This window comes from Dreissena polymorpha, chromosome 1, assembly GCF_020536995.1.
Source record: "Dreissena polymorpha isolate Duluth1 chromosome 1, UMN_Dpol_1.0, whole genome shotgun sequence".
NCBI lineage: Eukaryota > Metazoa > Mollusca > Bivalvia > Myida > Dreissenidae > Dreissena > Dreissena polymorpha.
In genome coordinates this window covers 34,416,836-34,480,214 of record NC_068355.1, presented here as the reverse complement: position 1 = coordinate 34,480,214, position 63,379 = coordinate 34,416,836, and the positions used below count along the sequence as shown (strand labels likewise).

The window sequence follows — 63,379 nt, the reverse complement described above, 5'->3', positions numbered from 1 at the left end:
AAACTATCATACAAAATGTCTCATTAAACAATCTTTGAACAGAAAATGAAAGCATGCCGTCAAAATAAACGTTTAACATTTCACACGTTTTCAAAACAAGACGAACTAAATGGGGCTTATTTTAATAAACACAATCATAAAAAAGCTAATAACAATTTATTACTAAAAGCAATCCGGTATGTAAACAATTATTGAATTACAAAGTTTTACAATATGAAATGAAAAAAAAAACATCATACAACTACATTTCCTAAAAACAATAATCACGAATATTAATACATTAAACTTAACAAATTTTATATGAACAAAATTTCTATAATACTATATATAAGAAACAAAATTGGGGCGAGTTGTCTTTCGATTGGGGCGAGTTGTCCAACATATTTGGGGCGACTTGTTCAGATTTTCGGGGCGACTTGTCCTGGAGCGAGTTGGTTTTGGGGCGAGTTGTCTGGCTCCCGTTGAAACATCTGCCGAGTAGAACTTGTTTTGAGCATTTAGATTGGCTGATACAACGCAAGCGACCAATGAAATCTCGTTTTACTTGTACTTGATAAAAAAATATATTGACTAAAAGAAAATAAATAGATACAAGGGGAAAAGTCGAACAAATACCGCAATTATGCTAATACGAAACGAACTTGCCCGGCGGACTATCTACTTTGGAAAATCACTTGCCCGCGACGATTTTAACCCGGCACGGGCAAGCGGGCGTCCGCTTAAAAAAAGCCCTGTGATAACTCAAGAATGCTTACACCTAGAATCATGAAACTTCATAGGTACATTGATCATGACTGGCAGATGACCCCTAATAATTTTCAGGTCACTAGGTCAAAGGTCAAGGTCACTGTGACAAAAAACATATTCTTACAATGGCTGCCACTACAACTGACAGCACATATGGGGTTTATGCATGTTTTACAAACAGCCCTTGTTTCACTTAGATTTTGTATGTTAAAGTTTGCGTACCACCTCAAATATTTAACACATTGCTTTTATATTTTGCATACCGGTACTTCTTTAACAACATGACCCCAACCTATAAACAAGAGCAGACAACTGTATCAAGCATTTTGTAGGAATTATGGCCCTTTTTTCACTTACAATATGCATATTATTTATAAATCTATGATAAAGTTTGTGTACCAGCTCAAATATTTTCTATGTCCCTTGACATATTGCTTTTATATTTTGCATACTTCTTTGCCAACATGACCCCAACCTATTAACAAGAGCAGACAGCTGTATCAAGCATTTTTTTAGGAATTATGGCCCTTTTTTCACTAACAATATGCATATTATTGATAAATCTATGTTATTATATTTTCTATGTCCTTTGACATATTGCTTTCATAGTTTTCATGCTTCTTTACCAACATGACCCCAATCTATAAACAGGAGCAGACAACTGTATCAAGCATTAAAGTTTGCGTACCACCTCAAATATTTTCTATGTCCTTTGACATATTGCTTTCATATTTTGCATACTTCTTTACCAACATATGACCCCAATCTACACTTCAACACCGTTATTTCGAAGTCGTCGGGACCGTTAAAAAAAACTTCGGATTAACGATAATTCGAAATAAACATTTGACAGAAGACTTCTTTGATTCTGTAAAAAATGAATCGTTGTGGAATTCACATGGTTCGGTTACACGCTTACTGAAAAGCGTAAACTAGTCAGATAGCAATAGATTTCCACTTGTAACAAACGGAGGAATAAAACGATTATTTTTCTTGTTGTTTTTTTTGTCTTATTACAGAAAATATAAAATATAATGAATAGCACAAATTATCAGACATACATACATATTAATACATTTTCGGAAATTAATTAACATTTTTTAACTAAAACGCAATGTCTCTTTGAACACCGGCGTTCGCGCAGACAAAAAAGGTGTAATTATCGGCTTTTGACAAGCCACGACAAAGATGTGAAATTACGCTCAGTATTTTGCAGTTTTGACTTCGGATTAAAGATTGTTAATAAGGTGCGAATTATAGTGTTGGGACCGACTAAATCACTTCGAATTAACGATTTCTTCGGTTTAACGAAGTTCGGATTAACAATGAAATTTTACATTAAACAAAGAAGAACCAATATCGGGACCCGAAAAATACTTCGAAATAACGGTGACTTCCGATTATCGGTGTTCGAAATAACGGTGTTGAAGTGTATAAACAGGAGCAGACAAATGTATCAAGCATTTTGACAGAATTATGGCCCCTTTTATACTTAGATAATTGAACATTTGGTTCAGTTTTGTGTTTTGGTCCATTTTACTCCTAAAGTATCATTATAAGCTATTGCTTTATAGACTTAGAAAACTCGCTAACTATCGTAAGAGGACTGTACAGGGCAAGTTGCATAACTCTCGTTGGCTTTTTAACGGAATTATGGCCCTTTTTTGTCTATGTAACTTTGAATATTTTGTTAAATTTTGTGTTTAGATCCACTTTACTTCTAAAGTATCAAGGCTATTGCTTTCAAACTTCAAATACTTTCTTACTATCATGATGTTACTGTACCTGGCAAGTTGAATTTGACCTTGACCTTTGAATGACCTTGACTCTCAATGTCAAATTAATAAATTTTGCTTAAATTCAATAACTTCTTTATTTAAGATCAGATTTGATTCATACCTTGACAAAACAACACTTACCTGACATACAACAATGGACTCCACCCAAACCATCCCCCACGCCCCTCCCCAGAATCCCCCCCCCCCCCACCCCCCCACCAAAAAAAAATAAATCTTTTTTTTCTTTTTTTTGAAAGATCATCTATAGCTATTAAATGACCACACGCCCACATTATACCCCCTCTCCATGATGGCTTACATTACACTGTCAAGCACTCGAATAATCGAGTACGCTGTCCTCTGACAGCTCTTGTTATTCATCCTGTAATTGTCACACTTGCAATGATGATTACAATGATACAGTGATGATGGCAATGCTTCAAGGTGTTGACACTGATGATATTATGATGGTGGTGATTATGAAGCTGTTTTTTTTAACTATTAAAATTAAATGTTGAGAGTTAAGAGTGAGCTGTAACCAAAGTTATGAAATAGTGATTAAGTGAAGGGCTGTCAGACCTTTGATTAAATTGTAATTAACCTTAATTAATTTTTTTAAATGAAGTCACATGTTTATGTATCATCTATATAAACTTAATCAAAATAACTGGATTTTGAACACATCTAAACCAAAGAATAAAAAGAGTGTACACTGGCTTTACTAGTTGAAAGTAATGGTTTTAATTAATTGTTGCAGATTTGCTCAATTTGATCAAATTTAAAGGTTTCTTGAGAAGAATCAAGGCTTGTCAACAATTCCCTGCAAGAGGCTCATACAATAGTTCCATGAACTGTACTAAGTCAATGCACTGTTATGAAGCATTGATAATGTAATATATACTACGCATTTAACAAGTAACTGACCGATACAGAAGTACCATGAGTATATGAATTATTATGCAGGAAATTGTTATGCATAAAGTTGTGGAAAACATGGAATATAATTCCCATGTGATGTGTTATAATGATGTATATCTTTGCATATATTATTACTAACAAATATCCATCACAATAAATATACACCTCACTTTAACAAAAGCACAGCTCATGAATACATTAATTTACTGAGTTGTAGCCTAAGTTCCTGAATGAGACTGAATATTTATAGCTTGAGCCAACAGCCTAAAAAATAATCTTAAGATAGATTTGTCTTTATTCTTGTTTTGTTAATTTGTTCTTAAATGTGTAGCAGATAAAATTATGAGAGTTGCTTCTTTAATGTTACTATATTGCTGAATAAGAAAAGAGAAAATATTTAGTATGCTATACTTCATGGCTTTAAACCGTGAATGAAAATTTAAAGACAATTTACCTTTTTTAATTGCCTGCCCTTAATAAGAAATCACCACAAATGGCTCATTATGTCTAATGAACAACATCACGACTGGTGGAACAAAATTTGTCATCTGGGGTTTGTGTTTGAAAATTGCTCAAAACATCTTGTAAAAATGGGCATACATTTTAATTTTACATCATAATTTTTGTTGCAGGAAAATTCAAAATGTCAGAAGTTTTTCCTACAGGCAATTAGTTTGAAGGCCTTGGAAATTGTTACAAAGTGGTTATAGCAATTTTATTACAGATGCCTTTTAACATTTTTTAGAGAAAAAATCCCAGTTATTGTCTCAAAGTTATTGCTTCCATGCCATAAATTACTCACCAGTATGATTACACTATTTTCCTTGTAAATGAAAAATGAAAACAAGAGGGACAAGATGGCCATAGATCATTCGCTCTTGAAATTGAGAGTGGCAAGCAGTATGATTTGTTAGAGATGATGTAACATCAAATAAATTTCAATAAAAAGTAACATAAAATAGATTTCAATAGAAAAAAAATTTGTCCCCAGGCAGGGCCTTTATTGACCTTATGGTAAAGATTTTAAAATCTTAGTATAGGGGCACTTATAATAATGTCACTGATGTTAAATGCTTAATATTACACCTCATGGCCTATTCAAAGATGACATTTAAAGTCCAGGCCCGTACCCAGGCCATGGGCCCAGGGGCCCGGGCCCTCCCAGCTGGCTGTCGAACTATGATTTTTTTTAAATAATCGGCCCACTGCAATTTTTTTTCTCGTGCAAGGGTCCACAGTACGCTTTCCCTCAAAACAAAAGAGCATCTATGTTTTATTGTCCCTGATAAACAAGGGGATAAACGCTCGCCAATCGAGATAAGCCTCTAGGCAATGTTTTCTTTTCGCCTTGTACACATCCCCGATCAGGCCCTCCATTGTGATCATGAATGCTTCATCTATCGATGGTTGATGTAACATGTATTTTGATACTTGCAGCGAATGGAAGCAACTGCTACAGGAGTTCGTAGACTATGGTCTGATAATTGCCAACGCAAGTTTTTTTCATTCTGTGAAAAGGCCCTAGACATGTTTGTCCCTTCTAAAAGTTTACTTTTTTTTTTTAAACATTTTATTGGGAATTTTTAAGTCCCAATATATACTTTTTGCATTGAGAATAGGGCCCTGAATTTGAACCGGAACAAAAACACTGACAAAGGTATTTATAATTTTTGAAAGGAAATCACTGAAAAAGACTACGATGAGATAGTTAACATGTTTGTTTAAAAGAAAAACAGATTCATAAATTTGCCGAGCAACAGATAAAATTTGGCAGAATTCAGTATTTAAAATAATTGAGTACCGAGAATTGAGTAATATCAACTTATTAATGGCTCATTGGTAAAAAAATGAAAATTGAAACAACAAATCGATCTCATTATATAAGTTAACCTGATCCAGTGTAGAAAAATATTGTATAATTAAATTATCTCTTTCCTTGAATTTGTTTGATAACAGTAAAATATGTTAAATTGATTATTTAAGACTTTCATTATTTCACCCAAAAATTCGGCGTTTCGCGCAATTTTTTCCTCAAAAATGACAAGGTCTTTCCCAAAAAATCAGATTAAAAAAAACCTGTGACGTAATTGATTTGTGAAAAAAATGATGGAAGCAATACAAGAGTTGTTGTGGGTAATCGTCAGTTTAAACCTGTAAGTTTCGGAAATCTAAAGCTTTTAATATTGTTGTGAATTCACACCAATGTTTAAAGCTTAAGACTTCCGAAATGTGCTGATTTACTTGTTATTTTCCATTAATTCATATCACAAAATACGTTTTTTATAAGCATTAAAATTCACCAAAGTGCCAAATAAACAAAAGTATATATATATGGAGGGGGGACCCCTCCCAAACCCTCCCCGGTTGGGCCCCCCCAGTAAAAAAATCCTAGGTACGGCCCTGAAGTCTGTGTTAATTTTGTGACCCTGGGGTGGACTTCTGGTATTATGATCAGAACAATCTTTGTAGAGGACCACAAATATTAAACCTCTGACCATTGCAGTTGCAGAGATATTTAAGTATGATGATGCATGATGTATAAGTGGATATAAATTGTGTGACCACTGTAAGACATGAATTGAACCAACTTTATGCACAACCTTGATCTGACAGTACAAGTACAATCTTATAACACATATCAAAGGTCTGGGAAATGTGATGTCCATGAAGAATTTAAAAAAAGTTATTTTTATATAGCTTTATATAAATCATGCTAATTCCCCTGGGTTGTGGCTAGTTTTGACCCAAGGCGCATGGTTTAACCAAACTTTGTAAAAGACCACTACATAATGGTGTGTATTGAATATTTAATCCCTGATATTTAAGAAGATATTTAAATATATGTTTAAGTCTTAATAAATCAGATGACCTTTTGGGTATGGTCAATATCTACCACAGGAGCATGATTTCAACAAACTTTGTAGAGCATCACAATATCATGCATAAAATATTTCAGTTCATACCCTGTGGTTTCAGAGATTTTTAAAGTTATTTACCATTTAAGACCATAGAAATCTGGTGACCACTGTTGCAGTGTCAGTTTTGACTCCAGTTGCATAATTGCTAAAGTCTTGTAGAGGACCAATGTAACATCTTAATATTTAAACTTTGAACCACCCAGTTTAAGATATTTTTTTGTAAGTTATATATTATATAAGTCTATATCAATAATCGGACCCCTGGGGCATTGCCAGTTTTCAGCCCAGGGCTTTGATTTTAACCAACTTTGTTCAGCGCCTCTCTGATGTATTTACACTAAATTTTAAAGCTATGTGACTTACGGTTTCAGAGAAGAAGAGTTTATAAGTTATTTAGAATAATCTGCATAAATCATGTGATGCGAGGCATGTTTTGAGTTTTCACCCCAGGGAGATGATGAATGCAATCTTTGTAGACGACAACTGGACAGTTTTTAACAAATATTTAACCTCTTATGCTTGCGGTTATAAAGATGAATAATTTTTAGATGGTCGCTTAGCGACCGTCTAAGGTGGTTAGTCTAAAATTCAGGTCGATACGCCTTAGCCACTAGGAGCCCAATACCCGCTTACTACACGTATCCGCGCGAGAAAGAGTTGTATAATTTATGTTAGAGGTTTGAGTTCTCCAATTATATTCATTCACAAATGGAAACATGAAATTAATATCATGTTAAATGCAATAGTTTCGAACGGTGCTTTATAGAAAAGAATCAATAAACAATGATCTATTGTACGTGTTGCGGAGGAGATTGTCTTTGGTTCTCAACATATAGCTGCGATCTTTTGTATTTATGGGTGCTAGCAACACAATAGTAGAAGGTTAGTAGAAGGTTATGCTTGTTTATATTCACAGTTCTCAATACATAGACAGTTGGATATGAGTTCATCAATTACTACAGGCATACTAAAGGCAACCTCGAAAATGCTTTTTAATCGCTAAAACCGAAAACAACTAAATATATTATATTAAATATTTTTATAACAATAAATATCTTTTAAAAATGTAGTCGGCGTATACGCTGACTTTGAAATAAAGTTTGCAATTTACTTTTCTAAATAAATACAATTAAACAAAAGTTAAACTATTGTGTTGTGTTTTTCACTTGTTAGTTGCATATTCACGGCATGAAATGTGTGTTAGCATTGTCAAACCACACATTAGTGTGAGTAGATAAAAAATATACTACGGGATAGCACTTCATACATGTCCTCATATGCCTTGTTATGAGTATCTTTCTTCACTATCAAAAGATATCTCATGGTGATATTTGATTTAAACGCAGTTTTCTTTCGACACATTTAAATCACACGTCAATAGCGCCGTCATGCTAAATGGGTCTTATGCGTTTCGGCAAGCGTTTGTTAAACCCAACATGTGCTTTTGCGCAGTCAGGCCATAGGCGATGCTGTTCGCTATAAAATCACTCAATATGCTATGTTTCTCCTTACCAGAAGGAGAGATAGCTGAGTGGGCTATTTATATGATGGGCGCATATGGAATAAGACCCATTTTTGCATGACAAGGGTCATTACAAATCTCATTGCGAATTAAAAATGCCACAATTAAGAACAATGCTTTTTGATACAAAATTGATTTCAAAATAGAAAACTAGTTAATAATGGCAGCCTATCCACACATTAAGGAATGATTTCCAGACGTGCTGACCAAGTGTGGCAAACATTGTGGTATGATAATTAAATGATTTTGTCTTATCGTGACACTATACTATTTCGCTTATGATTGTTTTCTCATATTGAAGGCGAATGTGAAATTCTGCGAGATGGATTGTAACGCATAATTGTAACAGGGCCACAATTTGTGTCGTTTGAGCATACAGAGAGTAGTCCGGAATTCCTTACACTGAACAGTGCTACATCCTTTGAATTGAGCACATACGCAGTGATGTAGCAAAAAATCAGATGTTGTATCTCGAATCAGCTTATTATTAGCAAATATTCATGCGTGTCTGTTGGCGTTATGTAAAAGTCACTAAGATGAAAACTGAGTAAAACAGCTACGCCTAAAAGCGCATTAGTGCTCTATACCTATGTTTATGTCAGTGTGAACTGCTCAGGTAGCAAGTAAAGCATAAACAGCAATGTTTATATACTTTTATTCCTCGATATACAAGATACGAAGATTATTGTATATTTTGAATTTGTATATGGTGTCAAAAATCAAAAGTTTTGTACACGGAACTTTAATTATGAATTTATATTCTTGGTGAGATAGTTATTTGATATTAGAAAAAATTATTCCTTTAATATGATGGTGACTGCAAATTTTCTTTATATTAAGTTCTCATTACCATTTTCATCCTACTTTCTATCCCCTGCGAAGATTGTTAGAACTGTTCTATAACATTTCTAGAATTGTACTGGAACTAATGACTAGAAGTGTTCTGGAATCATCCTTAAAATGCTCTAGAACGATTTAGAACAGTTGTTGAACGTTAAATGAGAATAATTTCTAGAACAATTTGTTCTGAAACAGTTCTGAAGGTTTGTTCTAGAACAATTCTTGAACTAGCGTTCTAGAACTTTTCCAGAATTTTTCTTGAATAAATTTCCAGAACTGTTATAGAATTGTTATAGAAATTTTTCTCATTTAACGTTCAACAACTGTTCTAGAACAATTCTTGAACTATCGTTCTAGAACTATTCCAGAATTTTTCTTGAATAAATTTCCAGAACTGTTATAGAATTGTTCTAGAATTTTTTTCTCATTTAACGTTCAACAACTGTTCCAGAATAATTCTAGAACATTTTCAGTATGATTACAGAACAGTTCTAGCCGGTGTGTTCCAGTACAATTCTAGAAATGTTTAGAACAGTTTCGAAGGGTTGCTTCAAATAAGTCTGGAACAAAGTTCTTAAACAGTTCTGAAAATGTCCCTAAACAGTTCTTTTCAATCTCTTCGGAGGCATCTGATGGGATCAGGCTCTTCTGTGTACAGAAACTTGTCACGAGGCTCTGTAGGTGTTTGAGCACTTTGCTCTGAAATCATTTAGATAACAAATGTAGTCACATCTTAAACTAAACAAGAAGTCTAAATGATCCAGCTGGACAGTATTACAAATATAGACATAACGTCTTTTTATTTAGTCAATATTGAGTGTACTTATTATCAAAGTATTCAAACAAATAATTACACATTTGATCACAACATTAGTATTTTCAAATTGAGAATGCTTCAATACAGCAAACCTTGTAAGTAAACTGGTGATGGATAACACAATTTGACATTCAGCACCAACTTAAATACGAACGCAATATAATATTCAAGACACTGTTGCAGGTTTTTATGATTTGAACGCATTAAATACTGGATTTTATATATTTCTAAGGGATTAAAATAAAAAGTATTAGACAACCAACATACTACTGAGATTTTGCTTTGCAGCATTGTTCGTCAGGTCTAATATCTTCGGAGGAATTTGATGGGTTCATGCTCCTCTTTACAGGCAACTTATCACGAGGCTCTGTTGGTGTTTGATCACTGAACTCTAAAATCATTCATGAAATGTGTTGAAAACCAAACTTGAGCATTGTGTCATGCGATCATGAATACTTTGTTTTAGACCATCAAATTTCACATTTGGAAATTCTGGCTAGACTGAGTAGTTACTCATACAAACAATTAGCTAATGTTATCGAACGTTTGTTAATCAGATTTTTTTTTCAAATAAATTCACTCACCCCTGGCTAGTGAGTGAGTGTGAAATTCGATAACTGTGAACAATGTGTTCATGTTTCATTTACAACAGGGAAAAAATCATATATCTATAGGCAGTGTTGACCAACTGATAAAAAAAATACTTATAATAACACTTATTCAATGGAGGCAAATTGAATTTCTTGAGTCTCATTTAAGTGTCCAACTCACATTCATAAATATTAAAGCCTGTAATTTTGGACTGCCTGCCTGTCCTGAACTGTGAACATGCCTTGAAAATAATACCTACCTTGAGTTTTTTTCCTATCTTAAGTTGCCTCGAAAGCATGCTTAGGCGGTCGCTTTGCTTGCTTCAAGAGAAACCTCGTCATCTGTAATCAACAGTATATACAAATTTTAATATTATTATTATGACAATATATTTATTTAAAAGATTATTTTTCGTTATCCGAAAATATGATTGCCCGAACCTGTACTATTTACAACAAATTGTTTAACAATGATCAGGAAGACCCCTTAACTTTAATATTGATTTATTTCAATACTTTGTGTTTTTTATCAATACACAGTGTTATAAACAGTAAGTGAAATATACTTGCTCTACGGCGATTGAAATATGAACATTTTTAGGGGACATTGTTAACCGAGACACTGCCTCGTCAAATAGGTCCGTGTTGAGCGAACTGAAATATCATTTTGCGGTATTCTCCGACAGGAATTTATTAACATTAGTGACGAGGCGGGCTTAACGCTTTCAGTCATAAAAAAGTGTTCGCCCCATTCAAGAACCTTTTAGATTGGTACCAAAAGTTTGGCTATCAAACGAATTTACTTACGATGGAATTCACTGATCACCGCATCGTATGTTTGTTTTTGGTAAGTGGCTTTGATGAGATCTCCCTCCTGGTAGTGAGCAACATCTATTTTGGGTGCGACTACATTTTGTGGTTCGATAAAGCTAACACGCGATTGAACAAGAAAATAACGTCTGCCATTTAAAAAAAGCGCGCTTATATGCACCCGACTGTTTTTCGTTAATGCTGCTCCGCTGACAGTCTACGTAAATAAAATAAAAACCAGTCAGCTCTGTTTTGTGAATTTTGGCCAATGAAATTATCTCTTACATTTGGGGTTAGGCTGGGTAGATTTTCAGAGACCCGTATGATGCGGTGCTGAAATAAGCTTTGGAATTTAATTTTCCAACTTAAAATTAATCCCTCCTTACTAAATTCATATCTTCATGTTAAGGTAAACGACACATCGAAAGGAAAAACTATCTTCATGTATCGGAAAATGGTAAGTACCAGTGCTTGATATGTGATAAAGAATAATCAACCAGACAGAGAGTTCTTACGATGCTGGCCGGTAATCTTGCGCAGTTAAGGGTCAATTGTTTTAAAAACATGTTCTTTTATAAATTGGCTACATAATATCTAAATTTATTATGAAAATTATAAGTTCATGTGCTCATTAACACAAAAATATCTGATTAATTCAGTGAAGAATTGTCCGATTTGATTTCAAAACAAACATGACTCACCTCATTTTCAAACTATCACAGTGTCCGGTAATCTTGCGCACTTTGTATAATGACCTCGTTTAGGCAAAATTGTACACATATGGTGTCCAATTATTGACAAAAAACATTCCAGAAAAATATTTTAAAAATCAGTTTGCAAAACCATTGAAATTAAATGTGGATTTCTAGTGCAGTTTTTGTTCACTACAAATCAAAAAATATATAATCACTAATAATAGTGGACAATTACAACAATGTAATAAAAAAGTACCGGTATGCGTGAAAAAAAAACCATAACAGGTTTGATACCATGATCATGCTTCCATAGTGTACAGAAAATATCAAAACTAGGCCATTGCGCATGCGGAGATCATACCAAATTGGTTTGACAGAATGGCGGGAAATGATGACTATGTCGTCTGATGCGATATATTTTCATGGCAAAAAATACCATAACTGATCGGATATTGTGCAATGGAATGCTTAATTACACATTGGATTTATGAATTCTTAATTTAAAGTATGAAAACGCTAAAGACTGCAGGGAATTTGTGATTCATTTTGAAGTTTTCGTAAGAAGGCCAGTGTTTACCATGTATAGGGATGACGCAACCGGTGTTTAAATGTAATGATCGAATTTAATTTTGCATGGAATACGTAACTTTTAAATCCGTTAATTCTTTAAAATGTGAAATTCCATCTTTCATCACTAATGAAAACCATTCGTCGTCTGCGAGATTCGCAAATGCGAAGTGCGCAAGATTACCGGATGCACAAGATTACCGAACTTAACTGTACACTTCGAAACACGGGTTAAGTAAGTCAACGTGTATTGTGGGTCGAACACTATTCTTAATACAGCTGTTATTACAATTCATAAATGGTCCATTTGCTGAAGGGCGAGTATAAGGCAAATGGACGCATTTTTTTTTCTGTTTTATAACTGGTTATCATTTTTTTAAACCACATAAACACCAATGCTTATTTTTTTGAAGATTACACTGCAAGTTAGGCAAGTGATTTCAGTATTTAACAATGCTCAATGTTTACATTGAAAGTCTCATTGCACGCAACTTCAGGCTGGGATTATAGACCTGTGATGCTCACTAAAATAACTTCTTGAGGCCCGGGAATAGTTTATTATGAGACTTTAATCTATCGATCACTACAAGAAGACGAGACTTGGCAAAACATTAAATAATCTAAAAATTTGTGAAATTAACATTAATAACATGCAAGAGTAAAATGACATTGGTCACCTTTACACCCATGTATTCTGGAATGCCTGACTGAATAAGGTTAATTACTGAAATTTTAACTAAAGAAAAGCATATTTCTAAAACATCATTACAGAAGAAAACACTTGGTTTACATAAAACGAAAAAAAACAAGTGTTATTTTGTCCGAATTATGTTGCCTTCCAGAAGTAGTTACACACTTGGTAGTGTGGCTCACACATGAGGTAGAATGGCCGTGGTAACTACTTGGGAGGCAAAACAACTAGGGGAAAGGAAACTACTTGGGAGCAAAACAACCTGATACTGTACAGAATTTAATTTTGTTTGAACATGTTGATTTTTGTAAACCACAATCATTTGCTTGTGAATTAAGTTTCTGTAATTATAAACCTGTTAATGAGTTAAAGAGTTTATATTTGTTTCAAAATATACATTCATATGTCTTTTTTCCAGGTCCACTGAAGCGTGTGAAGAAACTGTATGTTGATGATAAAACACTTCCAGTGCCACGTTCTACACACTATTGGAGACAGATTTAATGTAGAAAACTACACAAATATCTGAATAATGTTATGAAAAAGATGGATGAAATCCACCCATTACAGTTACCAGAAGCTCCTGTAGTTAGTCACCTAATTCCAGTTTAGTTCTCTGAGATTCTTGTGATGGTGAATGTTGAGGAACTCTGTGAAGTCCTAGTGTTTTAATTGACGCAAGATTACATGCAAATTCAGAAGACACTAAGTATGCAGAATTCCGAACAGATACAGTAAAAAAAAAATTAAATAATGTGTAATTTGGTGACAAATTATAGTTAGTTATATACATGTATATGTATGTGTGTAGCAGAAGATTTTGTAAGGACTTAAAGGAGAAGTACTTTTTGGTATTTCAGGGATAATTTTCTCCAGTTCTCCATAAAAGCTTATGATAATACAAAGTATCCCAGACCTATCAACAAACACTCCTCCTTAACATTAGTCCTCTGTTTGTGTATGATATATATATATATCTCATGATATGACAGCAATATCTTGCAGACACCACAGCAAGCAAAGTTTCAATGTGAAAATTGTTTTGAAATATAATTTGAAAGAAGTCAAATTATCATTGTCTGAACTAGTTTATTTTAAATATGTAGAACAATTGTAGGACAATTGTAGACTTTGGTTCTAGACCTGTTCTATATGTGTTCTTATTCCCCACTAGAATGTTTGTAGAACTTACTGGTTCTTAAAGAGTTCTAAATGTGTTCTAGAACTACAGTTTAGAACATTTTTAGAAATTTCTTGAACTTATTTTGTTCTAGAAATGTTCTAAAAATGTTCTTGTATATTATTGGAACAGTTTCAGAACTAAGCCTTGTTCCACAAATGTCTGGAATTATTCTAGAAAACAGTTCTGGAACAATTCCAGAACATAAGTTCTAGAACGCGAATATGGAACATTCTAGAACTGTTCTTGATGTTCTAGAACAGTTCCAGAACCGTTCCAATTTCTAGAACAAATCTTCGCAGGGGTTGCTTTCAGAACGTCCAAAAAGCATGTTGTTTTTATTTTGTCTAAGTTATTTCTATGTAATAATAAGGATGATAAAAAGTGCACACATTATAAAACTCGACCCGTGCGCTACGACACACACTTTATAAAGTTGAATGGCGTGTGTTCATTTCAAACTTGCAATTGATTTTGAAAAATGAATTGCGTGTTAAATTATGCAATAGCAAACATCTTCAGTGCCTTCAGCGCTTTGATTAAATTATGGGATGCTGCCAGTTTTGACCCCTGAGTCAGCCAGTGGCATGATTTGAACAATAGAGGAGTATAGTAGTAGAATAGTGTATGACCATCAGATGATGTTACACACCAAATATTATAACTCATTCCTGTGATTCTTGGTGACAATCCACTTAGCAGTTCAGTAGGAGATGTTGTTTGAAGCAAAATGTAATCCACACAACTAACAACAATAGAAACCTTATGCGGCAGAGCCACCGACCACAATTAATCACCACAATTCTAACCATGAACAACAAAGCAATACTTAAGTCCTTTGTGTCATTATGACTGTGCTTAATTCTTTTAAAAGACAACACAATATTATAAATTATGCACATAAAATGATTCCTACTTATTAATTGCAAGCATCAGCCAGTATTTGTATACGCATGTTGTGTCATTAATATTCTGATTGCAATAACAATGACTACATCATTGGGTAATTAGTGCATGTTTGTATCAAACATTCCTCATTTGTTATAATGATTCTACAATATTTTGTTCTTGTAATGATCATTTGTCTAAGATTGAAGACTGTGGAAAACTGACTAAACAGATTTGTTACAGTTAGATTGTAATTTGGAGACAGTGACAGATGTTTTGTGCCATCAACTAATGTTTGTGTCTGCATTGTTGACAGAAACATGTGTTGCAAGAATTTAATCATGCTGAATGATGTGATGCAAAGTGTTGCTGCGTACTTAATTAATCGGGTTTCTTCTTTAGACAGCCATTTAGATGTCTGCAATTAAATAATACGGCAGACCTCGTCCATCTTCTTTCTTGAAGGGCGTTAGAGTTTTAAATCAAGCTTATAATGTTATTTTATGCACAAAGCTAAGATTCAGCATGATGCAATCTTAACTTTTGCCGGACTGTGTGTAGGTAATGATCTGCAAACAAAATATAACTTTTTCATCCATTAAATATATAATTGAGCCATGCTCTGTGAAAAGGGGGTTTAATGCATGTGCGTAAATTGTCTGCCCAGATTAGCTTGTGCAGTTCGCTCATTCTGTAAAAACTGGGCTTATTATGCCTAATGCCAACTGCACATGCTACTCTTGGACAACTGGCCGTGTGCACTTTACACACATGCATCAAGCAGTGGCCAAGAATAAGGCTTTAATTGTTAGGTATATAACGTATACATATCGTTCTCTTCCTATGACATCTCTTATTTATGATGATTTCTTACAATTTCTGATTTGCAAATGATCACATAAATCAAATCTTGTACATAAATCTCGTTTTCCTTTGATCCATGTCCATAACATCAGAGCTCATGTCAATTTGTTTGCCATACATGCTTCTTAAACATATGAAACTTCACCAGGCAGTCAAAAACACAATTTTCTATCATATGTGTAAATCATTGTTTCTCCAACATTTTAATTTCTATTTCAGCAGATTGATAAAATGCAAAAAATAATCTGTTCTAATAAATGCATTTGATAGAAAATTGAAAAGAATAATATTGGCAATATTTTTTTTCTGATTTATTAGATCTGGAATGCCTCCAGAGTTTCTGTTGTCCCATGATTTAGGTAATTATTTTTGCCAGTACAGAAAGTTGTTATGGAGTTGTCAAAGAATGATTGTGTTTGTGGTCATTTAGCTCCACATGGGAAATAATTTTGATTTAATCAGAAGCATAACATAATACGATGACATCTAATTCCTTCCTATTGTAGTATATTGCTGCAAGTTGTCATAATTATGTATTCTGTATGTGCTCTTGAAAGGTACATACAGGCAATGTTTTGTGGTTTTGTGTTTTTTTTTTAACTTAGTGTTTTATACAGGAAGGAAAAAGGGCGTGGTGCAAAATTTCAAAAAAGGGCACTTTAGCGCGCGACAACCATAAAAAGGGCACAAATATATCTGTATAGTGACTTAATAACAAGCTTTGTTACACACAAACATTGTATGTATAGTTTTGAGATTTATTGTTGAATAATTAAACCAACAAAATCCAGAATGTATATTTTATTATGTGTTTTATATTTTCATGTAGAAACAAAAACAAGATTAAACACCATAGGATATATATCTTATACAAACTATAGCTTTTCAAAGAAGTCTTAGAATACTGTTAAATGAGTTACCCTCTTAAACAATTATTTATATTTAAAATGTTACATACATTGCACAAACAAGTCCTTTATATGCATCTTAAATGGAGATTCACAAACACTAACACTTTGTTGAATAGTCATAAAGTTCTGCGTAATGACATTGTTTTCATGACCACGTGTTGTACTGTGTACATTTTATTTCGCAAAAAGTGTAACTAGGAACGGCGCCGTACTGTCTTTTGTTTATTGTCAATTAATTCAATACACGTTAATTGGTCTCCGATATAAACTTGTTTTGCTTACAAAGTAATTTGCATCAATTTCTAATTTATGTTTCGTCGAAAGTGGAATGCCAAAATCGGAAAGCGTACGTTGCGACATTCTAAACACGAATGATAAGTGGTACAAGTTCAATATTTTTGTAAAATTCATATCTGTAATTGTCAATTAACATATTTTGACAAGTTACAAACGGGTCATAATGTTCTTAATTGAACCAATGGTGCAGGCCTACTACTGTTACAACAATTAACAACTTTTGGCCAAACAGGGTCCAAGACGGGGTATCAACTTCTTTGCCAACATTCACACGTTATTGTAATCAAAACATCGTGACAATAAACAAGCACGTGCTCTAATTAAGCGCGGTCTGCCTAACCGTGAACAGCAAACGTGTTAAGATTGTCGTCTGCCACAATTCATCAACACACATCTACTGTGAATCTGCGCCAATTGTATTGGATAGGAGGCGGGGCGTTATTTTAATCGACAGCTTTAATATGTCACGGGTTGCTATTTTTGGCGTATGGCCAATTTTCAATGTTTTTTTGGTTGAAATCAAATCAATATTTTACAGATACAACTGGCGTTTTTTTTTTAAATTTAATTACGCGTAAAAATAAATGTTTTGATATAACTGTATTATGCATGAAATGCACAATTTCCACGTGAATAACATCGAGGTTTTCATCAAGTCTCCTAAGTAACTGTGCATGATTGTATCCGGACTGATTAGTGTTACAAAGCCACTGAAATTATCGATTGATATTGACACATGGTTATTCACGCATGAAATATTAGATAATGATATACAAATTCCAAATTATAATATTATTCGGCGTGACAGAAACAATCGAAAGGGTGGAGGCATATTAATTTATATTAAAGATAACATACCTTTCCAACATAGATTGGACTTAAGCGTAAATTTTTTAGAATCAGTTTGGATTGAAATAATGTTTCCTCAAACAAAATCATTCTTAATAAACTTTGTATACAGACCACCGGATTCTACAATTGAATGGAAATCAACATATGAATCTAATTTTAAAAACACTAATAACTTAATGGATACAGAATTTTATATATTAGGAGATTTTAACATAAATTTTCTTTCTGACAAAGATGTGTTCAGTAATAATAAATGGTCTTCTTTTGTGATGGCAAATGGACTCCAACAAACAACACGAATAACAAAAACATCAAACACTATAATTGATCATTTGTATACTAATCGTCCGGATCGCATCATGGAAATGTTTGTATCGTCCTATAGTATAAGTGACCACTTTCCAGTGTGTTTCACTCGAAAATTTCAATGAATCAAACTTTCAAAATTATTTGTTAATGTCAAATGTAGAACATGTTGAAACAATAGCAGATCCAAATACTTCACTTAGTTATTTACTAAAGAAAATTAATGAAGCGCTAAACGTTCACGCACCATTAAAAACAAAACGAATAAAATCTGATCGTCTACCCAGTTGGTTTACAGTAGAAATAAGACAAGAAATCAAAATTCGCGATTGGTTAAAAAAGCAACATAAAATAGATGACTACAAGAAACAGCGAAATCGTGTAACATTCCTAATAAGAAAAAGTAAAAGGCAGTTTTATAACCAATCAGTGAAGGAAAATGCATCAGTTCAGCATCTATGGAATACTCTTAATGCTTTAACAAAACCACAAACTTCACTAACTCTCCCAACAAAAATAAGGATAAATAATAAAAATATTGAAAATGTTGAAGATATTTTAGAAGAGTTTAACAATCATTTCATCAACATTTCCCATAATGTTTCAAAAAGATAATATGACCCAAACATTTATCAAACTTTCAAAACATTTTTAGACAAAAAAATAGGAATTCATGTATTTGACATTCCTCAGATTACAATATTTGACGTTCGGAAAATAATAGACTCTCTCAAAATATCTAAAGCTGCCGGAATAGACAATATTGGCACTAAAATTCTCAAATATTGTGGGGATACCATTGTAGGTCCGATTACTTCTATTATTAATACCTGTATAAATGCTGGAATTTTTCCTGACCAGCTTAAAGATGCATATGTTTTGCCAATACATAAAGGTGCAGATAAAAGTGATCTTAACAATTATAGACCAATTTCTATTCTCCCAACAATTTCGAAGATATTTGAGAGACACATCACAAATCATCTAAAATCATATCTTGAAAAGCATGAACTACTCCACAGTTACCAATCTGGTTTCTGCCAAAATCATTCCTGTCAAACATCCTTGATTCGCCTTGTAGATTCTTGGTTACAGTATATTGATTCTGGTCGCATGGTTGGATCAATTTTTATGCCCCCCTTCGAAGAAGAGGGGGTATATTGCTTTGCTCATGTCGGTCTGTCGGTCGGTCTGTCGGTCCGTCCACCAGGTGGTTGTCAGACGATAACTCAAGAACGCTTGGGCCTAGGATCATGAAACTTCATAGGTACATTGATCATGACTCGCAGATGACCCCTATTGATTTTGAGGTCACTAGGTCAAAGGTCAAGGTCACGGTGACCAGAAATAGTAAAATGGTTTTTGAATGATAACTCAAGAACACATACGCCTAGGACCATGAAACTTCATGGGTAGATTGATCATGACTTGCAGATGACCCCTATTGATTTTGAGGTCACTAGGTCAAAGGTTAAGGTCACAGTGACCAAAAATAGTAAAATGGTTTCCGGATGATAACTCAAGAACGCATACGCCTAGGATCATGAAACTTCATGGGTAGATTGATCATGACTCGCAGATGACCCCTATTGATTTTGAGGTCACTAGGTCAAAGGTCAAGGTCATGGTGACCCGAAATAGTAAAATGGTTTTCGGATGATAACTCAAAAACGCATACGCCTAGGATCATGAAACTTCATAGGTAGATTGATCATGACTTGCAGATGACCCCTATTGGATTTGAGGTCACAAGGTCAAAGGTCAAGGTCACGGTGACCCGAAATAGTAAAATGATTTTCGGATGATAACTCAAGAACGCTTTTGCCTAGGATCATGACACTTCATAGGTACATTGATCGTGACCTGCAGATGACCCCTATTGATTTTCAGGTCACTAGGTCAAAGGTCAAGGTCACAGTGACAAAAATCATATTCACACAATGGCTGCCACTACAATGGACAGCCCATATGGGGGGCATGCATGTTTTACAAACAGCCCTTGTTACTTAGGTTTTTGTGTCGCCTGACTATGGTCAGGGGACATATATGTGTTAATTGCGTTGTCTGCATCTGCAGCGTCACACTTTTCGAAAAAGGCTCACAACTTCTGTGTCCCTTCAGATATTGCTTTCATATTTGGTATGCATGTGTATCTGGACATCACCTTTCCATGCACATACAATTTTAACCCCTGTGACCTTGGCCTTGAACTTAAATTAGGTCAGTGTTCAGGTTTCAAAATCTGCGACTGCGATTCGAAAAAGGCTCATAATTTCTGTTTCCCATCAGATATTGATTTCATATTTGGTATGCATGTCTATCTTGACAACACCTTTCAGTGCGCATACAATTTTTTACTCCTCTGACCTTGAACTTGAGGTCAGTGTTCAGGTTTCCAAATCTGCAATTGTTTATTGGCGTCACTTGGTTGGTCACTCTGCATAGGCTTGATTTGTGGTAATCTACTTTCACATCTCTGTCATCAAAACATTTTGATCGTTTTATTAGATCAATATTGCATTTGTCTGCAGACTGGTTGACATGAAATTGTGACTTGTACAATGGTTAAATTACCCGTTTCAGACGAGTCGGTGAAAGGAATTTTACACCCTTTATATTCCTTGTAAATAGTATTAGTTATTAGACACCATACAGTATTTCTGCAGCAAAATATAATATTGCATTGTTTCTCCCAGTTTTATTGTACCGGCCAATTGCATGACCAGTACAAAAAAACGTAGCGCACCCAATGGGAGTGGTGTTCATTGTTGTTGTAAATATACTTTCCTTGTCAGGTGCTTATGAATAAATGGACCATACAATGAAATATACTTTCCTTGTCATGTGCTTATTAATAATTGGACTTTACAATGAAACATACTTTCCTTGTCAGGTGCTTATGAATAATAAGACTATAAAATGACACAAGTTAGTAAAAATGACTTTGCACTTTTATCAAGTGGAATTACATTCCTTACTTTCTTATTGATATCTTCCTCTAGTTTTTTTGTCAAACATGATTGTTCAAAATTTTAAAGCATTATAATCAAGTGAAAAACTGTGTTGACAACTTTTGCCATTCTTATACTCTGTTGCAAAATTTGAAGTCACATCACAATACATTTAGTATTAAATTTTAATTTTTGGTGAATTTTGAATCAACAAATTGAAATATTACTATTACTATATCTTAATATGCATACAGTTCTAAATCAAGTAACGGTTGAATTTAAAGTTGATACAAGTTCACATACTTTAGTCAACCTATCTGTTTATATACATGTGAAATCAATCAGACTATGTCACCATTTGCTAATTTTACTACAAAAGTATAAACCAATAATAGGTCAACTTAGTATGTGATGTCGTTTCAAGCTGCAACTGTTCAATTAATTTATGATCTGAGGAGCTTAAATGTCAACTTCCGACCCTATACCACAATCAGAAGCAAAGTGAAAATGGCTAAGTGTAAACAGCATAAATCCATAACAGCCTTCGATTAACTGGCAGTCTGTTCAGGTTATATGCTGTTTGCTGCTCATTAGTATCTAAGTGTTTAAAATGAAGCCTTACACACTTGAATTAAGTTAGAAAGGTATTTAATTAAATGTAACTTTCTAAGGGACTACAAACATGTCAAAATACGTATGTCAGTGGTGAAGGTTTCAATGTCAAATTAGACCCTTTACCACAGTGGTGATTAAATATGCCACATTGAAGGTGAAATCAGTGAACTGTAACAAACAACGATGGTTGTTTGCCCCTGGGCTATGTCCGTATTAATGGTACATAATTATACAGGTCTGTTCTATTATACATGTATGTGACAATTTTACTGCAAAAGAATCAATTCATGGGCAGTTTTTGGTTTCAATTATTGAATATGAAGTTACAATATATGAACAATTAGAAAAAAAACTAAAAAGATGAACTGCTCCTTTTAATACACAACATGTAGGTTATCATCTTTCTCTTAAAGCCAAAAAATAACGACTTCTGAAAAAATAAATGTAACCGGTGTTAAGGCTTCAGTTATGGATTTATCATCAATAAAAATAGATAATTATAAAGCTTTTCTAAAGCTTTTCATTGCAAATATGTGTATTTCTAGCTTAGTGGTACATGTTACTCCAGATAGATAAATTAGAGGAATATAATTTCTACAATTTCCAATGCGGGAAATGTGGTCTTGACAAGTCCGAATGGAAGCTTCAATACGTAGAATAACCAAAATTACCAAAATCCCCCATATAGAAAATAATTTATTTCAGAAACTGGAAAGGTCATATAAGCCATATTAAGTATGAATTATATCATGTGTGTATGTAAAGTAATAGGGAATATTGGTATTTGTGTAACTTAACGAAATCAACGTTATAAATCGGTTTTAATTCAGAAACAAGCGAAAACTATTTTATGTTATTATTTCAATAAAAACGTATCAATGCCACCGTTTTGTTGGTCTGCACTTTTTTTTATACATAATATATGTACCATGGGGTATTTCGGTACCCGCTGGGCGTCAGACAGCGTGTAAAACGAAATTCCAGTTATAAAGCGTTATTCGTGTCAAATACATGTGGACAAAATGTTTCTTTAGTATTTTCGTAAAAAACATGGGTAAATTCCAGTTTAGAGGTATTAATTTATTACTAAAACCACCATTACACGTAGTAACAGGTTAGATTTCGGTCAGGGCGCAAGCGTTTGGAAGCATGTTTTAAGTACAGAAATACCGGGGGTTGATAGCTAATGTTCTTATAAGTAAATATATTTTGCATTTGCATTATAAATATGTTACACAAACCTCTTTTACAAGTGTTATAGGGTGTGAGAAAAGTCCATAAAATCATCCGGAAAATCTCGTAATCAATAGGCAATCTGTAGACAAAGAACCCACTTTGATGTTAGCTTATCTAGGTTTTCTAACCGCTAAGCCACGTGACTAAGTGGGAGGAGCTATCAACGTCCAGGGGAGATGTCAATTGCGGCTGCAGAATACCACAAGACCAGGTCAGCTGGTGGTCCATACCCGTAGCCAAGGGGGCTGCGTTGGGTGCGTTCGCACTCAACATTTTTTGACGAGTAAATAAAGTTTGTACTGCAAGTTGCACCCAACTAATGGAGCAAGGGGTTCAATCTCCAACGAAACGAAAAGCTTTGTTGGATCTGTGTAAAACAGCTAACACATGCAGCAACCGCTTCTAAATTACTAGTCTTGGTTCCGTCCGTTTTCGAGTCGGCCTATCATTATGCCATCATGGAACTGGGGGAGGCATATGAGGATGACTTACTCTCACATACCCTGCTAGAGGAAGAGAATACTCGATGGAAGCAGCTCTTCTCTTCGGACTAATGTCGAGTTACTGGTTAATAATTATGCATTATACCATGATTTATAACAATTACACAGTGTGCACATCATTTTCGACAGACTGCGTTGTCTTTTTGTTATATCCTCGAACAACCATTTTCGGATCACCTCAAGAGTTTAACAGCAAAAAATAACAGCTATGCTCATGACAGGATCATTGTTTTGCTGTGTTGCACGAAAACCAATTCATGTCTACAAAGTAATGTAGTTTTTTGTAGTTTACCAACACTTATGGCAAATAATCTGATCCAAATACAAAACTTTCCACAATGTTTTAATTATGTCAAACTTGACACTGGGAAATAAGTCCCTCTCGTTGACAGTTGTTTTAATAAATTTAAAACATTTAAACATATGATCAGGTGGACGTATATGTTTAATTTTCCTTAACTGTGACAGATCATAACCCTTTCCCTGATAGAATCCCGAGTCCATCGATTCCCCTATACATGTGTTTATTACCGTCTTAATCAATTACTGCATACATGTGCAGGCTTTTTCCGCCCTATGCCACAGGTCCGAAATTCGGCCCCATTCCCAATGCAAATCTGGTTGTTTTTTTCCCAATTGAAAAAAAAATTCCCAATTCCAAAAAAAAAAAAAAAAAATGTTTTTTTTGTTTTTTTTTACCTTAAAATATATAAGTTAACCTGATCTGGTGTAGAAAATAGAAAGTATTGCATAATTAAATTATCTGTTGCCTTGAATTTGTTGGCCAGGCCTTTTCCCCAAATTCAGATTTAAAAACCTGCACTTATCACACATGTTCATAATATTTTGTAAAATTTTGATAATAAGTTATCAAAATAGTCGTTATTTACCAGTTAACGGCTTCTTTGAAATATAAGAAACACTATTTACATGCGATAATTTTTCCCAATTGAGCCAATTTTGCGATTATTTTTTTTCCAAAATTGGGGTTTTCACGACGCGAAATTCCCAAAATTCCAGTGTGGCGTTTTCCCAAAATGGAGCGGAAAAAGCCTGATGTGAATTTTTCTGTCTCTATCCATTACCCGATAATCCCGTATATTCCCAATGTCCATTTTCAAATGCAAATTCTGATTGATATTGACGACAAAAGTGCTCAAGAAAACTCATAAACACAAACGTCCGTCATTTTTCTAAAGTATCAAATAAATTTCAGCATATGTTTCTATTTAAAGATTTGATGAAATAGGTGTCCAATCGGGACAATGGTATTCAAACTAGCGTAAATAACATAATGTGGTGTGCGCGCATCGTGTACAGTTAATGTTCTGTTACAAATTGTAGCCAGAAATAAATACATGTATATGCCCATGATATTTTTATGCCCCCCTTTGAAGAAGAGGGGGTATATTGCTTTGCTCATGTCGGTCTGTTGGTCTGTCTGTCTGTCCGTCCGTCCACCAGGTGGTTGTCAGATGATAACTCAAGAATGCTTGGGCATAGGATCATGAAACTTCATAGGTACATTGATCATGACTCGCAGATGACCCCTATTGATTTTGAGGTCACTAGGTCAAAGGTCAAGGTCACGGTGACCCGAAATAGTAAAATGGTTTTTGGATGATAACTCAAGAATGTATACGCGGCCAACAGGGCGAACTCTGAACAATATAACTGAAGCAACTGGTCTGTAATCCTAAATCTATAATTATCAGTCCAATAAAACATCATCCTTTGAGTAAAATAAAGTGGATCAGTAAAAATATTATCAGAATATGATTTTTTTTGTATATTTTGTATATTAAATATTGTGTTAATGTTTAATTTTGTTGATTAATATAAATATAAGCAGGACAGGGGAGGTAATACACTATTATATCTTTCTTAAATACAGGGGAAACAAATGCAATAAGTTAAAATTTCATGTTTAATGAATAGAGGATATCACTCCCCCAATTTTTATGCCCCCCTTCGAAGAAGAGGGGGTATATTGCTTTGCTCATGTCGGTCGGTCGGTCTGTCGGTATGTCGGTCTGTCTGTATGTCGGTCTGTCGGTCCGTCAACCAGGTGGTTGTCAGATGATTACTCAAGAACACTTGGGCCTAGGATCATGAAACTTCATAGGTACATTGATCATGACTCGCAGATGACCCCTATTGATTTTGAGGTCACTAGGTCAAAGGTCAAGGTCACAGGTGAAGGTCACAGTTACTGGAAATAGGCATTTTAAGGATTTAGCATGGTTCAAACAAGGGAAACAACTACCGTTTATGCATGTTCTTTTAGTTACAGCATTTGCCTCCCTTGAAATTTATTTAAATTGTATCCACCACCACCACCACCACACCACCACACCACCACACCACCACACCACCACCACCACACCACCACCACCACCACCACCACCACCACCACCAACACCACCACCACCACCACCACGGTCGGTCTGTCTGTCGGTCCGTCCACCAGGTGGTTGTCAGATGATAACTCAAGAACACTTGGGCCTAGGATCATGAAACTTCATAGGTACATTGATCATGACTCGCAGATGACCCCTATCGATTTTGAGGTCACTAGGTCAAAGGTCAAGGTCACAGGTGGAGGTCACAGTTACTGGAAATAGGCATTTTAAGGATTAAGCATGGTTCAAACAAGGGAAACAACTACCGTTTATGCATGTTCTTTTTGTTACAGCAGTTGCCTCCCTTGTTTTTTAAACATCATGTTATAAATTACCACACCCCACATAAAACCCCCCTCTCACACCCCACCCCCCTACCCCCCACTCCCCTACCCCCCCACCCCCACTACCACCCCCACCCCCCACTTTTTTTTTAAACATTTGATAAATAAAACCCCACCCCCACATTATACCCCCTCTCCACTCCCACTTCCCCCCTACCTCCCTACCCCCCACCCCCCATTTTTTTTTAAACATCTAATAAATTACCACACCAACATTATACCCACCTCTCACTCCCCCCTAACCCCAACACCCCCACCCCCCCCCCCCCCCAATTTTTTTTTTACACATCTAAATAAATTACCCAACCCACATTATTACCCCTCTCAACCCCCCCCTACCCCCCCCCCCCAAAAAATTATTATTTTTTACACATCTAATAAATTACCACACCCCAGATTATTACCCCCCCTCCTCACCCCCCACCCTCCTACCACCCCTTGACCCCCCCCCAATTTAATTCTTTTTAACATCTTATAAATTCCACCACACACCCCACATTATACCCCCCCTCTCAACCCCCCTACCCCCTCACCCCCCTACCCCCTCACCCCCCCCTTAAAAACATTAAAAAACTTTCATGTTCATCTTGTTGCAAAATAAACTCCATTATTGTGATTCAAATGTAGAATGTTAATAATAGTAAAGTGAAAATTCCTGAGCTCCAACCGGGGATTGAACCACGGTCTTCTAAGTGGTAACCAGAAACTCTAGCTGCGTCGCTAAGCAGCTAGCTAAACAGCAAGAGTGCTGACTCCGGGTGATGGCCATCAGCACTCCCAACAAAGCAGCAAGGGCCACCTGCGAACATGGCAAGCCCAAACTAACTGCAAATAATTAACTGCACAAATAAATTGTATATGAGTGCTGACTCCGGGTGACGGCCATCAGCACTCCCAACAAAATCATATATATTTTCCCCCAAAAAATGTGCCAGGTAAAAAGCGTCCATCCGGCACTGATTGCCAAGGAACTGTTAACTTCAAGCGACTGTCGACGAACCCGAGGTGTACAAACTGCCCTATCAAAAGTGGAGTCGTGACCGACCTGTATCCGACGTTTGGTACTCTGCGTCTACACGGCAAACTGAAAAACGCAACTCAAACCAGCAGAATATGTAATTTACTAAAACCAAATCTAGTACCGAAAACAATCAGTTTCCCCTTATGTTATAAAATTAATGTGGACAGGCAAATAAAACTTAAAATAAATCTATATTTACCCTAAGCCTGACCAAATTTTTAAATATATAACGGACGCAGTAAAGTGTGACAGAACAACACTTTGTAAAAACAAACTACATGGGTTGGGTGGGAGGGGAGAAAATTTACAACCTTTTGTTTGTGTAGATAACAATGAGAAAGAAATTTTAAATCTGTAAAATTCGCTACTTCGGTTAAAAAACACCAACAATAAGAAAACTGAAAAACCAGCCCAGCAGTGGCCCAACAATAAACAGGTCTATTATTTAGTAATAGACTATATTATTGTAGAGGCCAAGAACTAAACCCAAACTGCCACCTAGCATTACATGGGCAAGCCTATATGAAAACTCCGATGAATAACCCTTTTCACACAGTAAATATAAACTCAACTAAATTTTTACTTTTTATTAAAGGACCTTATAACATAAAAACATAAAAAATGGTTCTGGCATATAATGTCTCGACTCCAAGCAGCAAGGGCCACCTGCGAACATGGCAAGCCCAAACTAACTGCAAATAACTAACTGCACAAATAAATTGTATATGAGTGCTGACTCCGGGTGACGGCCATCAGCACTCCCAACAAAATCATATATATTTTCCCCAAAAAAATGTGCCAGGTAAAAAGCGTCCATCCGGCACTGATTGCCATATGGCCACCCAACAACGCTGACCCAGGGGCCCAAAAGCCCCAACCTCGAAACCAGCTGGGCCAGAGATGACGGGTGGCCACTGCCAAAGAACTTTGGCTGCAGGGCGGATGGACGCATGCTTGGAGTCGGAAGCAGTAAACTGTAAACACAAGGCAAAGATATGAATAAAAACTAGCAGCAAAAATGCATAAAACCCAGCAGAAAAAAAAATGCATAAAAATTAGCAGCAAAAAATTGCATAAAAATTAGCAGCAAAAAACTTTCTTTTTTTCTTTTTTCAGACATATGAGTAAGAAAAATATGCATACAAACTAACTGCAAATATCTATTTTTGGACTCAATAGCAACACCAACATACATAATGTTTGGGATTTAAAATTGTAAGATCCCCCAAATTCGTGCATCTAGAACTTCAGTAATGGATTGGTGTGTTATGCCTTATAAATTTTTCAAGCCCTGCAGACATATTAGAAAGAAAAATATCTGTACCCAGAGTTGACAAGTGGACTCCGTCCTTCTCAAACAAATGTTCCTCAAATTTTCCAAAGTCAGAGTTGGCCAAGTAATGCCCTCCACATACCAAAGCCCTAGATGAACCATGACTATTAAGGCGCTTTCTTGCTTTGTCCATAGCAACTTTATTATCAGAATATCTCCAATTTGACCTTGGAAGCACTGCAGACCATACAATCTTAACACTTGGAAATATAGACAGTATAGTCCTGAATAGCTCGACAATCAATTTTCGAAGGTCCACCAGTGACCGACGACCAAGATCATTACCGCCTAAATGTAACACAATATAGTCTGGAGAATTACCCACATTGGCAAGCGAAAGAAATTTTTTCTTTGATTCTGCAAGTGTTAACCCACTGTACCCTTGCCACCAGATGATGTTGGGTTCAAGGCAGAGGTTGGCCCCTTCAGGTCGTAATCTTGCTGCTATGAAGGCTTGCTTGATTATTGATGAACCCAGTATCCAGATGGTTTTCCCTAAATACAACTTGGTTTTTGTTAGTCACATGAATCTAACTATATGAACCATACCTTTTTAATGGGGGTTATTTATTAGGCTGGGCATGACAACAGGAACAGGACGAACATATGTTTGGTAGGCATTGGAAGCCCATCTGCCTGCCTGTTTAATGATCTCCACTGAATAGCCTAGTTGGGAAGCTTCAGTTGCTGCTCCAATTCTGAAGGAGTGGGATTTGTAAGACCCATAATTCAGACCCAAAAGAGAAACCGTTTTCTTAAGAATAGCAGAAAATTGGTAACGAGTAATTGGTTGTTTGTTAAAGTGCAAAAACAAGGGACCAGGCCCTTGAGGACGAACATGAAGATACTGGTTAAGACACACAACTGGGCAAAATTCACTGTTTGACCTAGTAATTTTGAGCGCTACCCCTTTGCCCAACTAATCAGTTTTTGAATGCCGGATTGAAATGATTACCCCATTGTGATCAAATTGTAAATCTTCAATTGCCAACACCGCTGCCTGTAAAATACTATCACCTTTTTTAGGAACAGCTATTTCGCCAACTCTTAGAAAACCGAAAAATGCTAGCATAAAAGCTGCAGTGAAAAGTTTTGCTTCGTAGACACTGGAACACACAATATTAAGTTTGCTTACTATCCCTTGCAGTAACGAGAGGGTAATTGGAAGCCTATTATCGTGTGTTTTCTTATCTTTTTGCATTCCTTCCACCATTTTTGAAACAATGAACTTTTTGGTAGGGTCAACAACCTCAAGCAGCTTGCAATGAAAAGTATAGAGCTTAAGTATGATTTTGCTGTTTTGTGGGATAGTTTCTGTAGGGATAGCCATGCTACAAATCGAACCACCTGTTCAACTGTAGGCAACCAGGCATCTGACAAGCCGTATTGCCTTTTAAACTCAGAGAATCTCTCTAACCCAACGATGTATGCCTTTTTTGTATTAGCAGCAAGGGAATTGTCTAGCAATCTATTAGCCTCTTGTTGCAGATCATCAGTAAAAACTCCGGCGGGACTGATTCTGGACTCGCTTGTGCCTCTGGTGCTAACTGTTGTAACCTGTGAAACTGTTTACGAGAAATTGCATCAGCAATATAATTGGACTTTGATGAAATATGTACTGCTTTAAACACCACCGAGTATTTCATAACTAACAACACAAATTTTCTAACCAGAAACATCAAACGTTTCGACTTGGAAGACTGTTTGTTTATCACTTCTACCAAACCTAAATTATCAATATGAAACTTAATCTTCCTGTCCCTCAAAAAGACCCCCCAGAGCCATATTGCCAACAAAACAGGGACCATCTCTAAAAATGTTATATCTGATAAAATAGGTTGGCCTTGCCATTGAACAGGCCATGGGCAATAGGCCCAACTACCTCCAAAATAACAACCACAGCCAAGAGTAGCACCACCTGCACTATCAGTGTAAAGATGAATGACAGAGTTATCCAACCATACTTTATTTGGAATATGTACAACACCATTAAAATCTTCAATAAATTGAATCCACATCAGGATGTCTTCTCTCATTTCACCATTAACTCTTATCTTATAATAGGACTTTTTTAAGCTACACATAGCATCATAAAATCGGCGCAAGAATGCCCTACTTGCTCTTACTGCTTGACTACAAAAACTCAACTTCCCAGTCAAAGACTGCAATTCTTTTAACGTTAGTCTCTTTTATACTAGACAATTTTGCAAAAGCTTCAAAAGTTCTTCCACTTTTTTAGCAGGTACTCTAACAGTCATTTGCACAGTATCTAATTCCAGGCCTAAAAATGTCAGTACTTTTGTTGGGCCGATCGACTTTTCCACCGCAACTGGGACTCCCATTTCGGTGCATACTTCCTCAAAAGTAGAAACTAGCATGTTACAATTATTTGACCCAGCTGCACTTCCAAAAATAAAGTCGTCCAAATAATGATCTAAAGTTTGAATCCCAGTTTTGAAACTTACTAGCCAATGTATAAAAGTGGAGAATGATTCGAATAAAGCCGGAGCAATAGATAAACCCATTGGTAAGCATTTGTCAACATAATACTGGTTGTTAAACTGAAGCCCCATCAAGTGAAAGTCCCCTGGGTAAATAGGCATTAAACGAAAAGCCGATTTAATATCTCTTTTTGCCATCATTGCTGACGTACCTAAACTAAATAACATGTCAGCCACTTTGTCAAATGATGTATATTTAACAGAAATGTCTTCCACACTAAAACCATCATTGACACTTGACCCATTGGGATACGACAGGTGTGTGATTAACCGCCAACCCCCGTCTGGCTTCTCTAAAATGCCTAATGGACTTACTTTTAAATTGGAAATTTGTGGGACTTTGAAAGGACCTGAAATTCTACCTAAGGAAATCTCTTTGTCAAGTTTATTTTGGACTTCTGAAAAATGCACTTTTGTTGAAACCAAATTATTCGCTGAAGAACCTAGATGTGAACCTTTATAACCCAGCTTAAAACCTTGCTTGAAGCCATTACTGAGCACAGAAGCTACTTCTTTATTTGGATATAACTGAAGATATTTAGAAATCGTAACAACATTGATTGGCGACTTGCCAAGAGACCAAACTGAGGTATTAGTATCTGCTAAACTGGCCCCGGAGCCCCTGAAATGGGCCTCTAGGTCGGAACGTGTAAGCTCTAGGCCTGTACGAGGTCTGGGTGACAGCCCCCCTGACAGACCCTCCTCCCAAGGAACTGGTGGTGCGAGGCTTGAGATGACATACCCTGGAAGGATGGTCGGAACCACAAATCATACAAGCATGTTTGTAATTGCAAACTGACCGTAAGCATCTGGTATAATTGAAATCATAACATTTTCTTACAAAATTCCCTGTATCATGAACTGGCTGCCTTGGAGGCCCCATACACAACAGCCAAAGCTCCATATCAATCATTGCCCAAAAATTCGCTGGGTTATTACCCATTCTCAACCTAAACTGTTGATCATAAGATCTCCAACCCTCAGTGTGTCTTGATGCCCCCAGCCTTATAGTGTGCATATACTTTAAGAGATCTTGCATTTTAACAGGATGAGCACTTAAATAAATGCTTGAGAAAATGAGGAATGCGTCAGTCCATTTAGCTATATCCACAATGCTTTGTTTCATATTGGGCTTTACCACTAATTCACCCGAATTATTCAAAACCAAATGTTTTCCTAAATCTTCAGGAACTACCGGGGCCTCCAACAAACTTGCCAGATCTACATATTGGCCTGATATTATTTTGTCTTTAATTGACTGAGGAACATGATCACCTAAAACAGACTGAAAACTAGGAATCATGCATGGTAAAAAAATATCCTCACTAAAACCATTACCCGATTGAACAGCCGGATCTGGCTGGCTTGCTGCAGGCTGCATCTGGTCGCCCAGTTGTTGACTGAGAGGCAGCTGGTCGGGTTGATGGCCGGACTGTTGGATTGAAGACCATTGGCCGAGTCGATGGCTGGGGGTGGGAGGCAGCTGGACAGGCTGTTGGTTGGGAGGCAGCTGGACAGGCTGTTGGTTGGGAGGCAGCTGATCGGGCATTTGGGTGGAAGGCAGCTGACGGGGTTGTTGGCTGGTGCCAGGGAGGTTTTGGCTGGGATGCTGGTGTAGTTTGACCGACGGACGGCGCCTTTTCCGGTTTCGCATTTCCATGTGTGCAATAAAATAAACAATAAAGATAATAAGTAAATACCGAAAAAAGCCATATTTAGCTTATAGCTAACCCACTATAATAATTAACAAACCTTTTAGAGATTTATTGCATATGAACTAAAACTTGGACTCAACAAACTGTCTTGGTAATTATAAATAAATGCGCCATAAGACCACCTCTTAACTGCCGTAAGTACCGACTATTGCCGCATTGTCACAATTAAGTTCCTTTTACTATTGCTACATAAAAACCAACATTATGAACATACATTTAAATTGTTTAAATTTTTTAATTTTTTTTTTAATGATAAACCTGAACATAGTGCCCGCCCTAATGGAATCTGAAGCAACCTACTCTCCAGAAATTGAATAATACAGCTAAACATATTTTTACATTTTTGTGCTGACCAAAAGTAATATGTTTGTTTAACACGCCAGGGGAATTTCTTTATTTCAATTGAAATTTACCCTCTTACTGCCAGTGAGATATTAGCCTATTTTCAGAAAATAAGTATAACATGGTTATTTCACTGAATACACGAATGCATATCAACTACGTTTTCTCATAAAGCTTGAAATTGTTTTTGCTCTTACTACAATTGCTTAGATCAGACGCCATGTGACCGAACCACTTTTTCCCCACCACTGTACAGAAATCCGTAAAATAAAGCCCGTAAATTCAGCATCCATCATAAATATGACAAGAATTGCTAAGAAAAACCTTTTAACTACTGGCTTCTAACTTTATTTTACATATTTAAGAAACGTTTACTAGAATAGATTAGAAATAATTAAAGGAGAAAATTTACAACCTTTTGTTTGTGTAGATAACAATGAGAAAGAAATTTTAAATCTGTAAAATTCGCTACTTCGGTTAAAAAACACCAACAATAAGAAAACTGAAAAACCAGCCCAGCAGTGGCCCAACAATAAACAGGTCTATTATTTAGTAATAGACCATAATATTTTACAACACTTTATTTCACTCCTTTACTAATTTCATCATTGTTGACGGTTAAAGTGTATCTCGAAAGTGAATGAAAATATGACCAAAAAAAATTACCGGTACATACACATTGGTATATACTCATTCCAAATCACAGGTGGCGTGTGAACTAATGATATTAATTGGTGACAACATCATTTTGAAAAAACAAAAATCAAATTATAACGAAATGTCAACTTCTCTGAAAATAATATGTCACTATAAAATATATATATTGTTATTAGGGCTGCAACAATATACCGGTATATCGGTATATATAGCAATACGCAATCCGCATATTGTATTGCGATATGATTTTCATCATACCGGTACGAAAATTTTACAAAAATTCATTCACATTTCGTCCAGAAAAGCCATCCGAAATAATGATAAAAAGGTAAACAAAACAAAGCAGTGTAAATTATTTTTTATGTAAAAAAAGCATTCTAAAAAGTGTATTATACGGAGTAGCATTGTTACATGGGAGCATTCATTCGATGCTTTTGAACAGATTATCGTTGAATTAATTGCGCACAGCTGTAAATGTTTTGTTCGATTCTGATTTGAGCATTATTTGTAATCCGAATTTCGGAAACACGCTTCCAAATTTGAATGCTAACGCGGCAATAAAAAATTATAGCGTCAAATAAAAAGTGCTTTATCTTTTGTTTCAATAAAAAGCGCGAAAATTATACAGACATGTAGAACGTCGCATGGAAAGTATGGGTGTATTTTGTGTTGTATAAAAACGGGAACATCACGTCAGCTGAATTACGCGTGTTCAGCGGGAAAAACGCCCCGGTTGGACGTTATTTCATCACATCTTTAAATAGTAACAATTGCAAAAATGTATTTGATACTTAAGAAAATTTGCAAATGTTTGTGTTTCTTATTATTCTAGAGCACATTTATAGTAAATATTTACCAGAATTTGCTTTAAAATTGGAATTTATGGGATTATTGGGTAATTGGCAAGTTATAATTTTGGTACAAGTTAGCAATATATTGCGATATATTGCAATACGGGTTTTTGAACTGACAATATATTGCAATACGGTTTTTGGCGTATTGTTGCAGCACTAATTGTTATAATTGTGTTATTTTTCATTCAAACTGTGTTCCAAACAAGATGCTTATTTGTTGAAATCATAATTGTATGTCCCAATTTGTGTTATAATTCATCATGATCTAAGACAAACAATGTTTTAAAGTTCTGGATGGGGTTGTAGAAATTAACGCTGATTTGTTCATGCTGTAGTAAAACTCTTTGTTGAGGTAAATTCTCATTTTGAAGATTCTTTAGGTAGACAAAGTTTGGCATGATGCCGTCTGGGAAGTGGTCTGAGAAAACCTGTCTATAAAACATTGGAATATAATTCTTCTGGCTATTTGCTCTTTCCCAGTCTGTTTTTGTATAATTACTATATTAGTCCTTTGGTAATTTTTTCTTTTTTCAGAAAATGTACTGACTCTGCTTATAAAATTGTGGCATTCAAAGATGCAGCAGTAGTATTTTCCTAGTGTTTATATTGAAACCAGAAGTAGGTATACTGTCCCGCACGAACGACAACTCTGTCAAGACGGAATTATGAAAATCCGGAATTACTCAATTGCAACAAATTAAGCAACTTTATTCATTGAAATTTAGAAACCTTATATTATGATCCTGCTTATAAATTCATGTTGGGTTGTTGGCTGAATTCATGGTAAATTTAAAGAGTATTACTCTTAATACGCAAATGATTTTCTTTCTATAAATTTAGATCGATGTATGCTTTTAAAGTGGCACTGTGGATTGCACTTGGTGTTGGTCTGGCCAAAGCTCAAGTCAATTTAACTGATGTAGAAATATTTGTTCCTCTGAATAACTTAAATCATGTGCAATCTGTACAATCCATTTAAGATCAACATTTTGGTAATGTCGTCATAGTGATAATAATAGCTTTTGAACTAATTGCACGTTTACAGATAGTAAAAAAAAATCAATATTACTAATAGATTTTTACTTGCATATAACTGAAGTACGGGGCTAGAGTTATTGGTGTGAAATAGTGATTTTATTGAATATGCAAGTTCAAATGAAGTGTCATAATTTCAATATTGAGGAACACTTAAGTTATTTAAAAAGTGTTTGGCAAAGAGTTGGTCAAACGTGGTCCATCTTTGATAATAATGAGGTTCTCAAGTACATGTTTAGCTCACCTGAGCACAAGCTCACCTTGTGATTGCCTTGTCTGTTGTGTGTTTGGCGTCGTGGGGCGTAAATATTTGCCTTGTTTACACTCTAGAGGTTACATTTATTGTCCGATCTCCATGAAATTTGGTAAGATTTGTCCTAATGATAACTTGGGCGAATTCGATAATGTTTCTGGTTGGTTGAAAAACATGGCAGCCATTGGGCTGGGCATTTTACCTTAAATGGCTTTATTAAAAGCTTGGTAACACTCTGGAGGCCACATTAATTGTCCTATCTTTATGAATCTTGGTCAGAAGAATAGTCCCAATCATATCTTGGACGAGTTCGAAAATGGTTCTGGTTGGTTGAAAAATATGGCCACCAGGGTTGGGGCATTTTTCATAATACATGTATGGCCGTAGTAAAAACTTGTTAACACTCCAAACGTCACATTTATTGTCCAATCTTCATGAAACTTATCAGAATATTTGATATCCTGGATGAGTTAGAAAGATGGTTTTGGTTGGCATTTTACCTAATGTGGCTATATATTTCTTTCGTAAAACCTTGTTAACACTGTAAAGGCCACATTTATTGTCTGATCTTCATGAAACTTTGTCAGAATTTTTTTCGCAATTATATCTTGGTCAAGTTCCAAAATGGTTCCGGTTGTTAAAAAACATGGCTGCCAGTGGGCAGCACATTTTTCCTTATAATTATGGTTTTGGTAAAAACTTGTTTACACTCTGAAAGTCACATTTATTGTCCAATCTTCATGAAACTTGGTCAGATTTGTTTTAATGATATCTTGGATGAGTTTGAAAATGGTTCTGGTCTGTTGAAAAACATGGCCACAAGGGGGGCTTGCAATTTATCCTTATATGGCTATATTAAAATCTTGTTAGCACTATTAAAGTTACATTTATAGTTCACTCTTCATGAAATTGGGCTGGACAGAACATGTCAGTTCCTTTGTATCTGAGGTGAGCGAATTTGGGCTTTTCAGACCATCTTGTTTGTTATAATCTGTGGATTTTCAATATGTTTGAGTATTTTAAATAAGAAGTATGTGACCGATAATGATTAGTTTTTAAAATTATATTGATAACATGAACTATTAATCCATTATTGGTCCTTAATTGTTATCGTAATTAGTGTAACTAATTAACTATTGTTTTACTAAGTTGCTTTTCAAATTAATTGAATTTATGTCACTTTCAAATGACTTTGCAACTTTAAATTGAAATTTAAAAAGATATTATATCATACAAAAAGCAGCCATTAGTGTGTGAATGTATAGTTCTTCAATAGGTCTTTCATACAAAGCTATGGGTGCTTCTTTGATCCTGTCATTGAGAATTAAAGAAACGTACTTGGTGAGAGCCGTTACGCCTTGAATATATTAAACATGATATCTCTCCCCAGTGAATTCCGTTCAGATAAATGGCCATGCAAGCTCAATATAAGATATATTATACCATAACCTATGAAAAGGTTACTAAAATGAAAATATCTTTCAAATTAAAAATAATTGACCAGTCGCCAAATACGCGATTGCACAGCCCACTGAGTTGTGTATTCATAAAACGCTTTATCCATTACTCCGACAGTCTTTGTTTGTCGTACACTGTGGCCACAACAAACGAAATCTAATTGAGTATTGCTTGAGTTTGATTGACAGCTGGCGAATGGTCAATTGTGTGTATATGCCCCCAATAGAGCGGCATATGGCAGTCTCACTGTTCACCGTCAGTCCGTCTGTCTGTCTGTCTGGAATCGGTTTTAAACTATTTCAGACACTGAAGTTTTGGTGTATGAGTCTACCTACATCACCATAGAGTTTTCTAGCCGTTTTTGCAAAAGAAATCTGGTTAAATAGAGTTTTGTTTTTATCGAGAAAAGTGGCAAATTTGGGAATTTTTTGTATCAACAAAAAGGACCATTTTGGGATTTTTTCATCATCAACTATTGACACAACATTTATTTTCCTGGCCATTTTGGGAAAACATTTTATAGATTTTATTTATATATCATGTAGGATGTTTAAAAAATTAAATTGAGATATACACATGTAGAGTCTAATAATCATAACACACTTATTTCTAAGGGGGGGGAGTGGGGAATTGGGATTTTTTTTATAATTTCGGGTTTGGATTGGGTCCGTTTGCTTTGGGATCGGGTCTGTTTTCCAGCCTATTATACATAGCAGGAAATTGACTTACACATCAACTTTGAGTTTCGTTCTTGAACATTTTGATTTTTGACGAAGTAACATGACTTGGACTTGAAACTTTTCTCTATAATAGATCTAGCTGCTGTGCTGTTTCAGAGTGCAGTAGAAGGCATTGTGTTTCACAAACGTAGTTCATGTTTTTAAAATTTACTGATTTATATTTTGAACTGGCAAAAAAATTCAGCAGTATTGCGATAGGTATTTGATACACTGAGAGCAATTTGAAACAAGCAAATTTGTTGATTTGATATCCTCCACCATAACTAAAAAGTGTTTGACCGGCTGACAGATGGGCTGACAGCAGACGGACGGACTGATTGATGGACAAACAATGCCAAATTATATCCTTCTGCCTTTGGCGGGGGATAACAAGTGAATTCGTTGAATTGATATCCACGGCTATAACAAAAAGGTTTGTGACACACAGATGGAGGGACTGACAGACTGACAACGTCAAAACTATATCCCTCTGCCGTTGGTGGGGGATAAAATTTGTATGAAAAACTTAAGAACACTGATGGTAAACATCTTGAACATAATATATCATAATATTAGTTGTTGTCTAACGGTAACGTTTTTTTTAATGTATAATTTGCTGTACAAACTGAATTATTAAATGTATGAAAGTCAATTTGCTTATTTACAAGTAATTTAATACTATTTTTAGTTTGATATGTACTGTAAACTTCACATTTGCATATCGATGGTCCCCATTTCAAATGCCGAACTTACAAAAACACAACTTTCCAGGAGGGCTATTTTTATGTCCCCCACTATAGTAGTGGGGGACATATTGTTTTTGCCCTGTCTGTTGGTCTGTTGGTCTGTCTGTTGGTCTGTTTGCGCCAACTTTAACATTTTGCAATAACTTTTGCTATATTGAAGATAGCAACTTCATATTTGGCATGCATGTGTATCTCATGAAGCTGCACATTTTGAGTGGTGAAAGGTCAAGGTCAAGGTCATCCTTCAAGGTCAGAGGTCAAATATATGTGGCCAAAATCGCTCATTTTATGAATACTTTTGCAATATTGAAGATAGGAACTTGATATTTGGCATGCATGTGTATCTCATGGAGCTGCACATTTTGAGTGGTGAAAGGTCAAGGTCAAGGTCATCCTTCAAGGTCAGAGGTCAAATATATGTGGCCCAAATCGCTTATTTTATTAATACTTTTGCAATATTGAAGATAGCAACTTGTTTCATTTTCATAACTATATGCAAAAAGCAGCTGTTAAAAATTATTTGGCTTCGCATTTTACAATAATATTCAGCTTCCCATTTTTGAGTATCTGCTTCAAATGTTTGCATTATTTTATTTCCACAATCACAGTTCAGCATTTTATCATATGGCCAGTTTGGCGTGTTTTGATTGGTTAGGTGGTTCACCGTTTTCTGGGCATGTGCGCACTGATTTTCTGCCCTACACAGAGCAAAAATCACGTTAGTGCAAAAAAATGTAGGTTCAGCATTTTTAATGGGGACCATTGATATACCACCTGAATAACTGTTTATGAAATGGAATACTCTTATCAGATAATAATATCAGTTCTCAAGCTATATCTTCAATGGATTTTGATGTCGATTTAAAATCAAGTTCAAATAATAATGATTTATTAGTATTACTGCTATATAGGATTTCATAACGAGGCTGAATGTGTAACTGTCTTTTTCTTTGCTAATGCAAATTTTGGAGAATACGAGTTACCCATTATCTCAACATCAATAATTGCTCAAAACAAAGATATACAATAGCCGTATAATACTAATTACATAAGTGTACCTAATTACAATTTTAAAAAGTATCAAATCAATTTGACAAGAATAAGGTGTTGAGAGTGGGATTTAAATCACTTTGGTCAAAACAATAGACACTATAATGTAGACGTGGACGTTTTTACTAGCTCACCACATTCCGGAGGATTTCGGATATAGTCACTGTATCACGGTTGATATCAGAGGTCTTATTTTGATGTTAAGAGTGATCACCCATCAATTATAGTAATGTGTGCTGGAATTTTGGGGTTTTAATACTGGTTCCCTTTTTTGTAACGTGAAATATTATATAATGACTGTGTATGCAGAAAAGAAGACTAATTCTGAATCAGAGACTCAATAGCAATCGACTTTAGAAGTACTATAGATCCACAAAGATGTTAACAGCTAGTTAAATTCAGTAGCAGCATAGCCAAATGCACATAGTAAAACAAAGAACAAAGAACATCTTTAGAAATAGCATTAATACAAATTTCGAAAGTTTAACTTCAGTTGACAATGACACACACAAAGTAAAGATAGATAAATTATGAAGTGATTATAAACTTATGAATATGTGGCATATAATATGGAATGTTTGCACATCAATTGTAACTAGAAATGTCGCGGCAGAGGCTGATGCGTATGTCCACGCCGCATGTTTGACCCAGGGGTGCCCCAGGGTTACTGGTAATGGGGCCATGCATAGTTGAGATTGTCCATATTGTTATAAGAGAGGTTCAGTATCAATTAGAAGTGAATCAGTGTAGAAATGAAGAAGTTTTAGTAAAAGGCAATTTTGGGTGGGTGTGACCTATGTGGGAGGGGCGCCCCCGGGTTGGTAATGGGCCATGCATTGTTGAGATTGACCGTATTGTCATAAGAGAACTTCAGTATCAATTTGAAGTGGATCGGTGTAGAAATGAAGAAGTTATAGCAAAAGGCAATTTTGGGTGGGTGTAGTCTATGTGGGCGGTGCGCCCCATGGTTGGTAATGGGGCCATGTATAGTTGAGATTGACCGTATTGTCATAAGAGAGGTTCAGTATCAATTTGAAGTGAATCGGTGTAGAAATGAAGAAATTTTAGTAAAAAGCAATTATGGGTGGTTGTGGTCTAAGTGGGCGGGGTGCCCCAGGGTGGATAATGGGGCCGTGCATAGTTGAGATTGACAGTATTGTCATAAGAGAGGTTCAGTATCAATTTTAAGAAAATCGGTGTAGAAAAGAAGAAGTTATAGTAAAAGGCAATTTAGGGTGGGTGTGGTCTATGTTGGCGGAGCGCCACAGGGTTGGTAATGGGGCCATGCATAGTTGAGATTGACCATATTTTCATAAGAGAGGTTCAGTATCAATTTGAAGTGAATCGGTGTAGAAATGAAGAAGTTATAGTAAAAGGCAATTTTGGGTGGGTCAGGTCTATGTGGGTGGGGCGCTCCAGGGCTGGTAATGGGGGCCATGCATTGTTGAGATTGACCCTATTGTCATAAGAGAGGTTCAGTATCAATTTGAAGTAAATCGGTGTAGAAATGAAGAAGTTAATGTAAAATAACCTAACAAAAATGAATGAAAATCTCTGACCCTGCCCCACCCCAACCCCTATAACTTTTGACCCAGGGGTCAGATCAAAATTCCAAATAGTGCAGGGTCGCACATATGCTCATAGCTACCATATGTGTAAGTTTCAAGGTTCTAGTGCTTATAGTGTAGGAGAAGATAGTGGCCAGGACGGACTGACAGACAGACGGCAGGGATTTTCAAAAAGCGTGTGGATAACTAGGAAAAATGCAACTGCCATGAATCAGAAAGCATATGCCAGTAGTTAAATAAGAATATCAACTAACAGCATGCATGTACTGGCCGATATTCTCTTCCATATATGTACATCATTATATTAACTGTCAGTTTTAAATACTGTTTGAGGAAAATGATCAGTTATATTATACTAAAATTGGTTTATGTAAGAACCTACTTTATTGTCATTATAATTCTATGTTCATAACATGGCATTTATTAGAGCAATTAAAAATGTGGTGTGTTAAACACTTTGGGATAAAGTTTTTATCTACACAGCTTGTTTGTGCAGTTTAAAGTAATCAATACACTCAGTACCCAATAGTACGGTGACAGTATACATAGTAACACTGTTTGCTCCTATCATACAAGCGCCATTTGACAGTAAACTTGGTTGCTGTTTAATTCAGTTCAAAATTTCATATTACTTGCCTGTGTTAAATGATAATTGTGTGTGTTTTCTGGGATATTTATTGTAAACATATACTTGGACATAAATATTTCAATTGATTTTAGATTGTATAATCTTGTTTGTTGATAGTGAATTATCAAAATGGCGACATCTGCATTTTCTAGAAATTTTGATTTGGTTAAATATTATTGTTGTACAATCTGCAAGAAAGAACGGTCTGTAGAAATAGATGCAGATTTTTACTGTAAAACATGTCTTAAATACTTCTGCAGAAGATGTATAAACTCCCACAGACATCATGGTTGGTTGTTTTTCAAAAAATCTCCTTATGGAAAGGATAAAATAATGAAGTGGCCACTTTCTAAGAAGATGGAGACTTCTCTTTTAACATGCGTCATACACAAGAGTGAACAAATAACAAAGTACTGCGAGGACCACAGTCAGCTGTGCTGCTCTAAATGTGTTAAACTTAATCACAGGTAGCTTATTATTACTTATTTTATATCAGTATACATTATTGCATTGTATTACCTGTATGCAACAGGGGCGTCGGAAGCACATTTACAATTTAGGGCGGCAGATGGGGTGGGTATGGGAGAGGGTATCCCCCTCCTGTTGGTGGGGGTCCGGCGTAACCCGGATTTTTTTTCAAATTTTAGCATCAAATGGCGCATTTTGGTGCGTTGCTATGCCTGATACCTGACCTTATACACGTCTATTGCAGGCAAGTGATCACTATATGTCGCAGTTTGTACTTTGTAGCGGGCTACACAACAATAGGGATCATGTGGGTTGAAAGAACGTTCTTCAGGATTTTTTTGTGCCGCAATTCCATTTTAGAAATAAGAAATTTGTTGGTTGCAGGTTTGGAGTACACATATTGAAATGACACAAAAAGTGGTAAAAAACATTAAATAAGTTTTAAAAATTATAGAATTACTTCGAGTTATTACAATTAATTCAGGTATCTTGAGGTATCTTTAATTCTGTGATAATTAAGGACTATTGGATCATGATGTCGGCACATTTGTTTCATGTCATACTTTCCTTTTTATTAGCTCACCTGAGGGATAGCTCGAGGTGAGCTATTGTGATCACTCAGCGTCCGGCGTCCGTCCGTCCGTCCGTCTGTCTGTAAACAATTTGTAAACATCTTCTTCTACTAAACCATTGAGCCAATTTCAACTAAATTTCATGTGGAGCATCCCTAGGTCATGGGACAAAAGAATTGTTAAAAAAAATTGATCACATAACCAAGATGGCCGCCATGACCATATATGGTAAAAACCTTAAAAAATCTTCTTGTCAGAAACCGCTCATCAGATTTTCAAAAAATGTCACAGGGATGACCTTTGAAGGCTCCCCTGAAAAAGTTGTTCAAAGAAATTTGATTCGTCAAAAAACATGGCCGCAGGAGCTCGTTGAACTTTGCATGTTTATTCGTTTTTGCCTATTTTGTGAAAACTTTCAAAAATCTTCCACATTTTTTGTCCGATCCTTTCCAAATTTGCACAGTGTCTTTATATCAATGAGGACACGAACCCTACAAAAAATGAGCATTATTGGTCCATGAAGTACAGAATTACCTCCCCTTGAATTGAGAAAATGGTGTTTATGCAATGAAGTCCAAATTTTTCATCCAATTCTTTCCAAACTTGTAAGGATTTAGCATGGTTCAAAACAAGGGAAACAACTACGGTTTATGCATGTTCTTTTTATTACAGATTTGCCTTCCTTTAATTCATTCAAAATCTCATTTTACAGCAGAGATTCCAAATCTGACCTGTAAATGAGCCCCATATTTACTGCCAGTGCTAGGTTACCTTTTTCCCATTTGATCATTCTTAAGTATGGTCTTGTAATGCTGCTACTGCTTCTGCTACTGCTACTGCTACTACTACTACTACTACTACTACTACTACTACTACTACTACTACTACTACTACTACTACTACTACTTCTACTACTACTACTACTACTTCTACTACTACTACTACCACTACTACTACTACTACTACTACTACTACTACTACTACTACTACTACTACTACTACTACTTCTACTACTACTACTAGTACTACTACTACTAGTACTACTACTACCACCAACCACCACCACCACCACCACCACCACCACCACCACCACCACCACCACCACCACCACGTCTACTATTACTACTTCTACTACTACTACTACTACTACTACTACTACTACTACTACTACTACTACTACTACTACCACTACTACTACTACTACTACTACTACTACTACTACTACTACTACTACTACTACACCACCACCACCACCACCACCATTCACAGTGACAAAAAACGTATTCACACAATGGCTGCTACTTCAACTTATAGCCCATATAGGGGGGCATGCATGTTTTACAAACAGCCCTTGTTTCTATGGGATTTTAACCACAACTGTTCATGTTTATCTCCGACACATATTTTTAGGTCACCTGTCATGAAGTGACACGGTGAGCCTTATGTGATTGTGTGATGTCCGGCGTCCGTTGTGCGTGCCTGCGCTTGTCCGTGCGTCCGTCCGTCAACAATTTGTTTGTGTAGACAGTAGAGGTCACAGTTTGCATCCAATCTTGATGAAATTTGGTCAAAATGTTTATCTTGATGAAATCCGGTTTGGGATTGTATTTGGGTCATCTGGGGTCAAAAACAAGGTCACTAGGTCAAATAATAGAACAACCTTCTGTAGACAATAGAGGTCACAGTTTTCATCCAATCTTTATGAAATTTGGTCAGAATGTTTATCTTGATGAAATCTGGGTTGGGATTTTATTTGGGTCATCTGGGGTCAAAAACTAGGTCACTAGGTCAAATAATAGAAAAACCTTGTGTAGACATTAGAGATCACAGTTTTCATCCAACCTTTATGAAATTTGGTCAGAATTCTTGATGAAATCTGGGTGGGATTGTATTTGGGTCATCTGAGGTAAAAATCTAGGTCAAATAAATAGAAAAACCTTGTGTTGACAATAGAGGTCACAGTTTTCATCCAATATTTATGAACTGTGGTCAGAATGTTTATCTTGATGAAATCTGGATTGGGATTGTATTTGGGTCATCTAGAGTCAGGAACTAGGTCACTAGGTCAAATCATAGAAAAACATTGTGTAGACAGGTCATAGTTTTCATCTGATCTTAATGAGTCAGGTGAGCGATTCAGGGCCATCATGGCCCTCTTGTTAATAGAAAGAAGCAAAGGCTTAGATCATACGGACAATTAAAGATTCCCAGGTTTAATTACTTAATAATTAAGGGATTATCATTATAAAAGAGACCGATTAATTACCCGCGGTAACAACATAATTGACACGTACATTTCCGAGGGCGGGTGATGACAATCAACAATACACGTGTTATAACTGCGAAAGCGTGATAACCTTGCTTCATAGTAAAGATATTTTCAAATATATGTGTATTGAAATGATTTTTTTTAAAGGTCTTTGCCCAAATTTCATTTTTGCCAAAAATATTGGGGCGGCGGCCACCGCCCCTGCCGCCCAGCTCCGTTGCCTCTGTGCAATTACCATCATGCATGTTAATTTGTTTGGATTATTCTATTAAGTTATATAAGGTTTTCAAAATCATTTCTTGTGTGCAATTTTTTCTTGTGCTTTTATTTGTTTATTTGTGTTTGTTTGAAATAACATTTCAAAGTTCAAGCATATGGCAACATTTTAGCAACAAATGTAGTATATAGTATAGCAATACCTTAAGGCTTTAATCAACCTGCCTGATTAATGTCTCATGTATATGTTCCTTTACTCTATTTATGGAGGATAGTTCACACTTGACGTTTGCTTGTTTGAGCCTGCATTTTTAACCTTCTCATCGTGACCTTTTCTCAGTTTTGTTTATATTGGTTGTTAATTTATTGTCTGTCATCAACAATTTGCATATGAACATTATAGAGGCGCCACATGTCTTGCCCAATATCGATGAAACTTTGTATTGACAGTTCGTGTAGATTAAATATACACTCAATAGTGCCTTTTCAACGATTTTTAGTTGGTCGCGTTAGATTGGTCGAGTAAATTTACAGACCTTGTTTTGCTAAACAGTATATGCTTAGAAGCCTTAGCTATGCTAAGAACCGTAACTCACTATGCTAGGAACGATTACCGCTGCCTGTCTGCACTGCAGATGACGAATACTTAGGAGCGTCTGCTCTACTAATCAGTGAGTGTATTTACCAGCTTGTAAGACGACATTGGCCTGTGTAGTGTTTATCATTTAAATCTGTACATATTGGCTGCTTTCAGGGAAAACAGGGTTTAATGCATGTCAAATAAGATTAGCATGTACACACTGATTAGCCTGTGCTAACACTGATTAGCCTGTGTTAACACTGATTAGCATGTGTTAACACTGATTAGCCTGTGTTAACACTGATTAGCCTGTGTTAACACTGATTAGCCTGTGTTAACACTGATTAGCCTGTGTACACTGATTAGCCTGTGCACACTGATAAGCCTGTGCACACTGATTAGCCTGTGTACACTGATTAGCCTGTGCACACTGATTAGCCTATGTACACTGATTAGCCTGTGCACACTGATTAGCCTATGTACACTGATTAGCCTGTGCACACTGATAAGCCTGTGCACACTGATTAGCCTGTGCACACTGATTAGCCTGTGCACACTGATTAGCCTATGTACACTGATTAGCCTGTTTACACTGATAAGCCTGTGTACACTGATTAGCCTGTGCACACTGATTAGCCTAAGCTAATCAAGGAGGACAACAGCAAACAACTTCAGCGCTTTGATTATAATTTTGTGGCCGGTTTGTTGACATTTGTAGTTTAAATCTGAGTTTTCATGTAATTTCCAGACCGGGAAATATATGTCTTTGACCCAATATCCTGTGACCTTAAAATACTTTTGGGAATGTCTGGTTTTTCCGATCTTCATTAAACTTTTTCAGAGTTTTTATGTGCCCCACTATAGTAGTGGGGGACATATTGTTTTTGCCCTGTCTGTTGGTCTGTTGGTCTGTTGGTCTGTCTGTTTGCGCCAACTTTAACATTTTGCAATAACTTTTGCTATATTGAAGATAGCAACTTCATATTTGACATGCATGTGTATCTCATGAAGCTGCACATTTTGAGTGGTGGAAGGTCAAGGTCAAGGTCATCCTTCAAGGTCAGAGGTCAAATATATGTGGCCAAAATCGCTCATTTTATGAATACTTTTGCAATATTGAAGATAGCAACTTGAAATTTGGCATGCATGTGTATCTCATGGAGCTGCACATTTTGAGTGGTGAAAGGTCAAGGTCAAGGTCATCCTTCACAAGGTCAAGGTCATCCTACAAGGTCAAACATTATATAGGGGGACATTGTGTTTCACAAACACATCTTGTTTTCTATTCATAAAGCCACTAAGTTAAAAACTAGTTCCAGCTTTTTAAATACGTGCCGGACAGAGGGACATGTTTCTTACATGCCGATGGTGATACCTTGCAAATACTTTACACGTCACATTAAAAGCTCACCTGAGCACAACATTCCCATGGTGAACTATTTTGATGAAATTTTGTCGTCCTTTGTCCATCATCAACATTTGCATTTTGAACACCCAAGGACGGAATTTAGTGGAAAATCTTCATAAAATTCATTCAGAACATTTTGTCCTAATGATATGTCAGCCACGTTTCAAGTCTGGTCATGTGAGGTAAAAACTAGGTTACATGAAAGAACAATCTTGTGAACACTCTAGAGGACAACAAAATTGCCCAGTTTTTTTATGAAACTTTTTGTCAGAATGATATACCCAAAGCATTTTAAACTGGGTTGTGTATGGTTTAAACAAATAGTTTGTTAGATAAAATAAAAAAAAGCATGTAAACATTAAAAGACCACATTTATTGTCTAATGAAACTTAGTACCATAATCCAATTAAAATCTTAGCCAGATTGCAATCTTCCTGAAAGCTCAAGAAGAGTATCAGACATTCAGCCCAGCAACCATATTTTACAGACCAATACAATATAAATATGTCATCGCTTTAACATATTCTTTGTCTATCACAGCAAACATACTTTTAAGCTCTACTGCCAAAGGCAGAAGAGCTTATGGGATGGCATGGTGTCTGTCTGTCTGTCTGTCTGTGTGTGTGTGTGTGCGTGCGTGCGTTAGACTTTTATTGTTTATCCGATAAAGTCCACAGTTTTCATCCAATTCTTTTCAAACTTGTCCAATGTCTTTATATTAATGAGGACTGGAACCCTATTGATTTTTAGGTCACTGGGTCAAAGGTCAAGGTCACAGTGACTCGAAATAGTAAAATGGTTTCCGGATGATAACTCAATAATGCTTAGGCCTAGGATCATGAAACTTCATAGGTACATTGATCATGACTGGTTGATGACACCTGTACATTTTCAGGTCACTAGGTCAAAGGTCAAGGTCACAGTGACTCGAAATAGTAAAATGGTTACTTTTTCTTGTTTATCAGATAAAGCCCACATATTTCATCCCATTCTTTTCAAATTTGTTCAGTGTCTTTTTATTAATGAGACTCGAACCCTATTGATTTTCAGTTCACTGGGTCAAAGGTCAAGGTCACAGTGACTTGAAATAGTAAAATGGTTTCTAGATGTTTACTCAAGAATGCTAAGCCTAGGATCATGAAACTTCGTAAGTGCATTGAACATGACTGGCTGATGACCCCTATTGATTTTCGGGTCACTAGGTCAAAGGTCAAGGTCACAGTGACTCAAAATAGTAAAATGGTTACTTTTTCTTGTTTATCAGATAAAGTCCACAGTTTTCATCTGATTCTTTTCAAACTTGTTCAGTGTCTTCATATTAATGAGGACTCGAATCCTATCAATTTTCAGGTCACTGGGTCGAAGGTCAAGGTCACAGTGACTCGAAATAGTAAAATGGTTTCCGGATGATAACTCAAGAATGCTTAGGCCTAGGATCATGAAACTTCATAGTTACATTGATCATGACTGGCAGATGACCCCTATTAATTTTCAGGTCAAAGGTCAAGGTCACATAGACTCAAAACAGTAAAATGGTTTCCAGATGATAACTCAAGAATAATAAGGCCTAGAATAATGAACCTTTATAGGTACATTGATCATGACTGGCAGATGACCCCTGTTGATTTTCAAGTCACTAGGTCAAAGGTCAAGGTCACAGTGACAAAAAACGTATTCACACAATGCTGCCACTACAACTGACAGCCCATATGCAGCATGTTTTACAAATAGCTATTGTTTAAAAAGAGCAATATTAAAGCAATAAGTCCAGAATGACTTCCCCTTGAATATGAGAAAATTTTGAAATCCCGCTTGTTTACGTAATTAAGTCCACAGTTTTCATCCAATTATTTCAAAATTTGCACAGTATCTTTATATCAATGAGGACTTGAACCCTATTGAATATAAGCAGTATCGGAGAAATAAGTACACAATAATCTCCCCTTGAATTTGAGAAAATTCTCCTTGTTTGCGCGATTAAGTACACAGTTTCCATCTTATTCTTTCCAAATTTGCACAGTGTTTTAGCAGTAGAGCGATTCAGGCCCTCATGGGCCTCTTGCTTATTTTTTAAGTCCATATCCAGCAACATAAAATTATACAAATATTTTATAGTGTTTTAGCAGTAGAGCGATTCAGGCCTTCATGGGCCTCTTGTTTATTTAAGTCCATATCCAGCGACATAAAATTATACAAATATTTTATACAAATAAATACAAACTGACAATAATAATGCATGTCATTGGTAAAAAACAAATCATTCATTTGTACGAAACACATTACTCACATGTTTAGTCCATTTTCATGAAAATTGGTAATAACATTAAATTTTGTTCAAATGATATCAATAGAGTTCAAAACTGGTCATGTTGGATTTAAACTACAGTCAAACCTGAATTCAGCGGTCAGTCAAGGGAAATGATCAAAGTGACCGTTGTCCACAGGTGACCGTTGAATTCGGATCACAATTTTAAGAAGGTTGGTCAGTTGGTAGTATTACTACGTCGTTACCCCACCCAGTTGTTTGCATACAGTGTAAAACAAATGCTCATTGCATTAACAAATCATAATAATAGCATTAACTTACGCGTGTACATTGAATAATAGAGAATAATATCTTTTAGATTGATTTAATTTCATATTGTTAAATTAAACAATGACTTTATCAACGCTGGTATAATTGTTTACTCATGCATCTCATTCATTCAGTAAATAAAGCTTGTCACGTTCCGTTGTGGAGTGGAATATAGTGGCCGTTGGCCGTTATGGTCAGTTGGCCGTTAAATTCAAGTGTAATATAGAGTGTTTTTCGTTGGGGGGGATTCCAGACTGACCGTTGTCTGCAGGTGACCGGTTTATTAAGGTGGCCGTTAGGTCAGTTTCGACTGTAGATCACTAGGTAAAATTGAAGAAAAAGTTTGTTGACATACTTGTAGATAACATTTATTGCATATTTTTTTCATGACATTTGGTAAGAACATTTGTCCCAATCATATCTCAGACTAGATCGTAAATGATAAGTGGATGCTGTAGGGTGAAAAACTAAGAACACTGTATTATGTGAATTGACATGACGCCGCCTGTCAATCAAGTTCTTATCTAAGAACTGATCTACCAATCAGCCATCGATTAATCAGGCGCGTTAGTTAGCAACGAACTGTCCGCCATTTTCTAGACAAGCTATGTATAGGTTCACTTTTACTTAAGCGAGTTTCTTTTGTTATCAACTTAAAAAAAAGTAGATTAAAAATGGTTAAACGGTGTCGATGGGGACTATGTAACTCGGACAATCGATATCCTGAAAGATGAGTTGGTGACATTTAATTTATATCGTTTCCAAAGCCGACAAGAGATCTTGAGAAGTGTAAGATATGTATAAATGCATGCGGTCGTCACCACGAACAACTAAACGTCAACACTGTCAAAGACAATTATAATATATTTTTATCGGATATACTAGCAGATTTAAATAGTTTATGTTATCGATCTGATTATCACATAATATTTCGCGTTAAAAAAAAATAGTTTTATCAGTTACTAGGTCATTAATATACAGAAGCGAGGTTCATCTGCATTACTTAAAGAGAAATAAAACCCAGCATGGAGCCTAATTTGTGCTGTGTTTAATTACTCTGATAGTAATGCACTTTATTGCCATTATACATGTTATTAGAAGTTGACACGTGATATATTATATTAATAACGGTATCTACACATGTGCAGACATGTGATGTAACCAATGAACGCTTTTAATCCACCTTTGAGATCGAAAAGTTCTCATTATGTCCCCCACTATAGTAGTGGGGGACATATTGTTTTTGCCCGATCTGTTGGTCTGTCTGTTGGTCTGTCTGTTGGTCTGTCTGTTGGTCTGTCTGTTGGTCTGTCTTTTTGCGCCAACTTTAACATTTTGCAATAACTTTTGCTATATTGAAGATAGCAACTCCATATTTGGCATGCATGTGTATCTCATGAAGCTGCACATTTTCAGTGGTGAAAGGTCAAGGTCATCCTTCAAGGTCAGAGGTCAAATATATGTGGCCAAAATCGCTCATTTTATAAATACTTTTGCAATATTGAAGATAGCATCTTGATATTTGGCATGCATGTGCATCTCATGGAGCTGCACATTTTGAGTGGTGAAAGGTCAAGGTCAAGTCATCCTTCAAGGTCAGAGGTCAAATATATGTGGCCCAAATCGCTTATTTTATGAATACTTTTGCAATATTGAAGATAGCAACTTGATATTTGGCATGCATGTGTATCACATGGAGCTGCACATTTTGAGTGGTGAAATGTCAAGGTCATCCTTCACAAGGTCAAGGTCATCCTACAAGGTCAAACATCATATAGTGGGACATTGTGTTTCACAAACACATCTTGTTTTCAACGAGTTTCGTTTGATTTATTTGAAAAAAAAAGCGGAAAAGAAATAAGGCAAAAACGGTGTGAATAGGTTTTATGTAACTCTGACATTCGGTATCCATAAGTTAGATTAATTAATTGTATACCATTTTAATCGCGGAAATGCGGTCTTGACAAGAGCAACAGGAAGCTTCAATGTGTAGAATTACCAAGATCACCCTTATGGAGCATTTATTTATTAAAAAAAACTGGAAATGTTATGTTAGAAATAACTACGCATTATTAAGTATGAATTATATCACGTGTGCTTGTAGAATAATATAGAAGATTGGTACCAACTTTGCGTAACTTAACGAAATCCCTGTTATTAATCGAGTTTTGTGTGTGTCAGAAACAAGTGAAAACGATTATATGTTTCTATTTTAATAGAATCGAATCAATAAATGCCTCATAATAAGATTTATTATTACTGATATAACCAATAAATGCTGATCTTGGGAGAAGTCGGTACCTGCGCCAGCGTCTGATACAGGTAGCTTTACTGAATTCCCCTTCATACAGCGCTACTTTATATATGACAATGACCAAACTTATTGTGCTGTCTTGCACTTTCAATTAAAGTGATTGATAAATGTCCCATAAGCAATGTTTAATATTATTAATATCACTTTTATACGTAATAATATGTGGGATTTTGGTACACTCGGTGTCAGAAAGCGTGTAAAACTTCACCGAAATCCCAGTTTAAAGCGCTATTTTGTTTCAAATACACAAGTGGAAATGTTTCGTAAATAACATGGGTAAATGCCGTTGAAGGAGTGTTCATTTATTGCTAATACCAATATCACACGTAATAAGAGGTTCGATTTCGGTCAGCGCGCAAGCGTTTGAGAGCGTTATTCATGTACCGAAAAACCCGTTATAATTAGCTGATGTTCTCTCTATATATATTTTTTGCATTCGCAGAATAACTAAATGACACAAACCCTTATACAAGTGTCATATGGTGTCAAAAAGTCCATTAAAATAATCCGGAATATTGCGTTAATCTACATGCAGTATATAGGCAATGAAGCCACTTTGGTGTTAGCTTGTCTAGGTTTGCTACCAACTGAGCCACGTGATTAAGTGGGCGGAGCAATCATAGATAAGGCGTCATGTCAATTGGGAATAAGACATCAAACTGGGAATGGGCATTATTTTTATGATTTTCTCAAACAAAACTTTTCATTTCATGATCTGAATTTATGTTTGTACTATTTTATCTATACTTCAAGCTTAATAAGCAATTTTCTATGACTTTCATTTACAGTGAATTTTTTTAATTTTTTGAAAAAAATAATTTTAACTGAATTTTTTAAACTGTGTACATGCGTCGCATGGACACAATCTCATTTTATTAAGATTTTTAAAAAATCAATTAAAATCCAGTTTTGTAGTAAAATCAATTTGAATGATGTTATTATATATGCACATTTATATTTTAATTATATTTTGTAAAACTCAATAAATACAACTTGTAAAGCTGCGTATTATGCACTGTTAAAAAGCACAATTTATTCCCGAATTGATGTCTGATTCCAACTTCACATTATACTGTGTTTAAGTCACTATGTAAAACTGCATGATTATAAATCGATGTCTTATTCCAACTTCACATAATACTGTGTTTAAATCACAATGTAAAACTGGATTATTACAAATCTTATAAAAACTCTAGAGGCCAAATTGATTCTATAATGCTCATGAAAGCATTTGTTTCAATGATATCTCGGCTGATTTGAAAACTTTTGAAGTAATAACATATGTCCAAATGATTTCAAGGTTGAGTTCAAAGCTAGATCACTAGGTCATATTTGAAGAAAATATTATGCACACACAGTAGAAGTATAATATGTTTCCTCAATATTCTAGAAACTTTCTGGACATTTATTTGCGTTATTTCTCCACAAAATAAGATATGATTTAATAAACATGTCTTCAATGCGGCGGGTAGTTTTGCTTATAATGCTACAGTAAAATTACATGTATCTTTTTTCACTCAAGAAGTCACATGTGTAACCCGCTTCTAATGAAACTTGCTCAAAACATCGATAAAGTGTGCTGTCATAATATCTGTTCTGCATAAACATTAAACAATTTTTTAAATGACCACCAGATGTTGGGGCTGTTTTAATCACCAGACCAGGAAGTGCTATAATTGTAATCACCCTTTTCGGTGTAGTTTGGTGTGTGGCTGTAGTGTTATATATATAGTGTCCGTTTTGTACCGTCTTTGTTACCACTTTAGATTCACATTTTAATATATTATCAATGGAACTTTAAACTTTGTTAGAATGTTTATCTAGACAGTATTAAGGCCAAATATGAATCTGATTCATGTGCGCGGCTGGCGCATACAAAACCGTGTATATGAATTCATTACACATCATATGTTTGGCCTATAACAAAGGCTTATTAAATAAAGTAATTCCAATGTTTTTCACACTGTCATAAACCGTATAAAAACAGATGTGTATGCACTGTTTGAAATTCTTAAAAAATGATTTAAAAGTTATTGGTAAAAAGCATCACTTACCGGTGTGTTTACATCCATTGACATGAATTAGTGAAAAAAGCATCACTTACCGGTGTGTTTACATCCATTGACAAGAATTAGTGAAAAAAGCATCACTTACCGGTGTGTTTACATCCATTGAGATGAATTAGTGAACCCTTTAAAGTCATGTGATCCTGCTTCCTGAATATATGTCAAGGCCGAGTTCAAATTTTGTGTCATTTGTGTGTTGAAAGTAGTTTACCAGATGAACAATAAGAAAATCCTTTGTGCAACTACAGAGACCATATTTCATGACTCATTCTGGAAACAACTCAGAATGTGTATCGGTATCTTGACAATATCTAGGCCAAGTCTGAAAGTGAATTCTTAAAACTCTTGTGGGGTCAAACAATAGACCACCAGTTGAAGCCTTCCACAATTCATGTCCAGGAACTCAGATTAGCCCTTAAAGGGACTGTCAACCACGACAACGAAGATATAAAAAGTTATAAAATACCGTATGTTTTACCATTATAAGTTTATATTGATTAAAATAGCACGACTGGTATATTACATTACTTGAAAAAAAATTGTTAAGTTTTCATATTTTCAGTATATTCGGTAATAAATTGTACTGGGTATGTCTACCAGGTAACTACCAGGCAAAAATATAAATAAGGCCAGTAGATTGAACATCATCGTCACGTGGTAAACACAGGAATGCAAATTGTGCATGCGTAGAAAATTGTATACATTTTATATATAAAATGATCAATATACTTGCGTTATTTATAGTGTGTATATCGTTATGTCACATATTTTCGCGATGTACTTTTGATTTCACATTGCGAAATTGTATTACCTTATATACTGACAATAAGAACTTTTTTCAAATTTTGTTATATTCCAGTCGTGATTTTTTAATCAATATAAACTAATAATTGTAAAAAAATGCGGTATTTTACAACTTTGCTTTTCTTCATCGTTGTGGTTGACAGTCCCTTTAAGGGCCATGATGGCCTTCTTTATTCATATTTTTTGTTTAATTTTAATATGACATGATGCCTACATTCTTTATACTCAGAAGAAAGTCAAGGGTGGGCTACTATGCAACCAATTATGATGGGAGCTAAACATTTTGAAACAATTATATTCAAAGAAATGGTTTCATAAATGATAACATGTTTAAATGCAAGATCAATTCGCCATGCTGGTGCAAAAATTGCTATGTGCCTTCTCATTTCAATGTCATATGATACCTTTTTGCACTAAGTGATAAAATTATACTGTTGAAAAATCACTTGAAATTCGTCCATTGCTTTACATTAGACGGTAACAAGAATTTATCTCTTGATTAAAAATAATGGAGTTTCAATATTTGTCAATATACTTGTGATTTGTGTTGAAATGGTTGAGTGTATGTGTGTATGTGCTGGTCCATTGTTAATTTTTACAGTATTTAACAATAAGAATGAATTACCACATCATTCTTCATCTATTTATTAATGACGCTAATGCCAATTTATGCAAGAAAGCAATTAGTAAAGAGGAATTAAGTTCTCATAATTTATAACCCTAAAAGAAAGAAAAATATTATAGTAAAAAACACATATTAACTGCTTATGCAAACACATATTTTATTAACCAGGTTTTCCGAAGGAAAAAACTGGTTATTAGATTGGCGAATGCGGGCGGGCTGGCTGGCTGGCGGGCTGGCTGGCTGGCGGGCTGGCGGGCTGGCGGAATAAGCTTGTCCGGGCCATGACTATGTCGTTCATTGTCAGATTTTAAAATCATTTGGCACATTTGTTCACCATTGGACGGTGTGTCGCGCGAAATAATTACGTCGATATCTCCAAGGTCAAGGTCACACTTTGAGTTCAAAGGTCAAAAATGGCCATAAATGAGCTTGTCCAAGCCATAACTATGTCGTTCATCGTCAGATTTTAAAATCATTTGGCACATTTGTTCACCATCATTGGACGGTGTGTCGCGCGAAATAATTACGTCGATATCTCCAAGGTCAAGGTCACACTTTGAGTTCAAAGGTCAAAAACGGCCATAAATGAGCTTGTCCTGGCCATAACTATGTCATTCATTGTGAGATTTTAAAATCATTTGGCACATTTGTTCACCATCATGGGACGGTGTGTCCCATGAAAGAATCACGTCAATATCTCCAATGTCAAGGTCGCCACGACTAAAAATATATTAAAAAAAAAAAAAAAACTTACAAAGGGGGTTAATTTTGTTGGTCATTTCAAAAGTTCAGTTTGAGTTTTCTCCCTTTATCAGATTTTTTTTTCACAATGAAAACCTGGTTTTGTGACAATTTTGTCCCTTGTTTTATATTTAGATTGCCATTTCATAAGAATTATTATGCCCCCCTTCGAAGAAAAGGGGGTATATTGCTTTGCTCATGTCGGTCTGTCGGTCGGTCGATCCGTCCACCAGGTGGTTGTCAGACGATAACTCAAGAACGCTTAGGCCTAGGATCATGAAACTTCATAGGCACATTGATCATTGTCGTAGATGACCCCTATTGATTTTGAGGTCACTAGGTCAAAGGTCAAGGTCACGGTGACCAGAAATAGTAAAATGGTTTTTGAATGATAACTCAAGAAGGCATATGCCTAGGATCATGAAACTTCATGGGTAGATTGATCATGTTTTGCAGATAACCCCTATGATTTTGAGGTCACTAGGTCAAAGGTCAAGGTCACGGTGACCCGAAATAGTACAATGGTTTCCGGATGATAACTCAAGAACCCATACGCCTAGGATCATGAAACTTCATGGGTAGATTGATCATGACTCGCAGATGACCCCTATAGATTTTGAGGTCACTAGGTCAAAGGTCAAGGTCACGGTGACCCGAAATAGTAAAATGGTTTTCGGATGATAACTCAAGAACGCAAACGCCTAGGATCATGAAACTTCATAGGTAGATTGATCATGACTTGCAGATGACCCCTATTGATTTTGAGGTCACAAGGTCAAAGGTCAAGGTCACGGTGACCCGAAATAGTAAAATGATTTTTGGGTGATAACTCAAGAACGCTTTTGCCTAGGATCATGACACTTCATAGGTACATTGATCGTGACCCGCAGATGACCCCTATTGATTTTCAGGTCACTAGGTCAAAGGTCAAGGTCACAGTGACAAAAATCGTATTCACACAATGGCTGCCACTACAACGGACAGCCCATATGGGGGGCATGCATGTTTTACAAACAGCCCTTGTTTCAATTTGAAACACTGAAAACACTGAATATGTCTTAATAAAAACACATTTTGTCTTGTGGCACTTCAATGAGTATAATAATGATGAGTTAAATATACATAACTTTATGTTATTCACATGTATTCTAGTAATGACATTACTAAAGAGTGGTAATATCATTATAATGAATAAATGCACAATTTGTTGTTCAATGCGGTTTGCATTATTTCCCAAACACACAGTAGATAGATACATATTTATTTATATATTTTTATTTTAATAATCAATATAGTATTGCCTCTAGAAAAGTAACATGTGAATTGATGTAACATATGCATTGTTATTGTATGTGCCTAAATATTTTTTTTTGTTAAAATGCCCCTTTTAATTTGTATTCTAATTAATATCGTTTTGGGTTACACAGTTGGTTATTGGTCAGTTGATTACTATTCAATCACTTACTGTCTCCCATGTGGTTGTATTTCAGACTATGCGTACAAGTAACTCCATTACCTCAGGCTGCCGGAGGGAAGTCAACCAACTTCAAGAACCTGTCTGTCAGCATGGAAAATACTCTTTCACAACTGAAACAATGTCAGACGTATCAGTCGGACAGAATCAAGTCTCTTAAGGTTTCATACAAAGAACATGAGAGGCTTATTGTGGATGGTTTGCGTGTGAATATAGTATCATATTTACGGGAATGTGAAACCAGCACAGTTAATACAACACATAAACATATGCAATACCCAATCAGTGAAATGCGTGAGGAAATCAAATATTTATTAGCAGATTTTGAGAAAAGCACTATTAAGGATAAGAAAGAAGAGCTAAACCTGAAACAAGCTCCTCTCAAGGTTGTGAGAAACAGCTGCATTAGACTTCACTATGAATTGTTCCATCTCCATGTAGCCATACCGAAAGTACTGGGTAAAGAACTCTCTTTTATTGCCAGTAAAAAATGTCTGGAAAATATACAACAATCTGATATATTTATAAAAGAGAACTTTTCAAACAAGGTTTTCACTGTGAATGGGAAGTCTGTGCACAATATAAAAATGCCAAGTGAATCACGCATATCCTCGATCACAGCAGTATGTGCTCTCCCAAATGGACAGGTACTGGTTGCAGACGGCAATAATTACAAAGTCAAGCTTCTGAACCAGCAGTACCGTGTGGTGGGCCACTTGGATGTGAGGTATGAGCCACTGGACATGTGTCTTATCACACCCACTGAGGTTGCAGTGGCTGTGCATGATGAGGTCCAGTTTATCACAGTAAGCCAGAGCCAGCTTGCCAAAGGCAGGAAGCTTAAGTTTGATTGTACAGGTATTGCCCACAACCAGGGTGACCTATATATCTGCTCTGGTTCTGCTCTGTACAAGTTCACATTGAGCGGCAAACTGGTCTCCTGGCTCTATGAAGATACATCAGCTGGTTTAACAGGTAAGAATCATGGTGGATTCATCCTAATAACATGTGTGATATGTACAGAGATTTTCTAGCCATTTTAAGAAAAAGAGTCTCGTCAAATTGATATTTTTAAAATCGATAAAATGGGACATTGGGGAATTTCGTTATCGACTAAATGGACCGATTTTTTCTTAACAACAAATATTCGGTCTTTTCGAAACTAAGGGCAAACAAGAGTTGTCTCGCATTCAGGTAGGTATCGGAAACAAGTAAACGAACCAAAGAAAACAAGTTATCATATGCTTCTCAGATCTCTGAAATCGTAATATTTACTGTTCATTTCAAGTTACGTATACAGTTATTTCTTCATTGATTGATATACTTATATACTAGTTTGTGTACATTAGTATTTTAATGCTGTATTGCCATATAACTTTGCAACCAAAAGCTCTTCATCAGTAAAAGTTAAGCACCACTGATAATTAAGCTTTCTGCTTTTAAAATTGTGCCTGTTGCATTATTCAATTGATTCCCAACATTTATTACGTTCCTGTCAAGTATTTCATTGATTCATTCACCTCAGTAATGTGGGTTTATTTTAAATATTGATTGATATTCTTCTGTCACTGTCACACTTGACTATCAGTTTCTGAAAGAAAAATTGTTTTAACAGCAATTTCATACCAGTTAACTTAGTACATTATTTTCTTGATTTTACGATAAATACTTTATGATGTTTTTTAACTGATTTTTTGGTTTAAATATCTTCTTGATAATACTGTGTGAGAGTGTTGTGATTGGTCATAGTTCAGTGTTGTGTTGTTTATTTTGAATGTCCACTGACAAAATTAATTGACCGGGTTCTTTTTCGAATACAGCACTCCTTCTAGCACTCTCTTATGCTACGGTTCATTACATTCACCTCTGTCGTGGGCTCACGGACTACTTTCTACCGCACGTGACTTTAGTCACATGATCATAGTCGCATATTCAAAATGGCCCCGCCCATCGGCTTTGCTTTATCTAATAGTATTTGAAGTTTATAACTGGGCGCGTGCTATTCAATTTTATTCCATGCACATATTTAACTAAATGAACATTTTGCAATATTAACAATGAGTCAAAGCTGTATATCTGTATTAGAAAATAATATAAAATTATACAGAAGCATCAATAAGTAGTTGCTGCTTTGACAAGATTTTGAGTGAATAAGAAATATTGAATAGAAATATTGACCAAAGTAAAACCGTCTGTTAATGTTTTACCAATGCAATGCCAGTTTTGTACACATAGACCCTGAAGATATTTACTCAAACTAATTCTATGGTAAAATATTTATCTTAAAATAAATTGCAGGCCAACATCAGTACAGTTGTTTTGTTATTGTTGTTTTAACAATATACATTTCATTGTCCCATGCTTATCCTGAAAGGGGACAACTGGAAGCATCTATCATACACTGACAAGTTCATTCAGGAATATGTTTACAAATACAAAATTATATAAGAGAAATATGACAATCTGTCAAAGAAGAATAGTATCAAAACTTCACAGAATCAAATTATGCTGCTATAACATAAATTCAATTCTTTACATGATCTTTTAACTAAATAATAAATTGCATTATAACATGACCTACGCTCCAGGAGTGAAATAACGTAATGCTCAATTTTGTTTATTACACGAGTGTTATTACACTAGTTATATAACTGTGAAATGACGTCATTTTTGTGACGAAATGACGTCATTATTCCAGCGAATTTCTTCAGTTAAACTCTTTTACAATGTGAATAAACAGTGAAAAGAGCGTAAAAAAGAAAATTTGTTGGTCATGTTATAAATAGACTCTTACATTCGTGGTCATTTTGTATTGAATTTATTAAACTTGTCATCTAAATAAAGATAAAAACTTGGCAAGCCTCGTGTTTATCTTTATTTAGATGACTCGTTTATTAAATTCAATACAAAACGACCACTCATGCAAGATCCTATATATATACTTGTAATACTCATGCCTTTTCCCCGGCTCTTTAAGCACCTTAGTGCCTGAATCTTTAATTTATTACTTTATCTCACCAATTTGTGTTGCTGTAATTCTTCAATGTCATGAAAGACATTAAAGATTCATCAGGTTTTTAAAGGCTGATTAGTTTACTTATATTTGTTCAATTATTGCACTTTTTTAAGTACAGTACCATTTGGTTAAGTGCCTAACATTAAATAAATTCAAAGGAGTAACCCAGTACACTGCAAATCACCTATTTTCTCCTGTGCAAATTTCTGGAAAAAGACCTGCATTGCTGATACAGTAGTGCATGTCCTTGTTTTGTTCAATGTCAATATCATTATTCAGGATATTCAGAAGGTTCAGAAATGCATCAAAGTACACACATTTAAACAAACATGATTACATATAACAGGATTTTTTAGGTATTCTTCTCAAGTGTAGAGGATGAGTTTAATAATAGAAAGCAATACGAGAAAAAGGGACGGTGGGTTGTAAATTTGAATGTCCTTAATTAATACTTTTTATGCCCCTGGATCGAAGGATAGGGGGTATATTGTTATTGGCCTGTCTGTCTGTCTGTCTTTCTGTCTTTCTGTCTATCATTCTGTCCCAAAACTTTTATCTTACAGTAAAGTTTTGCAATAACTTTTGAAATATTGAACATAGCAACTTGATATTTGGCATGTATGTGTATCTCATGGAGCTGCGCACTTTGAGTGGTAAAGGTCAAGGTCATCCTTCAAGGTCAAAGGTAAAAAATTTCAAACTTTTACATAGTAAAGTTTTTCAATAACTTTTGAAATATTGAACATAGCAACTTGATATTTGGCATCAGGTTTTTTTTTCCTTATTTATGAGTGGCCGTGGAAGGACATTTCACAATTTTGAAAAGGACAATTCACAAACCTAACATGGCCGTGAATTTTCACTAAATGGGCCGTTTTTCACAATTTAAATAATTTCACGACTCGGTTTTTCACAGTTTTAAGAAGTTCGCGACTCAATTTTTCACAATTTTGAAAAGTTCGCGACTCAATTTGTCACAATATTGAAAAGATTGCAACTCATTTTTTCACAATTTTGAAAAGTTCGCGACTCATTTTTTCACAAAGTAAGAAGGCCAGGGCCGCTTCACAAAGTCAGGAAAAAAAGCCCTGGGCATGCATGTGTATCTCATTGAGCTGCACATTTTAAGTGGTGAAAGGTCAAGGTCATCCTTCAAGGTCAAAGGTCAAAAATTTAAAACTTGACATAGTAAAGTTTTGCAATAACTTTTGAAATATTGAACATAGCAACTTGATAATTGGCATGCATGTGTATCTCATGGAGCTGCACATTTTGAGTGGTGAAAGGTCAAGGACAAGGTTATCCTTCAAGGTCAAATGACAAAAATTTAAAACTTTAATATAGTAAAGTTTTGCAATAACATTTGAAATATTGAACATAGCAACTTGATATTTGGCATGCATGTGTATCTCATGGAGCTGCACATTTTGAGTGATGAAAGGTCAAGGTCATCCTTCAAGGTCAAAGGTCAAAAATTTAAAACTTTTTCACTATTGAAGATAGCAACTTGATATTTGGCATGCATGTGTATCTCATGGAGCTGCACATTTTGAGTGATGAAAGATCAAGGTCATCCTTCAAGGTCAAATGTTGAATTTATGGCGTCTGTCCGTCCGAAAAACTTTACCGTTGGTCCTGACTTTTTCAATATTAAAGAAAGCAACTTGATATTTGGCATGCATGTGTATCTCATAGAGCTGAACATTTTGAGTGGTGAAAGGTAAAGGTGAAGGTCATCCTTCAAGGTCAAATGTCAAATATATGGCGTCTGTCCGTCCAAAAACTTTAACATTGGCCATAACTTCTTTAATATTGAAGATAGCAACTTGATATTTGGCATGCATGTGTATCTCACGAAGCTGCACATTTTGAGTAGTGGAAGTTTAAGGTCAAGGTCATCCTTCAAGGTCAAGGTCATCCTTTAAGGTCAAAAATAAATTCAAAGCGGCGTTATCATGAAGCTTCACATTTTGAGGAGTGGAAGTTCAAGACCAAGGTCATCCTTCAAAGTCAAGTTCATCTTTCAAGGTCAAATGTCATTTTTTTTATTGAAAGCAGCGTTATCATGAAGCTGCACATTTTTAGTGGTGGTAGTTAAAGGTCAAGGTCATCCTTCAAGGTCATCCTTC

General features: G+C 35.6%; 2 protein-coding genes and 1 long non-coding RNA gene across 3 annotated transcripts; 1 reads left to right on the top strand and 2 right to left on the bottom strand.

Moving 5' to 3' along the window:
• Nucleotides 1–9,865: 9,865 nt before the first annotated feature.
• On the bottom strand, nt 9,866–10,472 carry LOC127876554 (uncharacterized). The gene is made up of 2 exons (XR_008047926.1): nt 10,391–10,472; nt 9,866–9,931 (listed from the first exon to the last, which is right to left on the bottom strand). It is a non-coding gene; the product is annotated as an uncharacterized LOC127876554 (long non-coding RNA).
• A 17,363-nt stretch (nt 10,473–27,835) lies between these two features.
• LOC127866770 (uncharacterized) lies at nt 27,836–32,757 on the bottom strand. The gene has a single exon (XM_052407609.1). The coding sequence runs from the start codon at nt 32,755–32,757 to the stop codon at nt 31,690–31,692; it is 1,068 nt and encodes a 355-aa protein (XP_052263569.1). The 3' UTR covers nt 27,836–31,689.
• A 9,425-nt stretch (nt 32,758–42,182) lies between these two features.
• Nucleotides 42,183–59,268, top strand: LOC127866706 (uncharacterized). The gene is made up of 2 exons (XM_052407491.1): nt 42,183–42,589; nt 58,251–59,268. Exons 1-2 carry the CDS (start codon nt 42,252–42,254, stop codon nt 59,266–59,268), a joined length of 1,356 nt encoding a protein of 451 aa, XP_052263451.1. The 5' UTR covers nt 42,183–42,251.
• The last annotated feature ends 4,111 nt before the right edge of the window (nt 59,269–63,379 follow it).

Bases quoted from the DNA above. Each gene is read 5' to 3' on its own strand.
- LOC127866706 (XM_052407491.1), top strand. From the start codon at position 42,252: ATGGCGACATCTGCATTTTCTAGAAATTTTGATTTGGTTAAATATTAT. The intron at 42,590-58,250 runs GTAGCTTATTAT...GTTGTATTTCAG, and splicing joins TGTGTTAAACTTAATCACAG to ACTATGCGTACAAGTAACTC.
- LOC127866770 (XM_052407609.1), bottom strand. From the start codon at position 32,757: ATGGAAATGCGAAACCGGAAAAGGCGCCGTCCGTCGGTCAAACTACAC.